Source organism: Amblyomma americanum, chromosome 8, assembly GCF_052857255.1.
Source record: "Amblyomma americanum isolate KBUSLIRL-KWMA chromosome 8, ASM5285725v1, whole genome shotgun sequence".
NCBI lineage: Eukaryota > Metazoa > Arthropoda > Arachnida > Ixodida > Ixodidae > Amblyomma > Amblyomma americanum.
The window spans coordinates 70,134,360-70,206,301 of NC_135504.1; the positions used below are offsets into that span (position 1 = coordinate 70,134,360).

Genomic DNA, 71,942 nt, shown 5'->3' on the forward strand with positions numbered 1-71,942 from the left:
GATTTCCGAGACAGAGAGTTGCCTATCAGCTTGACGCTGCGGAGAGTTTGTTCATTTCCCCTCAGCACATCAGCCACCTCGGGCGCCAGGGCGTCGCTGACGTGAACGTTGGTGAGGTCAAGCTCACGCAGGCACTTCGGAGGGCCAAAAGCTTGGAGAAATCTGCTCTCAAGCACAAGCATATGTCTGGCATGAAGTACGATGCTTTGTAGGTTGTTCGCCGGTCCAACGATGACAGACGAGATGAAGGAGAGCCGGAAAATGTGTGTTCGGTCGTACACACGCACCTCGCGGATGCAGGGGTGCTGTCTTGGAAGCCAGGCGATGAGGAAGGCGCCGTCGTCTTCATTGCCGGAATCGTGGTACCCCGCCCACCGGCCATCTCGGTTGTCGTAAGAGCGCAGGCAAAGCTTGCCCGGTTCACACTCTGTCAACACAAGCCTTGTCGCCCGCAACGCCTTGTTCCATGCGGCTACATCTTCAATAAGCCAGCATTCCTTCAGCTCGCCCGCGGAGCAAGAGCGTTCGCTGCCAAGGCCATGTAGCAAGTGTTCGAGTCTCCAACGCCAAGGGTAGTAGTAACCCGGACCGTTCATTCTAGTATCGCTGTTTCAACTTGCCGGAAAAAAAATTCGTCGGTGCGGTAATACCAAATGAAGCAGGTATTATCCTTCCACAGCGTTCTAGTCTGCGCTGGGAAGAAACGTTGTTACTCACGCTCACTAAGTGTTCGATGTCGTTTTCGGAACACGAATTCTTGCTTTTTGCCACGACCTCCGGATCTCCACATGCTTCCGTGCCGATTATATTGCAAGCACACTAGATGACCAACCCTGAGGGCATGCTCCGAGGCCACAGCATTTGGGAATCAGCCGAGGAAACGAAGCCTAGCATGGCGTCGAACACGAGAGCGCACGAGAGCCACCGGCGCCAACGTGCCACGGTTTCGTCTTCCTCTTTGCAGATGGCGCCATCTATTGTCCCTCCTGATTCCGGATGCCATGCTCGGATGTCACGTAAGATGCACAGCAGCAATAATATTGAAAAAATATGTCTCGAACTATATTATGATCTTTGGCATTGTTGCCTGTGGGGGGGGGAGCGCTTAAGCCGGTTACCTGGCACTAATAGTAACCTTCTGAGTAACAAAGTTTGGCTCCCCGGTGTATTTAGAGGTTCCCATAGCTCACTATTCGTTATAGACATATTGTTGTCTAGATTTGAGATCAGGTGATTCTCGTCGGCGGTGCTACGCAAGGAATTCTGGCGCACCACAACAAGAACTACTGAACTAGAGACCTGCACATTTGACACTGCTGCTGCGCGCACCTTCTTGTTCATGCCTTTTGCCGCTAGGGAATGACATCTACGGGCGGCGTGGCGCTCCATGTAACCTGTTGAGCGAAGTGGCGTCGGTTAGTTTACTTCAAGGATGTAATAGTTTTGTCATTTGTCTACGTTTTGAGTATTTATCATTTATCCATTGCCTTAGCAAAGATGCCGAGGTGTCTCACGCATGCATGCGCGGAAACAGAATATTCACCGCTAGAATTTAAATAAATGTCATATTTGCATCGTTCATTACTAGATTTCAAAATAATAAGACGGGACAAATGCACCGGGAGGCAGTGAGAGGAGAAAAATTATTTGTCGCAAGCAGACGATGATGATGAACATGACCTACGAACAGGTCAACCGAGCGCCATCAACGGCCAAAACGTTAACGAAAGTTGGCGCACGCGGTCTCATAGGACACCGCCAAATGTGCAGGTCTGTAGTTCCGTAGGTCTTGCGCCACAAGCACCGCAGAAAAATCGCGGGTATGAGCATCGCCCGCCAGCCGCCTCTACCATCGGTGCTGCGTTCAGCGCCACCTGTGGAGATTTTTGCGTCCCGAGGGTGTAAGCGCCCCATATAAATACCATATAAAAAAACCTGATCCATGATATAGAGCGATAACTCTGTTAGGTATGGTGAGACACGGTTCACCTTTCATCACGGAGACACGGTTCATCTTAATTCTTCAACACTTCAGCGAGAGCACATCACGTGATGCACTGCGTGCGAGAAGTGCAAGGGCGAGCGTCCAGAGCGGCCGACGTGACTGCCAACCGAAAGAGCGAATCACGTGACACTTCACATGTCACAACCGAGGAGGAGCAGCGGCAGAGCAGCAGCCAGCGCAGCGGGGGACAAGGCTGCCAAACGCGCTGCTACGGCTTGAAGAAGATCGAGGCACGTGCATGCCAGGCGCGATTTTGCACGTGCAGAGCGCCTCCCGTTAGAGGTCAAATCTAAGAGCCATCTGACTTTAAGGCTCAGCATGGAAAGAGTGGGGCTTTTGGCTCTAGAATCATTGTTGTTCCACCAAGCGAAAATTAAAAGGCGGATTGACGCTCCCAACGGATACCCAGGGACGAAATAGAAGGCCGCAACAGCTGCAACCATAAATTCAACACAGACATCTGCCCTGCACATTCTCGTAGCACAGCGAACGATTAAACATATGCGTTACACCCTCGTAACGATCCTACGAGCTTTATTTTCTAACGACTAAGTGAGGGGATAAGACTGCTTTGAGCCAGACGGGCTTGGGAGGAGGTACGTCTTGAGTTAGGAGCCGTGGCGCACCGCACAAAATGGTGCAGCAGACCGTGCATGCGGCACAAACTGACGTGGGTAGCGAGATCAAGGCACAAGTAATCCGGTGGGGGCAGGAGTCCCGAGCGGCGCAAACACAACACAAACTATACCGCTGCTACAAGTTGACTGGGCGTCCGTGCAGTAGGTAAAACAGGGTAATCCATGGGCACTCGCAGCAAGAAGGTGGTGAGTCTCCGAAGGTCCCCCCTGCCTATGACCGCAGTGGACGTCTATACTGTAGTCGTCGGAGGCGTTGAGAAATGCAAGATGCGTGGTAGGAGTCGCCCATTGCAACTAACTCCACCCCCGCGATCACTGCCTCGAACAGCAGCATCCGTAGGGCCATGGAACTGCGCAAAAAACTTGCGATGCACCGCCGCTGCATCAGTACGAAAAAGAATGGGGTGTGCTCGAACGGGGAGGTGCGCGGTAAAGCTGCCATGAGTCTGTAGCTGCGAGGTCCACGATAGCCCAGTGTTGAGAGCAAGAGCTTCCGCGCGAACAAGTGTGGGCTGCGCTAAAGAGGGCGCACGATTGCTTCCGTGCATCGAGGCGAGCGACGGAAGGCCATTACAGCACCTCTGCTGGACAGCGTCACTACAAGGACTGGCGAACTGGCGATAGTCTCCTCATGCCTGCAGTGACCGCCGCGCCATGTTAAGTTGGGCGGCAGCAGGGGAACCGCAAGAAGACGGGCTCGCTGGTGACCGCCGCTTTCGGCGGCGCAATGAATAGGCAGACTCCCGTCGTCTGCCTGCAGCTAGGAACTGTTAGCCCACGTGCGAGAAACGCATGCGCCGAAAGAGATGCGGTGTTAACCACTTCCTTCGGCTGTTCGAACGAAACTATTGTTTGATCTCCCAAAACGACGAGTGTAAAAGCTCTCCCCACAGCTTGCGGCGCAAGGAAACGTTATACACAGTTACCTTTGTGGGACCAATTGACCAAAATGGTATGACTCGTTTTTGTCTGCCTTTTTGCTTGTGTTTCTATGTCCTGCCTCTAAGGTCTAAAACGTTTATTAAATGTACTATGACTAGGACATTCCAGCCTTTTCGGGAGCACATAGAGAGTTACGTTGCTTGCTGGTGTGTGTGTGTACTTGCAGATGATACAGAAAATTCCAGCGACTGCAAGAAAAATAGGGCGGCATCATAAAGCCACCATATCCCATTGGACCAGATTTTTTACGGACGTCCGGCAAATATCTGAATGCTTCCGTCCCAAATGGGACACCAATGGTGCCACCGTCGGACATAATTTTTTGCGTCTCGTTTGCTTGCTCCAGCATAAGTCCTGCGGATGCTCGTTCATAGACTAGTGTAGTGTTCTAAACCCGACATGCTACAGATATCTGGTGTAGGGCAGGATGAGCATGAATTTATACGCAGGAACTAGTTAATTATGCCAACAATTGCAATGGATAATGCAATGGTCAATGCAATGGATAATGCAATTGCAATGGTCAGCCTGCAGGATAAGGAAGTTCCTTTTCTGCGCAGTTTCTTGGGGGCAAGTAGACAGTACGGGCAGTTGGCCTGATGTGATTGAATTTGGTTTTTCTGTTGCTGTGGTGTTCCTTATCACGCAGGAATGAAATGTCATTGATTTCTTTGTACATCGGTTGTGGCGGTTCCTTTTGTTGTTTTTGTGTTTTATCACGCCTATAAAGCTTCCTTTCAGTGAATAAAAGTTCAGTTGATAGTCTGCGCTTGTGTTGTGTCTCCTCGTTCGCTTTTGTCCTCGTTTTTTTGCGCTGTCAAGTATGAATGCAATGCATACTTTAAATGTCGCTGAGGGCAATCACCCATCAAGTGCTACGCCTGTCGGGCTCATGTAAACGCTAACAGGTTTATATGCCAAAGCAAAGGTAGTTTCCTTGATACCAGTGGATATAAATGGAGATTATAACTACACAACCACAGGCCATTCAAAGCTGCAATCCAGTTGAACTGGTGTACAGCAAGCTGTTAAGGTTCACGCAGAAATAGACCTCGAATAGTGGTTTCTATGGCTGCATGCCCACAACCTGCAGTGGCGATATCAATGCTTAGTCTGGATTTGGACAAAGCACGTGCTTCCCTTGGATGTCCTATATCCAAACAGGCTGTCCTGTCCTCAGGGGCGTCTGCACTGAATTTGTCCCGATTCTGAACGTCGTTCGGATGTCAGAATATCCTGTTTAGACGGTCGTGGGACGTCCTCATGGACATCAACTCTTTTGCGCCAGACCACCCAACGGATGCCCTTAGTAGGTCCCAGGAATTTTGCCAGATGTCCTATGGAGATCTGAACAGCCATATGTGCGCCGGACATCTGTGGTTCAATGGGATGACGCACACAGCAGGCAAAGCATCGCCACTTCAGACGATTCAATACCTGTCGTTCGTCTATAAATCCCCGCCACTGGGTATGTGACGCCAGTTTTCCAGACCTTCGCGCACCAAAACTGTGAAGCAACTGTTTGCCGTACAACGTTGCACGTAGTGTCATACGATTTCTCGTTTCATATGTAGATTACACGTGCTAGTCAAGTTGTACGCTATTGTGATGCAACCGTTCGTAGTACAGCGTTCCGGGTGCTGCCATACGTGCGTGCATGTGCGTAGGAAGTCATACATCGTCGCCGGATTTCATGACAGCTGGTTGTGTGTGTGCTTGTGAAATGAACAGTGAACCATCAACGTCAACAGCTTCGACATCGGCACCAAATATGGTTGTCTGCGCAGAACCGCAAAGGCCGCACGACAGCACTTATAATGCTTTTGCATTTCTACCCGTCATCAGTCTTAAGTGAGTCTGCCGAATTTTTTTGTTTACAGCTCACTGCTCCTGCCGAGATGGGGCAACATTACCTAGACTACGGGGTTAGTCTAGGGTGTCTTGGGGGTGTTGGGTGGGGACCAGTTGGTCACGTGGCCCGTGCGCAGTTTTTTTTTCTTGGTGGGTTTCATGGTGGTTTAAGCCACCGCGGTGGGTTAACACATCGAGTACTTGTGTCAATCTTGTTATGGCTGCTGACAAAGTTGAATCGCCGTGTGAAGGCAAGCGCACTAAATCGAAACGCGAAAAAAACTATGCCGCAAGTGTCTGGCATCACTCTACCTGAGGGCGGATTGTCTGAGGGGGCTGTTTCTGTCTTTGTACGCTTTTTGTCTTCTATATTATTACCCAAATGGCGGAGTTTTCGGATTCCAAAAGAGGAGGATTGCGTGGGATTTAAGCGACTGGCGCGGAAACTGCAGAAACGTGCCGAAGCTTCACGAGAGCTCGCTCAACCCTTTACCTCTACCATCCTGTCTATCGCATATGGTCCAGCAGATGGACAGCCATCGCAGGATTTTTGCAGGCTGGCCATGTAACCTGCTATCTATGGCTGCGGCTGTGACAAATGTCGTGTCGATTCAGCGCTGCTGCTCATATCAATTACGATAACCACGGCGGTCCCATTCAGCGGTATTCGTGCACCAGCATGCTTACCCTATACAGAAAATGCCAGAGTACACAACTTTGCCTCACTAGGCAGCGTGAAGTCAATGCGCTCGAAAGCACAGCTTTTTTAGCAGCTTATTCTTCTAATGTTCGACGCACCATATGACGCACGTGCAAGGAACAGTGGCGACGAGGTTAGCCAATCATCGAGTTACATGAAGGGAGAGTTGAGCGAACGCCCTTGCAGACGCTGGAATAAACCTAAAAAATTCTGTCGAGCTGCTCAATTTCACTAAAGGCGAAGATAGTCGCTCTGACGTATTTTGGCGCACTCTATTTCGGTGGCGCAAATGGCATTGGAGCACAGTGGTCACATGGGTAGACGCACCTGCCAGAGCACATGCGCAGCAGCTCGCATTCATTTTTCTAAACTATTCTACAAGCCTGTGCGCCATAGCCTAGCAAAATCACGAGTGCTCACATCACAAAAATTCAGTGAACCTGTGGGCTCAAACTCACACAGCCCCAAACTCATCAACTCAGATTCAATTAGGCACACAGCTCATGCAGGGCCAGTCATTTGTTACGACTCCTATGGGCTCACTCCCTCATTTTGACTCACGACACATTTCGGCACAATCACTCGTTTCGACTCAAGATACACTTGGGCTCATAGAAATTCCCAAGTGGCACGCCCTGAGCCGGCCGAGACAAGCAGCGAAGGACCCCCATGCCCCGTGCTGTGACATGGTGAAATTCTGACAAAGCTTTAGACATCCCCGCACGGCTCATTACCTCACCCGCGTAAACTTTCAATAGAGAAAAGACGGTAAGCAGTCTTCCTCGCTTCTGTGGAATCCTCTTCGGTCCCCATCCGATGTTTCCAAGCTGCCTCCCCTCTGCTTCCGAGGAAAAAAAGAACTAAATGCACGCTGTCATTGCAAACACAGACCACGATGCGACCCTGAGCCTGGACTCACCCCCGAGATCATGATCTCAATGTCAGTGCGAGTGAGCCCTAGTGAGTAGACTCACGAGTAAGTTCACCACCCTATGCTGTGTGCTCCTTTTTAGGAATGCATACGCACAAGTTTTTTTAGACCGACGTCATTGGTTCCGCCTAATTGTTCACGTCAAAGTAGCGATTTCTAGCAACAGTATCTCTGCAGAATGTCAGTTCCAGTTTTAGGCAACAGCCTGTGCAGAATTACAAAGGCTCGACCAACCGACAACTAAGGCCTAGCATACACCTAATCAACATAAAGCAAGAAGTCCTCGTTTCGACCAAAGTCTGTCTAAGGTACCACACAGAGAAATTCCAGTCCCGCCCTAACTGCCACATCTTGAGAAAAATTGACTCTTTCTCGACACCCTTCCTAGAAAGCGGCTCCTTGCTTAGTTCATATCGGCCACTCATCTATTATAATCCTTGTCAAGCATTACGAGCTCATTCCAACATTTGCAAATGCCCATATTAATGCGAATTCCGCAAGCAAGTCTCTCATTCACAAAACAACCCATGCCGTTCCCAACAATCCATAAAGCAGCTATTATGCTCTCTCTGGCTGAGAATTTTTTTTTTCAGTCAAAAGGGTGGCGCACATCCCACTGCTTCAACAGCAGTGATTTAGCAATTCTGAGTAAATGTAGCCCTTTGTCATGCCTTCCACAACAATTCTGCATGACACTGTCTGGAACAAAGGAACATCAAGAATATTTCATGGACTTGTTGGGCTTTAGGGCTGTGGAAAACATTTGGGGCTGTAACTTACCTGCATTAATCATTCCGACAGAACTGCTGTTTACTACAGAAATGAGCACAATCTGTAGGCAGCCCAGCATTCTCAAATTTTTAAATGGCTGCACCAATGAATTACTACTAAAATGTCTAAAATGCAACAAAGAAATCCACTAGCAGCCTTCCCTAAAGGGAAGAGGACAACCTATAAAAAAAATTTCGGTTGGATTTTCTTTTGACCCAAGTTCTGCAACACAAGAGCACATGGAGAGCTTGTGGATATGGATTGTTTCCCATGATGCATCCTCTTTGCACTGAAGGCTGAAGAATTTTGCATTGAAAACCAGGACGAATGTGACGAGCTCATGCAGAAGAATGCCACCCTAACTTGAAAGATAATTTGCCTCGAAGAATCGCAACTAGCCCCAGGCATTCAGAGAATTCACCACATAGACACACAGCCACACTGTCACAACATTTTTTTTCTGTTTTTAATTTCTCGCAGCACACCACCACTGGGGCACTTGTGTTTCATTACCATTCACACGGCGGGGGACAGACAAGGAAGGGACACCCCGAGTGTAAAATTGCAAAAATACCACACTCAAGTGTTTCTTTCACTCTCAGACGTCATTCCACACTGCACGTGTGGAAGAGGACAACAAAGGGAGGGCGCAGACACTTCTTGTGTCTCCATTGTTGTCACTTCGTCTTCTTCCTCCTACCTCCCCATTTGAACCAAGCCTATTTTCCCAGGATGGTGTCTTTGACGGCGTCCACGTACTGTGCGGGAGCCCAGTAGATCCAGTACCGAGACGCTTCTGTTGTTCCAAGCTGAAGAGCCTGCACAGGGGCACAATGTGTTTTGTAGCTTCTGGTACTTTTTACCAGCAGGGAGACAGCATTATCTACAATGTCATTGCACTAACTGCGCTCAGCAACAATTTCCACCAGGGCCCACAATGCCGACAGTTCTCATTGCCCTACTGTTATAACTAGGCCAGCGGCAATCCTGACTACAATCCTGTAACAGCTTCTGCAATGGATCAGTGGCTAGGGTGCTCAGCTGATGTCGGTGCAGGTTAAAGAATCCCCGGTGGTCGAAATTACCCGGAGCCTGCAACTACATCGTCCCCCATAACCTGAGTCACTTAGAGATGTTAATCCCCATGAACATAAACAATCCTGAAATTAACCACCTTGTCGGTATTAGCGTACTTTTTTTTCTTAAATGCCATTTTAATGCAAAAATAGTAAAAAAGTTATGAAAAATCTATGTGCAATACGTGATCTGTTTCTTTTCGTGCCTACTTTGTGAAAACAACTGTATAAACGCGTGCAAGGGCCGCACCCCGTTATCCCAAAGGAAATATTTGAAAAAAAAAAAAGTCCGTGTAAGGGCCGCACCCAAACGTTCCAGGAAACACACAATAGCCTTCGAAATACATGCGCCCAGGACCTTCGAGGTGCCACCCATGGATGGCGCCCGAGGCCGCGGGTCATCATCATCGTCTTTTCTTCTGCCGCGAGTTTCTGCTACTGTACTTCCGCTATCCGTATCGGCATCGGTATCGCCAGGTATAACTTTGTTCTGTTCTGGCTGTCAAAGCATGCGTTTTTTTGTGGTTGTGTTAGCGTGGTCGCTCGGCATAGTTGTTGCTCTCGTTCGCTGTCGTTCTTCACTTTTTCATGAACTGCCTCCGAGCATTGTCACTGTTGCACGATGGGCAAGCACCTCAACAGCTACACGGCGGGCTTTAAACTGAAAGTAGTGGAGTTCGTTCTCGAACACGGCAAGCGTGCCGCGGGCAGAAAATTTGACGTGGACGAGAAGTGTGTCCGACAGTGGTGCGGACAAAGGGATGCGTTGAAGAATACCAGCTCCAAAAAGCGCGCTTTCCGAGGCGAGCCATGCAAATTTCCTGAGCTAGAAGAAGAGCTGCTATGCTATTCAATGGAAGTGCGGAACAACGGCTACGCGTTGACAACGGGCATGCTGCGCGTGAGGGCACAAGCCTTGGCGCGTGCTAAAAGCATACCGCATGAGGACTTCAAGGCTAGTGCCGGCTGGGTACGAAGATGTCTGAAGAAGAAGGGCCTGTCATTTCGGCGAAGGACCACGCTGTGCCAGCGGCTGCCCCCCCCCGGACTACACCGACAAGGTGCTCAGCTTTCAGAAGTATGTCATCGGTCTGCGTCGTGAGCACAACTATATATTTTCGCAGATAGCGAACGCCAACCAGACCCCCGTGTGGTTCGACTGTCCCGAGAGCTGCGCACTTGAACTGAAAGTAAAGAAGAGTGTTTTCGTGCGGACAACCGGCGCGGAGCGTCAACGGTGTACCGTTATGCTGTGCGTCACCGCGGAAGCTGCCCCCCCTATGTCATCCTGAAAAGAAAAACGATTCCTAAAGGCGTTTTCCACAAGGGAATTGTAGTTTGTGGCCAAGAAAAGGGCTGGATGGACGATGAGCTTGTGCTCGACTGGGGAAAAAGCGTTTGGGAGAAGCGCCCAGGCACCATGCTGGCCCGACGATCGCTCCTCGTCTTGGACAGCTTCCGCGGTCACTTGACGGGTAGGGTTAAGGAACGCCTGTGCAGTATCCGCACAGACATGGCCGTGATACCGGGCGGCCTCACCGGCATGCTGCAACCCCTGGATGTAAGCGTCAATCGGCCTTTTAAGGTTGAATTTCGAAGGCAGTATTCGGAATGGATGGCCAATGGCAATCACGACGAGACGCCGACAGGGCGGCTTAAGGGGGCACCGCTCGCGACTGTGCTTGGATGGATTTTGTCCGCGTGGAAATCCGTGTCGACCGACATTGTAACCCGGAGTTTCAAAGTGACGGAATTTCAAACAGTTTAGACGGGACCGAAGACGACTTTCTGTGGGCTGAACATTTACCTGAACACAGCACCAGCTCGGAGTCTGAAGATTCTGTGAGTGATGCCTGAACGGTAAATAAATGCCGCGCATTCCAGATAGGTTTGCTTTCACTTGAAAAAAAAAATTTTTTTTCGAAAATCGCGTGCATGGGCCGCACCCCGAAATTTGCCCCCCGAATCTGGGAAAAAAAGTGCGGCCCTTACACGTGTTTATATGGTATTTCTTTTTTGTACAAGCTAAAAATAGTTACATTAGAAAGCATTAAAAATATTTGAGGCAATCAGCAAGCAATTTTTATTATTCGAATTTGCTCCGCTACTGAAAATTCTGCCAGATACTGGGGAAGGCAGCAATAGCGCCTTTCCGAGTGCAGTAATAGAGTGAAACTTTCGTGCACCCATTAGAAGTTACTAGCCATTACAGCTGAACATTGGATACACTGCACATGTTGAGTGTGCCTACCAATTTTAATAGGAATAAATATAATTGCCTATGTTTGACATGTATCCTGTGCTCCTCAGAATGAAGCATCAAATTCGCACTCAGTGAGTGTGCGAGTGCACCCTCTTCGGTGACAAGTTTCTCACGGCGCCACTGCAGTCACAATGTCTGATGCACCATGCCAGTGGCTTTAACTACATGTCAACGGCTTGGAGTTTCCATTCGTGGACCAATAAAACATTCCAACTTTTTGCACTATTTCCCAGGGTCAAACCCAACCAAGAATCTTGTGGCATCCCTGACCTTGAGGGTACAGAAATAAGTTAAATACTGCCGCTATTGGGTTTCAAATCCACGGCAGCGCAAACAGATTATGATTATGAGAGCCCTACGCTATCGCTGCAGCCAATCACACCGCGTGTTAAACTGCAACACACTCTCGCCCTGTGCACTGGGCATCGCCGTCTTCAACAACTTCCATTCGAGGCACGAACCGATCAGATTAGCTTAACCTTCATCTGAGCTTAACCTAAGTCTAACATCGTTGCCAAACATGCAGACGACCCAGCAAAGGTAAACCATGAGCCAACAAGGCTAAATGCTTTTTTTGCATGTTCACTCGGTTTAGCTACGTAAAAACCCTACTACTTTTCTTTTCTCTTCTATGCTCCCGAATTCAGGCAGTTGACCTATACAACACAAGGACCAACACACAAGTAAATACGGTACAATTACCAGCAACCTATGTGTCAGTAATGGATGCTAAAAATCATGGCACACTTGGTCTATTAATAACGATCTGTGGCTGTTCAGCTACACACATTTTCATGCAAACATTTTCATGAAGCATTCATAAAACATTTGGGCAAATATTTTGATAAGCCAGGCATTAGCCGACAAGGACTACAATATCAGATATAACAATGACAATTTAAAGAGTTCTCTCTTAAAACTCAGATATTACTCATTTTTCCAACACCCACACTGATGAAATAGTACCACAAGGATAAGCGTTTTAATAAAACTACCGTCAACGAATAAACCGATATGATCGGCAATTATTAGGCAATAACTATCTGTGCGCTTTCCCTCGCATATAAGCACACACTATGTAAGGGCAAATCATTAGGACAGATCGCAGTTTCAATTCACAGAACAGCTCCTACAACGTCTGGTGGCCTGCAATGACGGGACCAAAGGTACCACGCCAATCATTGTTGCAGTGCACTGGATAAAAGCTTTGTACATGGCACTGACTTTTTGCAATGAACGCGAAAAAAAGTCAAACTCACCATGATGTGATATTCTTCGTGACCCTCAATGACTTCACTGATCACTTGTTTGATGGAGCTCATGTTGATTTTTTCTGTCCTCCCTGAAAGCCAGAAGGCCTCAGCATTAGACTCAGGGGATGGACAAATACACACACTGACCAACCATCCCCCATCAGCTGGCTACCTAGGGAACATAGTTCAAGCATCCGGCTCCGAGACAGACTGACGGGGACAACACACATGTAAGATGCACTAACAACTTAGTTTATTTCTTGTTGCACAGATTAAGTTGGTGGAGTATTTTTAATCTGAGCAACAAGAAATAAACTGTCAGTTGTTAGTGCGCCTTACATCTATGTTGTCCCTATCAGTCTGTCTCGGCGCCGGACGCTTAACTATGTCAAACCAACTTGCCCATCAGCACATTCCGGAGAACATACCAAGCATACCACGCATCGTGCATAAGCAAAAGTGAAAGCACTTTGTTTCACACGCACAATGCCGTCCAGTATACACACTGGATCACTTCACTAAGAACAACGTGGTGCACATTCTGAATCATGCAAGGAGAAACCACTAGGAAAAGCAGTCATAAGTGCGTTCCCTCCCACAGCGGAGCACACTGTACAGTCGATCATGGATGTGTCGAACCCAGATTATAGAATTACTGATATCAAAGAGTCGAAACATCCCCTGCGCTAGTACTATTGTTGTAAAACCACACGAAGAGGTGAACGTGGGTGCGTGAGGGTAGCCTTCGGTCTCTCTTAAACATTTCCCAAGCGAAATCGCTGCCATACAGAAAAGGCAGCTTTTGACGGACAGCTTGTCTTGCACCGAACCCTAACTGAGGGAAGCCTAGATGCTGCCCTCGCCTGACGTGCTTCCCTCAGTTTGCTCCCCAAAGGCATTGCAGAAATCAACTGTCCTTTAATTTGAATGAAAGATTATTCGAATTACAGCATACTACTAACAGGACTAGACCTCTCATTAAAGGCAGTGGATAGTTCCAAGAACCGTCCGTTGCAGTCTCGATTGCAGCGGGCTACGCCTAGCGATGGTGTTTCAAACAATGTGCTGCGAGCACACCAACGGGCATGTCACTAGCCCGCCCTGGTGTGCCGCCAGCATGGGTGCAGTGCATTTCGCTTATAATTTACAGAAAAAGCTTAACTAGTATTGCCATTTTTTACTCATCAAATTATCGATATATCGAGCTATTTCGCGATCCCGAATGACTCTGATATATTCGATGTTCACTGTATTAGAAAAAATTCAACACATGACACCAGCCAGCTAGAAATAGCAGTGCTAAAATGGCTCTCTACACATGGCTGTCTTGCAGTAAAAAGTGACAGATTCGCTGTGTGTTGCTAAATGCTTCAAGTATTTTATGATTGCAAAACATGTTTCCATGAGGAAGTGCGCACAATGATTCTCCCATCGCTTTTCCAAGGAATTGACCAATCGCCTATTCATAAGCATGATGGGGAACTTTCTATTCTCACCTTTTGTACCGATCCAGACCTGATCGAGCTCCAGCTTGAAAGTGAGGCGGACCTTCCCTCCAGATTTATTTAGCATCCCCGACAATGGGGCAGCTGGCAGTGAATCCTGCAGAAAGAAAAAAGTCATTCACAACTCTGTTCAAGCCTGCAAAGAACCATCCAAATTATCTTGGCAATCCCAACAAGTTCAGGGGACGAGTAATTACTCCCTTATTACAATCAGGATAATGATCCAGTATACTCCCTTATAACAATCGGGGTACTGAGCCAGCGTTAGAGCAATTCTAGAACCTTGGGGGTGGAGAAAGCAATATACAAATCGAGCATCTCAGTTTGTAAGGTGGAAAATTTTCAATTCCGTGATTTTATGAACGAGTGATCTCCAATATATTCTGCGAGAAGCCTCCGACTCAGTAACGCTAACAGCCTTTCGCGCAGTGCCGGCCGTTTTGCCGCCGAATTTTGCCTTACTGCCTCATGTTTCATGCTACACAGTTCTGTGCCCATCCATACTTTTTTTCTCTTCCGTATTCTCCCTTTCCTCGCCACTGCATGCTGCACACTTTTCTTTGATGGCAGGGTCGTCAAGAAGTTGGCTTTTCCTCGCACCTAGCAAGCCAAGTGGCTGAGCTCGCTGTGAATCTCTCAAAGTACAGCGTGAAAAAAAAAGAAAAAAGAAGAAGCTCGCCTTATATTCATAGCATGGTTCAAATACAATGCATGGTGCTTTCTGAAACAGATAATTAAAGAAAAAGCTCTTCTCATATTCATGCAAACACGGTCACATTTCTTAAGACAAACGCCAGTATCTTGACTCTTCCCATACAAGCACGCTGCTGCCACGGCCGTGGCACTCGACACACTAGCTTGCTAAGTGGACGAGGCAGCAAACGCATCAAGGCATCCGCGGGACTTTGTTAGCAGATTATACCTTTCAAGAAAATTCACGTGGTTAAATTAATCAGATCCTCATCTTTCTATTGCTACTGGCATCAACAAACAGAATTATAAAAAGAAACTGCATGTAACCGCTAAAATCCACATTTTTTTTTTCACGGAAACGCAGAAAACCAGAGACCTTATCTGTAATATTGTGTGGTTGAGCCCTGAAAACAAAATTTAGTTTACTATGCACCTCCAAAATTAAATCTTAAATCCTCACAGTGAGAGAGAGGGACAAAAAAAAAGAGGGCACTGCTACTACGAGGGAACAGCTGGAGCGATTCAAATCCTACACAATGTATCAAATAGTCCACGCAGCAGAAAGGACAGGCAGCCAATACGATCAAAAAGCAATAAAAAAAACAAAGTCATGGAAGGGAGAGAGACAGCAAGCTGAGAAACTTGAACACTATTCCAATAATTTATGACAAGCAACTTGAGCCATTTCTCTGCTTTGATATCTGATCTCAGTTCTACATCACACTTGGGTCATTCCAGGCTAAATGACCACGAATTCGTGCTCGACTATTTGCAATTTCTTTTCTTTTAATTATGGAACAGTGTAGCTGCGGTAAACTCTATCCCAGTTGGTTTTTGGCAAAAAAAAAAAAAAACTCCCGCCACAGCCTTCACCTTAGGTTGAAGTAATAGAAAAACGTAATGTAAAAAAATTTCGAAGAAATGATATTTTTCACTCAAATATTAGAAGAACAACTATGGTGTGTTGCCAGAGCAGAGCATGGGTGCTAACTTGCAAACAACTTTCTCTCGCTTGAGTCATGAAGTGTTCAGGTTAAATTATCCGCAATAAATAGCTTTGTTCGATTCAACCGTGGTTCTCTGCACCGCCGGCACCGGTTCACGGTGCGCTGCACCAAAGCCCTCGATTCACAGTGCCCTTGCACCACTGTCCGCGATTGATTTAAGTGCAGCCGTGGTGTTGCTGTGGTGCAAGGAACCTTGGCACCGTCCGCGAAGGAGGTGCAGGAAAGTTGTGCACATGCAGACAGCTTTGAGCAGACGACCCTAAGATGCTCGTAAGTATTGAGGGTGAATTGAGGGAGGTCTTCCCTCTCGTAGATGGGTCCTATGTCATTTTGCGAGAAAATGGCGCTGAAATATACGCAACAGCAGGTAACTTTCTGTTTTTTGTTGTACCTGCTACTTGTAATCAATAGCTAAGCCGTCCGTGCACGTGCGAGTTCACACAAAACATTTTTTTCTTGTGGGCTGTTGGAAAAATACGGGCGGGGCGAATCGCGGGAGCGTTTTGCCGGCGCCTGTACCTCTGCCTGCTGCGCTAACATGCAGGCAGATGCTGCATGGTTCGCTGCTGCCTGGTCACTAATTCTGCTGTGGCTACGCGGATGCCGGGGCTCACGCAAAGCAGCGAGGTAGCTTTTAAACTGCTTATAAAGAGCTAAATGAGCGAGGCGGGCTCTCGACGGTGATTTGTGGGCGCCTTCCCCTGGGTGTCGGAAAATATGCAGGGTCTTGAAGCGCGCCAAAAGTTCTTCGAATGACTCTCTAGATAGTCTGAAGAGCCTCATGAACTCAAAATTGAAGTAGCAATTGCAACCACGCTTTTACAGCACTTCGGAATTCGGCTGCAATCGGTCCAAACAAGTGAGTTCCGGCAAAGTACAGCATCGAGTCGGTTTACTGGTATTCACTGTAGTAAGAGTAGAACTACTCCATAACAAGGAACTATGTGATGTCCCCGTCGTCGACCATGGCCAACTCCATAGACGACGCAAGTCTTGTTGTGCACGAAAGCGACCGCACACAAAAAACACATGCGAGAATTGCACCACTGACCAGCTCCACGGCCAGCAGACGACCAGAGCTGCCTGCACGCGCTCGATTGAAAACTGGTTCTGCACTGCACTGGCACCAGCGACACTTTTTCAGGACTGGTGCCGTGAACCAGCTCTGAATCGAATAAAGCTAATGTCACTAAATGGAACTGTGCAATGTACTACCATTAATTTTTTATTTGGACTACCTCACTATAAACCTAATGGCTTAATATGTTGAAAAAAGCAATTTTTTCCAAGTTTAGTTTTATTTCTGAGATGGTTTACACTCCTTGCACTCTGAAGCATTTTTATTGACCTCTATCAGTTCTGCTGAATGCGAGAAAACCGTTAAAACGACTTGTTAGAAAATAAAAATAAATTTAAAAAATCAAGCACCATCATTTTTTACCTTTTTTAGGGATCAATATTTTGCAGAGAAATGAAAAGTTAATCTGATATCATAATACAGTAAAAACTCATTAATTTGGACCTCAAGTGAATGTAAAGACATCCGAATTATCCAAATGTCACATTATCGAATAGCCCACCAAAACTGCCATAAACCATTAGAGTGAAAGCAAAATTTATTTGGTGGCAACCTGGGCAATTGTTATCTCCTTTTAAGATGAAAACTTCGCGGTAACGGCGATTTCTCGCAGTTCCGTCAAACGTTTTAATTCGCGCACATAATCGGCAGTGGCTGAAGCAGAACTGCTCCACAATGCCACAGTTCTTCGCAGCTTCTTTCAGGGTCCGAAACAGCAGCGCCAAAGCTCTTCACATGTGGCACTGCATGTGACGAGGCTTCGCCGCACAAACGGCCAACAGTGCCTGACGAGCGCAGAGTTTTGGCCAGCTGAAAGAACGGAAATATCATGCGGATGGAAGTGAGGGACGCGCGCAGTGGCACCAGAGTGGCAAGATGCCTTCGAAAAACGAGCAAAAATGGCTGCGGCTCAACTCGGCTGAGACAGGTTATACGGAGCGAAAGGCAACCAAACCAGTGGCCGATGTCAGCGCGGAGACGTTGGCATCATCCGGTGCCCTTTTCCACTTGAGATACTCTTGTTGCCTGTGCCGCTGCTTCTTCAGGCATACCTCCCGTACATCATAGCTTTCAACAGCTTGACGAGCCCGCTTTCGCGACTTATCTCTAGCCAACGGAGCTTCGTGATGCCCTCTGTTACAGGGATCGCTAGAAGCAGCCCAGCGCCTCCAATGCTCAGTCGAAGAACTCATCCTGGTGACCGGTTCTGTCTCCATGTCTCTGCTGTGTCGATGCGGCAAGCGCTGGCCTTTATTCACCAAGGGCGAATCACATGGTTAGTCACATGACACAACTGGCGAAAGCGATCAGTCAGAGCAGCAGTTGGCACAGCGGTGGAACGAGCGGCAATAGCTGCAACAAGTCACGTGGTATGACGTCACAGCCACACCTGCGGCGAGCCTCCAGTTTAGAGGTCAAATCCAGACGTCATTTGACCAACAGCTTTGCATGCGAGAAGTGGAACTTTTCGCTCCAAAAAAAACATCAGCAACAAGGCAATCATCGTACCAAACAGTGTACGCCTTGGCTGGCTCGCTGATATACGCAGCAGATGGCTGCTGTCACCGCGGACTAGTGGCGAAGCTCCGAAAATGAAACTAGGTGGCCACTCTCTCTCTCCCAGCCTATAAACAGGAACCTTCTGACTGTCAACATGCCTGCCTTAGCGTGCATAATTCTAGGGGCGCGAAAGACCTGTGAATGAACATCTGTGAACGAACATCTGGACGATCGCCTGTCGACTGCGCCCTTTCAGAGGCCCATCCAAATTAACCAATGTGACACCCGAAGCACCCGAATAAACGGGCTTCCGACGTCATAGACTTGCATAAGCATTTGGTGGGATTCTGGCAGCAGTCCAAATTATACGAATCTCCAAATTAACATGGGCCACATTAATGAGGTCTTACTGCATATAGAAGCACATACCGTATTTACACGATTGTAAGTCGACTCGAATGTAAGTCGACCCCCCCCCCCCCCCCAAATCGCATGTCCGAAAAAAAACACCGGTGGAGCGCTTCAAAAACGAAAATTGCATAGATGGGCTATTCATCCTCACTTGAGTCATCTTCAGTGGTACTGCTGTCGTCGTCGTCGCCGCTGCGATCCCACAGCACATCATCCTCCATGGAAAGCCTGCACTTCCTAAATGACCACACCGCGACATCGCTTGGAACGGCTGCCAAAGCGAAAATCACCCACTCGCACACAGCCTCCAGGGAGGCTATCTTCACGCGAACCGTTGGCGTAAGTTCCCGCCCTTCTGCCGCCAGCCTTTCGTTGTATTCACGCCGGAGCAAGTCCTTGAATGGCTTGTTAATGCCAACGTCTAGCGGCTGCAGCTTCCCCGTTAGACCGTCGGGAATCACGAGCATATCTGTATCTTCTTTTCGGAGCTAATAATAATAATAATAATTGGTTTTGGGGGGAAAGGAAATGGCGCAGTATCTGTCTCATATATCGTTGGACACCTGAACCGCGCCGTAAGGGAAGGGTAAAGGAGGGAGTGACAGAAGAAAGGAAGAGAGAGGTGCCGTAGTGGAGGGCTCCGGAATAATTTGGACGACCTGGGGATCTTTAACGTGCACTGACATCGCACAGCACACGGGCGCCTTAGCGTTTTTCCTCCATAAAAACGCAGCCGCCCCCGGGAACTCCGGATCAGTAGTCGAGCGCCCTAACACCTGAGCCACCGCGGCGCGTGGCGGACAGCTGAACCGCTCCGTAAGGGAAGGGATAAAAGAGAGTGAAAGAAGAAAGGAAGAAAGAGGTGCCGTAGTGGAGGGCTCCGGAATAATTTCGGCCACCTGGGAATCTTTAACGTGCACTGACATAGCACAGCGCACGGGCGCCTTAAGGCCCAACTCCAAGGGCCCTTCCTGGGCGTCGGCGCTCTTGACGTACGCCGGAACCGGTCTGCGCATGCGCACTGCAGCAGACGCCAACGAACCTAGGCGAGGCGCCGAGATCTGTCACTGCTAGATATCTGAACCAGCGTCCGCGCTAGCGCCGGAAGCTGCTCATCGTCTTGTCTCTCATTGGCGAAGTCTAGGGTTCGACGGAATCCTGTCTGGCGGGGAAAATTCATACTGATGAAGAAAACATACACTCAACAAGGTTCAAAGAAAATAAGAATGAATTGACGTTTCGGCGCCCGTACGGGTGCCTTGATCACAAAGAAGCGAAGGACGGGCAGGTGAGCTATATATGGGCAGTTTTTTGAAGGGTGCGCAGGTATATCTCTGGGAGATTGCCACGGGTCCGGTTAATCGTGTTTGGCGTGGATTGAATGCACAATGATTCTATGAGAAGGCGTTTTGGTAATAATTTTTCCTTTGCAATTACACGTGCTGCATCCCAGTCGATGGTATGGCCGGTTTCTTGATGATGTTGCGCCAAAGCGTTTGAGATAGATTTTCCTTTGGCGACGTCATTTTGGTGCTGTTTGAGCCTTGTCTTGAATTTGCCTGTTTCTCCGATATAGGAAGCGTCGCAATCATGACAGGGGATCTTGTAGATCACGCCTGGAAAGATATCGATGTCAAGAGGGTCCTTGACTCGCAAGAGTCGTTGCCGAAGTTTGCACGACGGGACGTGGGCCACATGAATGTTATAATCTGAAAAGATGCGAGCAAGGTTCTCACTCACACCGTGGGCATACGGAATCGGCACCCGCTTCTTTGCGCATGCGTCAGTTCGGATAGTCGGAGCAGAGGCGCGTCGTTCCTGGGATCGTAGTATTTGGGCTGGGTAACCGTTCCGTATCAGGTCTTGCCTGACATGTTTCACTTCTGCTGCTCTGCGCTTAGGACTTGAGCACATCCTAAATGCGCGGTTGAACAGAGACGCCGCGACTGAGCGCTTGTGCCCGATGGGATGAGATGAGTGAAAGTTTAGGTACCTTCCGGTGTGAGTGGGTTTACGATAGACGGTGGTTTGCAGAGAATGCGGTGAGCGTTCCACGAGGACGTCGAGGAAAGCGATGTGGCCATCCACTTCCTCCTCTAGGGTGAACTGAATGCTTTGCTGGAACGTGTTGAGGTGCGCTAGAAACCTGTGTACGTCTGGCCGGTTGATGACAGAGAAGCAGACATCGACATAGCGTACAAAAAACTGCGGTGGGGGGTCGAATGAGGCAAGTGCTGCGGATTCTATTGATTCTAAGGCAAGGTTAGCACATACTACAGAAACTGAGGCACCGAGGCTTCACTGCCACGAACAGCGCTTGCGCAGGGCAAACGGCATAAAAGAAAGGCCGACCGGGTCGATGAGGTAATAGCAACTCACATGGGCAAGCTTACCGACGCCCTTAATACAAGTGAAAAGCTTAGCTATTGCAAACATTTTGGATTAGCCTTAGGCAAAATGATGGAAACAGTACCGGTGGATGCTCGACCTGGGCTGCAGATAAAGCTGCTCCAAGCATTCCAAGAATACACCGCTAAATAAAGCTGTGTACATAGCACTTTTTTTTTATCATTTCCGTGGCTATGTGCCTGACACACACAATATGACACTCAAAACTATAGGTAACTTCTTCACCCCTGGGAAAGGTCAGTTATCTTTACTGCACGTAGCACAAAAAAACAGTGATCATCCTGAGTCGAGAACATTATGAATGAAGAGGCGTGAACCTGTTCGACGATCCCCACACTATCTTACAGGAACTCCATGTTGGCACAGAGCAGCTGCCCGTGTGAGCAATGTGATAGGTGATGCACACAGACATTCAAGGCAGTAGAGATCACTGCTGTCCGTAATTGGTCACCTAACCCATGCCTTCTTGCATATACTAATTTCCTCCTTTTCCTTAACAGACTCTGCATATGCACAAAGATTAGTTTCCACAAGACGAACCATGTTAGTTAGTAGTCACCTTCCCCATCTGTTTTGTATGGAGTATTTGTTTCTCCTCTTTAACCACGCATACAATCAAACTTGAGCAGTTTTGAGCTTCTCTGCCCTCCTCACAAAATTGGTGCAATGTTGATGTCATCGTCTTGCTTCATTTCAGGCCACTTCAGTACAGTAGAGCCCACAAAATATTACAGTGCCAACCTAATGTCGCTGCTATAACCAATAATTGTTATAAATGGGTTTTAAAAAAAGAGAAAAATGAAGATTCAAACATTTCAATCTCGCAGGAAGTTCCCTACTTGCAGGAAAAGCCACATGCTGGCAGCTTTGCTTGCTGTATATAAAGCAGACAGACATCTTTTCCAAAAGTATCTTGTTCCTCTGTGTTCAAGTGGAAAGGGTGAGGAATATGAGGGCTCATTTTCACTTTGTATCATTAGGTGCGGCAACTCAATTCGAAGGGTGGAGGCGCCCCACACGAAGTGAAACGTGCCAACGTGCGGTCTGCCGTGGATACTCGTGGTTGTCAGAATCTAGCACTTCTTTTTATCCTGGCTCACAGTAGTAAATTGTTATAACCATTAGCAAGGCATGCAACCTTTGTAGTAAATGGGTATTTTTGTATAGAACACAGTTCCAGGGCTGTTCACTCTTATAGCCGATATACTGTTTAGTAGGCTCGAGCGTACTAGCATAAAGTAGTTCCGGAATATCAAAGTCAGTTGCACAGGTTGAAGCAGCTCGGCTGGTACTAACGCAGTAAAAAGTCTGTGCACATTTTTTCATTTATGCAAAAGCACCCTACCTTTAGTAGCATGGATGGTGCTACTGGCATGCCTCTCGTCACAGGGCTGCCTCCCTAGAAATTCCTGGTTGTTGCCACTGCCAGGGGACTTTGCCAGCTGCGCTGCTGAAGTAAGTAGAAAACAAGTCTCTGGCTGCAGCAGCATCAGCATGGTGGTTTCTGCAATGGGTGGGAGCAAGTGGGAAATACCGAGGTTCTGAACTGTCCCCCAACGCCCTTTGGATACCTTGCCGCCAATGTCCTGCCACAAATTTCCCAAACACGTCCTCTCTGTCAGCGTAAGTCTGCGCAAGAGGATTCCTGACTGTCAGGAAATTGTGCAAGACACAGGCGGCCTTGACAACATAGTCAACATTCTCAGGGCGTAGCTCGCAACAGTACTCGCCACCTAGCTGCAGTAATGCCGAAGGCATTTTCAGCACACCACCTGAAAAAGGAATGCAAAAAACATTTCAGACAATAAGGATCTCAAAACAGACTTATAACATGTTCAACAAATACATGCTGAAATACATGCTGGTGGGGACATGCAGACATAGCAACAGAAATGTTATGATTTGATAGCAACATGTTTATTATTTATGTCTTTGTTTCCTATTTTGTTTTGTACCAATGCTTTGGTCCAGTGAATATGAATGCTACTAAAGAAAGCTTAAATTCAAACTCTAGGTAAAGCTATCAAAGTTACAAAATAGGGATTTTTCTACCACCTTCTTTAAGTAACACATAATATAAAATCAATTTATACCTTGCTCTGCCCAGTCTGTACTTGAAGACCCTCTTCTTGTCATCGAGATGCTTCGATGGGTACGGACGCATGAAGTCGGTCCTCAGCTGGAAGGCTTCATCGCCCACAAAAGCATATGGCGCTATAGCTGCTGACCTAGGAAGCCTCCCAAGTTTGGGAATCTCGAGGCTTCCGCTGCTGAGGTCACGGCCAAAGTCACAATTTTTTAATGTTCCACCATCACTGAACCGACCTTCACTGCCTACATTTATTAAAACATATTTGCAGTGGCTGTCCACAACAGCCATCAGCACTACTGAGTATGTGCCCTGAAATGAAAAATATAGCACACACTGAATTAACAGTGTGGCACATAACACTACATAAATTTCAAAAAGCTCTGCTGCAACGGCTAATGTGCGACTCCATGCTATACAACATGGCAGCTTCATTTACACACTTAAACCTTAGAGCAATAGAAGAAGATTCTGTTCCCAGAAATCAAGTGGGAGACAGTGGTCGGTACACTGCAGCAAGGCCCTGTGCCTTTTAAAGCTGCAAGTGAGATGTTCTTTGAATCTAGAAACTGCTCATACAGAGACAATGCCAACAAGCGCCAAGTGTTATGATCAACAAATGAAATACGAACATGACATGTGAAACTGTAACAGCAAAACCAGGAAGTGTTACTACTTGCTCAATTATTAGTTCCATAAGGTGACAGCTGTCACATCACGTGTTATTGCAACTTGGCAAGAATCTTCCCCAGCAGTTAATGTCTTTGCGTTGTGTTCACTTCACAGTTACCCAACCCTGTTCCAATTTTATTTGCTGCTGGTACGTTACATACACTGTAGCAATGCTAAATGTGCACCATAATACGCTTCTCTTGGTTAAACCGCTCCCTTATTCGCGCTGGAATTTGATGAAGAGATGGCACACGACAGTCTTACTTTTTCAATACCATGTTTGGATCACAAACTTTCCGTATTTGATCAGAATTACAAATGAGCCTCGTCTGCAGCATTGGCGTCCCATATCAAGCAGCTTTCATACAGTGCGCATTTATCATTGCGACAGTCTATACGGTCATTTAAATTTACATTGTGTACGGGCTGGCAGGCTAGGAAATCTTGAACAGTACTTGCTTCCAAAGCTGCATATGATAAGTTATATACTCAATGTAGGCAAGAAAGCACGCGCAGTGACATATTTTACCTGTGTATACTGAACGTCTGCAAGGAAGCATGCACAATGACTTGTATTTTGCCTCTATAGGGCAATCATGCGAAATGCACTGTCAAAGCAACTTAAGCTTTGAAGTGCAACGCAGCTCGCAGCGGAGTGCAAGCTACCTTGATAAACACAAGGAGCAATATTTTGTTTGTGGAGTGATGACAGAAATAGGCTTACTGTGCTCCTGTGCGAACAATTTGCGAACAATTATCATGGCATTAATCTATTCCAAGAGTGGATTACCTTGTAATTGTAGTATCTGCTCCCAGAATTCGGAGGGCAGACAATCGCCACATGTTTGCCATCAACTGCTCCCAAGAAGTTCGGGAACTGCCATCGGTCGGTAAAATCATCAGCAATTTGGCGCCACTCCGCCTCTGTCTGTGTCTGGAAGAAGGCAAAAAGCTCTGCTTTAAGGTGGACAGTAACAAACTTGCAAGACAAGTGTCATAACAGATAGCCAATACCCAATGATATGTGGAATGCAATTTCTTTTCATTCCCTTGTTGGGGCACATTACATCTGCCTGTTCCTTGTTCATAAACTGCCAAAATGTTGTAATGGCAAGAGTTAAAACTGTTGTATACTTAATCTGCATACAAGCAATAAAGCCAACAATAAAATGTTAGCAATGTAATGCTAAACCAGGGCAAAGATACAATTTTGTACTTGCTGGCTGTAAGCTAGTAAAAAATAGACAGAACTATTAACGAGCATATGAGTATAAGCCGCTGTTGCAAAGCCTATGCGATGAAGCTTGCAACAGAGCCGCTACACAGAGGTACACATCTCTGACAGACAACCAATGCTAATTTTCATAGCAGAGCGATGCACATAAATAACATCATGAGCCATTTGCCTTGTCATAAAGCACTTTAAATGAAATGCAATGGGTGACAAATTTTGCAGCCAAGCTTCCGCTCACCTGCATGAAGTGATCTTTTAGTTGTTCCCAAATGGCCCGACATGCTGCATGTATGCACCGCCTCGCAGTTTCTATGCCTACGCGGTAGACAAGGGTCACATTGGATATGTCCTGCCCTGAAGCCAGATAGCTACAAGACAGAAAAACAGATTCAATTCATGAAGAAACTTCAACTTGCAACCGAGATTTTTGTGTCTGAGTATTGTGTTAGTGCCGTAGTTTCATGAGCAGGTTTTGCGCAGATGTAGCAAGCAAAGAATTTTCACAATATGAAACTGCAAGGTTATCGTACTGCAAAGTTACAGGTGCAACACACTGATGCACTAAAGCATTTCGACCACCATCTGATCATGTTAACCTATTTAATAAATCTGCCCAAAATTAACATCCAATGTGACTGGTACGCTACATAGGTCTCTTAAATTGCTATAAAAGAACAATACTTTAAAAAAAACAAACACAGCACCAGCAGTCAAAAGATGATCTGCCTTCTTGAACCTGTTTTGTGTAGCTATAACTTTCACCACAAAGAAGTATGTGCACACACTGCCTACTAGCGACTGCACTTGCACTCCAGCGATGCCCTTGTGCTTCTCAATAACAAACCACGGGGCAATGCAACGAGAGTATATATGCAAATTGATTGCACTACTTTTATACACTCGGTGGCACATATTCAAAGATGCCACTTGATATATGCTCATATAATCACTACAAAGTTCAGTCATACTGTACAAAAGAAACTGCTTTATATGTAATTGACCCTGTTTAGTTCCTCTCCTTTTAACTTGGCTCTGATCCCAGCAAATCTCTGCCGGTCTCAGCTTCCTATTTCCAATTTTTAAAAATGTTTTGAGATGATTATTAAAAAGAATAGAAAAAGGTTATTCATACTCTCCACGTTGTTGCCAGTACACTACTAAATGTAACAACTGAACTTTCTGCATAGTAGAACATTGTTGCTTATTGACGTGTTCACAGACAGAAATCAAGTTCTACAAACCTCAAGCCAGTCTCTCCCCTGGCTCCAAGGGCTCCCTCACGACATGCTGACGTGAGAGGTCTGCGGCCACGAAGCTCAACAGTTCATCAAAAAGCTTCGGGGTCATCCGGTAAAACTTGAAAAAGAGGTCATGATCTCCTTCAAGCATTCGGCGCATCTGTTGAGGAAAAGATAATGCAGTCAGGTCAAGAAAAAAATGCACATCATGACTGCAATTCTCTGTAATGTGTTATTGCAGGCCAAATGTTGTAGGTGATTTCTGTGCTTGATTTATTTATTTTTACATACTTTTTGTGATAACTGAAGTACTAAGTGCTTATCATAGCTGGATCTTGTTGAGGTGAGCGCTGCGCTTCTGCTGGGGAATCTTAAATATTTCATCGCTGGATCTAGGTAGCACAGATATGGCCCTGAATGCAGTGCCCGTTCGTTCTATTTACTTTCCCTACTCTGCTGAACACCCAACTTTTTGAGAAGTTCGCTTCTTCTAGCAGCTGGCAAGTGTGATGGTGAAGCTCGCTTAAACTTAAAGGGGAAAAAAAGAACAGTTGCGTGATATTCGCACACTCCTTCCGAATAAAACGCTAAGTGCGTCCCGAAATAGATGAAGGAAAAAAACTGCGTTATAGTCGTGTATATATGATCACTAGGCACTTTCCCGAGGAAAATGCCGATCACTACGAGGTCCGTCAGGGCGGCTCAACTAATCTAATCCCACAGTCATGAAAACACTAATGTACAATTGTTCACCTCAATTTCTAATTTATTTACACGAAGGAGTAACGCTGAAAGGAACGGAGGTGCTTACAGCTGTGTGGTAGAGGCCTTCTTGCTTTCGCGCCATAAACACGGGCCGAACCCACCACTGTGGTTTCTTCCGCTGACGCCTCTCCTGTCTCCTCGGTATGACAACTGCTCTTGTCATGAGCCGCAAAACTCTCGTTCTTCTGCATACAGCTGGCATGATTGCACAGATGCACGTAGATGAGCTAACTAGCAATGGCAAATTAACTCATCCACGAACGGCATGCAGGAAAGAAAGAAACTGCATGGTATTGATGTTGTGTCGATGGTGCTGCAGATTGTAGTGTAAAGCTGAGAAAACTGCGGCGGTTGCAGGTATACTTTAAAAAAAACTTTAACTAGTAAACGTCAATTCAGCTTACTGCCTAAAGTACATGTTGTAACGCTTTCAAAAACTGAAAGCTTTGAGTGGCAGTCACAAAATGTTTTGGCCAGCATCTGCCTGTACGGTCTGGCAACAACATAGCAGCGTGGGCACAGTAATGGTGTCTTCGACTGGTCGCTCCCGCGATCCGGTTTGGATCTGGCAGAGTGGGAGCCGCTCTCGCTCCGAGCGCATAGCGAGACTGGTCAAGCCGAATGGTCTGCGAATTCTTAGAGCGGAAGCGCAGGAGGCAGAAGGGGGCCGTCACTTCCGGAACCCCGCCGCGGCACCTGGCGGCACCGCTGGTGTCAACACTCAACAGTAGCCGCACGTGGTCGCACTCAGTCTGCGTCGCAGTCGCCGCTTCTGCTTCACACAGTGGCACGCTGAAGATTTCTTTAAACATCGCCTTGTAGACAGCACTGTCGTCCTCGTCTGAGCTGCTGCTGGAATCGCTGTTGTCATGTGCTAGATGTGACAGCAACACAGACGGCATTCCAAGCGTAGTTAACCGGCGCCTCTTGGACATTTTTTTTGTTTCACACAGCGCGGCCCACGCAAAACACAACTCAGCAAGGACGCTACAAATGCGTGACTACACCAAAAGCCGACACTTGCTTCTGCCTACGAGTAGGGAATGCCGCGGTTAACTCGCACCGCTTCCGCGACGTAGCGGAAGTGGCTCTGTCACGTGAACACATCTCGGAGCCGCTCCGACTTTTTTCTCGGAGCGCGTCAGAGCGCTCTGAGCTGGAGGCGAGCGCTCAGAAACAACCAGCCGAATGTAGTCAGAGCGCCCGGTTTCGACCAGCCGAATGTGCGGCCGCCTCTCAGAGCGCTCTAGAGCGATCTAAAGCGACCAGTCGAAGACACCATAATAAAGCCGGTCGTGGTGGGCACAAACGCCAGCAACGTGCGCCAGCGCCTAGTGCCATGGATACAATGAACTCTGTGTGTGTGTGTGTGTGTGTGTGTGTGTGTGTGTGTGTGTGTGTGTGTGTGTGTGTGTGTGTGTGTGTGTGTGTGTGTGTGTGTGTGTGTGTGTGTGTGTGTGTGTGTGTGTGTGTGTGTGTGTGTGTGTGTGTGTGTGTGTGTGTGTGTGTGTGTGTGTGTGTGTGTGTGTGTGTGTGTGTGTGTGTGTGTGTGTGTGTGTGTGTGTGTGTGTGTGTGTGTGTGTGTGTGTGTGTGTGTGTGTGTGTGTGTGTGTGTGTGTGTGTGTGTGTGTGTGTGTGTGTGTGTGTGTGTGTGTGTGTGTGTGTGTGTGTGTGTGTGTGTGTGTGTGTGTGTGTGTGTGTGTGTGTGTGTGTGTGTGTGTGTGTGTGTGTGTGTGTGTGTGTGTGTGTGTGTGTGTGTGTGTGTGTGTGTGTGTGTGTGTGTGTGTGTGTGTGTGTGTGTGTGTGTGTGTGTGTGTGTGTGTGTGTGTGTGTGTGTGTGTGTGTGTGTGTGTGTGTGTGTGTGTGTGTGTGTGTGTGTGTGTGTGTGTGTGTGTGTGTGTGTGTGTGTGTGTGTGTGTGTGTGTGTGTGTGTGTGTGTGTGTGTGTGTGTGTGTGTGTGTGTGTGTGTGTGTGTGTGTGTGTGTGTGTGTGTGTGTGTGTGTGTGTGTGTGTGTGTGTGTGTGTGTGTGTGTGTGTGTGTGTGTGTGTGTGTGTGTGTGTGTGTGTGTGTGTGTGTGTGTGTGTGTGTGTGTGTGTGTGTGTGTGTGTGTGTGTGTGTGTGTGTGTGTGTGTGTGTGTGTGTGTGTGTGTGTGTGTGTGTGTGTGTGTGTGTGTGTGTGTGTGTGTGTGTGTGTGTGTGTGTGTGTGTGTGTGTGTGTGTGTGTGTGTGTGTGTGTGTGTGTGTGTGTGTGTGTGTGTGTGTGTGTGTGTGTGTGTGTGTGTGTGTGTGTGTGTGTGTGTGTGTGTGTGTGTGTGTGTGTGTGTGTGTGTGTGTGTGTGTTGAAACCAGTGTGCGATTTTATTCACGAATTACATCAGGTAGGTTCCTCTGCTAGAAAGAAAATTCACTGCGTTTTCATTTCCTACTGATCCGGAGTTCCCGTGTTCGAACCCGACCAAGGCGGCTGATTTTTATGGAGGAAAAACGCTAAGGCGCCCGTGGGCTGTGCGATGTCAGTGAACGTTAAAGATCCCCAGGTGGTCGAAATTATGACGGAGCCCTCCACTACGGCACCTCTTTCTTCTTTCACTCCCTCCATTCCCCTTCCCTTGTGACGCGGTTCAGGTGTCCAATGATATATGAGGCAGATACTGCGCCATTTTCTTTCCCCAAAAAAACCAATTATTATTATTATTATTTCCATTTCCGCTTCTAAAGCGAAAGCTTTACTACGCCAGCCAGAGAGCCATTTCGGCTGGTCGTGCACTTCAGCCGTATGCCGTGGCCAACGAACGACCTTGAGCCGCCGTTGCCTATAACAACACCGCAGCCGCGCTCCAACAGATGGTACCGCCGTCGACGCCGCTGCGTCGCCGCTGGTGGTGGTGTGAACTTTATTACATACAGGGGAGTTTAGGACGCTCGCTCCACCAGATGTGCTAAGCTGGGGCAGACGGAGAGGATTTGTCGCCTCGCGGGGGGTAATATATATGCGCTTCGCCTCTTTGTATTGTAGTCGTTACGGAGAGCGCGAAAAAGACGAAAAAACGACAGAACGAAGCGAGGAAGAGAGAACGCGCTCAAGAGACGCCAGAAGAACGCGCCGCGCGCCGGACTCGAGCAGCGTCGTAAAGATGATGCTGCTAAAAGAAGCCGTGCCACGTCCCGGAGTGAATCTAAATGCGGAAGAGACCTGTTTGAGTTCTCGGAAGCATCGGAATGAGACGCTGCGTACAAGACGTGCCGAGGAAACGAAGCTTTCGCAATTCAGCTAGGGTTAACCAGAGCTAAACCACAGCCATTTTTTTCGAGTCTAGGTGGCAAAATTATGCAATTACGCCACTATTTGCACATAAGTGCGTTTGTATCAGCAATGCACCCTGGCCAATCTCCCGCCGTGGGTAAGTGCCATTAAGCCTGAGGACATCATCATGAGTTGGGCAATTTCGCACGGATCCACGAACAATCGATTGCCTTCGAAGCGAAAGCAGAATAATCTTCCCAAGCAGTTGGCGAACGCAGAAAAGCGACAAACATCTTATATAGTGCTATCACTGGCATGTAGTCTCGTCCAGCCATTACGGGGATCTTGGGCCCTAAGACGCGAAGGAAGCTTAGCCGAAGAATGAGGATTCGTTTTAACTTGACTACTGGTCACAGTTCTGGGCGACGGCACGAAAAAGGACAACGAAACAAGTGCATAAATTTGTTTAATGTCAAGATTGTACAGACACACAAAATCCACACAACAAACAAGACCTCAGTGACCCCCCAATGTCCTTGCAATCGGTTATGAAAACACATCACTCAGTTTCAGGTACTGCACAATGGATCGCCAGCAGTCAACATTAAGTTCATCAAACTGTGTGCTGCCGTCGCCAGCCTCGCAGAGAACCGTCGCGCGCACAACACCAGCATAGATCATGTAGTTGTCTTCCACATGGCGCCTTGCCGCCTTCACGTCCCTGGACACCTGGAGCTCGGATTTTCCGGAGAGCGACACCAGGTGTTCCCGTAGCGATGCGGTGCCACACAATTCGTCGAAGGCCGATGCGCACCGATCTTTAGCAGAAGCGGCTGCCTCTCGGTCAAGCTTCATCACGAATTTCGCTGCATTGTTTAGAGCGCCCCGGTTCTGCTCTTTAGCGTTGTCCACCGCTGCACAAGCTCTCACCACGTCCTTCCGGGCAGAGAAGCTTACACTAACCCTCGATAGAAAGACATTCTTTGAGATCATCCTTTGAAGCACGCCAAGGACAGCGTCGGACATGTTCCCAGTGCTCTCGATACGCAGCACAACCAAGCTTTTCTTGAACTCGCCAACCTGTTCCGACAGCAACTGAGCAGTCTTCATGGTCAGTCGAAAGGTGACCAACGTAAATTTCCTTAGGCGTCGGTTGCACATCAGGGCACCAAAGATCTGGGCCAACAGTGGGGCCGTCTCCTCGTTCTCAGCGTAAGCTCTGTGCACATCTAAGTGAAAGCTCTGTATGCAGCCACATGCCTTGAGCGCCGCACAGAGTGCACTGGTGGGTGTTGTGCCATCGCTGCTAGCGGAACCCCTCTCGAAGTAGACGTGTAGTGAGCGCAGTGAGTGATTCAACGCCAGCGAGCCATACACGGGGCGCATGAAGTCGCCCAAATTCTCCCGGTGGCAAATCTTCACCTTTGCAGCGCATCCGAGGGCCTGTTCCAGGGCTTTCAAGTCAGCTGGGGGCTGGTGTACACAAAGGCAAATTTGGACGCGGCCAGGACACTCCCGTCTGAGCAACTCAAAAGCGGAATTTCTCTCCTGTAGGATTGGCGATGTGCTGCTTATCTCCAGCCGATCGAGGCTCCTCAGGTTGGTGTTGGAAGGAAGTGCCGCGCACAACTTGCCGACAGCTTGTGCTTTAAGGTAACAGCTGTGCAAATTGAGCTGCTTCAAACTGCAGTTGGCATATAGCGCCTCGGTAATACATGACGCCCCTATGCTATTAATCTTGCAGTTCAGCAGCGACAGTGTTTGAACTGAGTGATTGGCTCCAACCAAGAAATTTGCCAATGCCTCTCCCACTGTGTCACTAATGAATGTGTTTTCCAGAGCCAGGACCTCAAGTGATAGAATGCCTTCTAACGCACCGAACAGACTTGTCAAACAGTACAGACAGCCTTGCCCTCCGCTTAAGTGCTCGCAGCACATACCTGTTTCGCACAGACCCACCAACGAGAGCTTCTGCAGAAACCTGCTGCTCCTGACGGCCTCTGCCATGGCGTCGGCGGCGGAAAACGGTATGCTGTCCTCGAAGGCCAACTCCTCGAGCCGTTCACATGCGACTAGGCCTAGAAGCAGGGTGCTTGCAGACTTCCGAGACAGACGGTTTCCGATCAGCTTGACGCTGTGGAGAGTTTGTTCATTTCCCCTCAGCACATCGGCCACCTCGGGCGCCAGGCCGTCGCTGACGTGAACGTTGGTGAGGTCAAGCTCACGCAGGCACTTCGGAGGGCCAAAAGCTTGGAGAAATCTGCTCTCAACCGGCAGCGTATGTCTGGCATGAAGCACGATACTTTGTAGGTTGTTCGCCGGTCCAACGATGACAGACGAGATGAAGGAGAGCCGGACAATGTGTGTTCGGTCGTACACACGCACCTCGCGGATGCAGGGGTGCTGTCTTGGAAGCCAGGCGATGAGGAAGGCGCCGTCGCTTTCATTGCCGGAATCGTGGTACCCCGCCCACCGGCCATATCGGTTGTCGTAAGAGCGCAGGCAAAGCTTGCCCGGTTCATACTCTGTCAACACAAGCCTTGTCGCCCGCAACGCCTTGTTCCATGAGGCTACATCTTCAATAAGCCAGCATTCCTTCAGCTCGCCCGCGGAGCAAGAGCGTTCGCTGCCAAGGCCATGTAGCAAGTGTTCGAGTCTCCAACGCCAAGGGTAGTAGTAACCCGGACCGTTCATGCTAGTATCGCTGCTTCAACTTGCCGGAAAAAATTTCGTCGGTGCCGTAATACCTAATGAAGCAGGTATATTCCTTCCACGGCGTTCTAAGCTGCGCTTGGAAGAAGCGTTACTCACGCTCACAAAGCGTTCGGTGTCGTTTTCGGAACACGAGTTCTTGCTTTTTGCCAGGATCTCCGGATCTTCAAATGCTTCCGTGCCGATTCTTTTGGAAGCACACTAGATGACCAACCCTGGGGGCGTGCTCCGAGGCCACAGCATTTGGGAATCAGCCGAGGGAACAAAGCCTAGCACGGATTCGAACACGAGAGCGCTCGAGAGCCACCGGCGCCAATGTGCCACGGTTTCCTCTTCCTCTTTGCAAAAGGCGCCATCTATTGTGCATCCTGATCCCGGATGCCATGCTCGGATGTCACGTAAGATGCACAGCAGCAACAATATTTTAAAAATATGTCTCGAACTATATTATGATTTTTGGCATTGTTGCCTGTGGGGGGGGGGGGGGGGGGGAGCGCTTAAGCCGGTCACCTGACACTAATGGTAACCTCCTGAGTAACAAAGTTTGGCTCCCCGGTGTATTTAGAGGTTGCTATAGCTCACTATTCGCCATAGCCATATTGTTGTCTAGATTTTCGAGGTGATTCTCGTAGGCCTTGCAACTCAAGGAATTCTGGCGCTCCACAAGCACCACATAGAAATCGCGGGAATGTGTAGCGCACGCAAGGCACCCTGCGCCCGCCAGGCGCCTCTGCCATCGGTGCGGCGTTCAGCGCCACCTGTGGAGAGTTTTGCGTCTCGAGCGGGTCAGCGCCCCATTGAAATACTTGTAAAAGAAAAGCTGAGCCATGATGTTGAGAGCCAAAGCTCTGTTAGGCATGGTGAGACAAGGTTCAGCTTTCATCACGGAGTCACGGTTCATCTTTTCTTTTTTTCAACACTTCAGCGAGCGAAAATCACGTGATGCATTACGTGCCACAAGTGCTAGAGTCAGCGTTCAGAGTGGCTACAGTGTTCTAGAAGGTGTTGTAGCGGCAAGAGCGAAGCGGGTTTCAATGGGAGGCGCTGAAGCAAAAAAAGCGGTTGGCCGCGCGCGGCGCTGCCGTCCAATACTGGAGGGGAAAAGCCGGCCGTCTGCGTGTCTGCGTCTTTGCATTCAGCGTGTTTGAGCGTTGCCGTTGGGAAAGAGTGGCGCTTTACGTTAGTTGGGATAATAAAAGCGGGTAAGTGCGTCGCTCGGAAACATAAAAATATGCTAAATGTCTACAAAACCCGGCTACTACTCCACACCCAGCCGACCGCGAACATTTCGCCTGAGTGGGGCACTCTGAGGATATACTGCATGCCAATTCCACAAGCACATAGAGCAAAAACCATCTGGGGCAGGGAAGGTGCACTGCACAGCAAGTAGGCGGCCAGCTATATGCGGGCAAAGTTAACGAAGAATTACAAGCGATGAGCAATGAAGCTCGAAGAGGAGGTGGAGGAAGATTGGCCAAATGAAATGGAGGTGAAACCACTCGGAAATAGCACGAAAGGACAATAAAGAATGAAAGGGAGTGGACGAAGAGTAAAAGGAACTAACGGAGGTGTTGGAGAAGATAAAGCGAAACGCTTGGATCGGTTTTACGGGGTTCAACCTGGGGTTTAACATCGTAACCTGAGTCGCTATTGGCACAAGTGACTCGACTTGCGATGGACGCCGTATCCCCTCTGGACAATTTCGAACCCCTGGGGTACGTTCTTTAATCTGCACTCGCATCGCACAGTACACGCGTGCCTTTATACCGCAGTGTTCACGGTATCGCGTTACAAGTAACGGTGTTAACGGTAACGCGTAACTTTTTTTCGGTAACATTGTAACGTAGTCGTTACCAATTCGTAACTGTAACGGGTAACGTACTTACGTTAACAATTTTCGGTAACGTGAGGTGTCACGTTACTAGATAATTTTTGTTGCAGTTGTGACCAACCCGGCTTCCTTTTTTAGAAAAATAAAAGCGCAGAGCACCTAAAATGATGTTGTAAATAATGAAAACGTACAGGTGCTCTCGACGACGAAAACAGTTGCCCTTGACGACGCACCCAGCTAAAAAAAAAGAAAGAATACCCATAAAGCCCGATACGCGTGCAAGAACACACATTCACACAGTTGTCTTCACCTACCTCCCCTTCTCAAACCAATCACACACACACAACTCTCAAAAGAGTGGAAGCATGCAGAGCATTTTGGAACATCACATTTTTTGAGAATTACCTTAAATTTGTTGACAGTTCAGCGATGTTTTCTTTGTGAAGTTAGGATTGATGATTAAATATCATTTTGTGCTTAATGTCACGTTCAGAAAATGGCTTCACCATGTGCCATAGCGTTAAAGATCCCTAGGTGGTGGAAATTATTCCGGAGCCCTCCACTACGGCACCTATTCTTCCTTTCTTCTTTCACTCCCTCCTTTATCCCTTCCCTTACGGCGCGGTTCAGGTGTCCAAAGATATATGAGACAGATACTGCGCCATTTCCTTTCCCCAAAAAACCAATTAAAATTATTATGTGCCATAGTGCCGTGGAAACACAGGAGCACCTGCTCATTCACAGTGCCGCGTTCGCCGATGCTCGTCGCGATATGCTCGCGGCCTACAGGGCGCAGGGCATACTACCAGACTCCATCAAGACGCTATTGTGGCCGCAGGGCAGTACGCGCGCTCGTGAGCGAACTTTGGTGAGCCTCTGTGCATTCCTCGAACACACCGGCTTGACGTCCTGTCTGTTCTCCGCCAGGTAGTTACACGCAGTGACCGAACGTTCCGCGAGTTCCACCTTGAACGATTAATAACCGGACGCCCCACTCCAGTTGTAACCAACACAGTGCTGTGCGCGTGTATGATTTAATACCTCTAAAATGAACTAATCACGCGCACAACCTGGACACATTTCTTATTGTGTAAATAGTTTGTACATATTACTTCTCCACCTATCCTCTCTTCCTGTCCCATCACCTCTTTCATTTCATTTCTCCATTCTGCCTGCTATCCTCTTCTTCCGCTGCCCCATCTCAGGTGCTTCAGTATCGATGGCAGATGCCGGGGCTAGAAAATATCTTTTCCTTCCTTTTTATTATTATTTAATTAAAAACCACTTACTTACCATGCGCCTTAGAGATAGAAGCCACAACATGTAACTATACAGGGACCTCTACTCAACTATAACATCTGTTCTGTGTTTTTGGGCGTCGTTTGTAGACGGTGCTTTAACATTCCTAAGCTCCTGCACATTTGTTCAAAGTATTCTCGTTATTAGTCAGGATTTCGCGTAAAACCGTTGCTTGGGCTAGAAGTTTTATGTGAAATGTGAGGTTATAAAATTGTTATCGTAAGTTCTCAATTCGAGGACTAATGAAAATCAATGGTCATGAAGTAACGTCAAAGTAACGTGCGGTACTTTATTTCGGTAGCGGTAACGACGACGCGTTACCTTTCTTTGTAGGTAATGTAGGGCGGTAACGCGTTCCTTTTCTTTAGCGTAACGAGTAACGTATTTAGTTACTTTTTTTCGGTAACGCCTGCAACATTGCTTTACAGCACTTCGCCTCCATCTAAATGCGACCGCTGTGGCCGGGGTCCAACCCGAATCTTTCGGGCCAGCAGCCTAGCGCGCAATACTGTCGTTGATCAGTCATCACGGCGGCGAAAGAAAAGGGAAGCGCGGAAAAAAAATACCATAAAGCAAGTGCTCATTAAGCAGGAAAAATAAGGCAATAAATAAAGCTAGCTATGCGAACAGACAAACAGATTAGAGACCTACGTCGGCCGACGTGGACACAAACGACATGTCCCTTTCTGTGAGAATGAGAGAGGGCTCGCTGATGCGGCAGAAGTAATTTGAAGGGTTTCAGAATTGTTTCTTTGGTAAGGCGGACACTATTTGTGATCACAATAAAGCCTGGCAGGCAGCCGCAGTCCCAGCAGTGACACCATTGAGGCGTCCGCCACGGTACCTTTGAATCACACTTTCCATTGCTTTAGCACCCGTACGCACAAAGTGGAAGCAGGGCAGTTTTCTGCATATATTTATTTTCTGCATATATATTATTTACACAACAGCTGTTATTTTATTAGTGAATATGCCCCATCTGAGAATGTACTTCCAAGCCCGACATGAATGCTCTATTGAAAGCGGAAGTTCGTTGCGTTGTTAACAGCATCAACATTAGCATTTTATAACTCTAAAAATGCATTTATTTGGCTTGTGGTTACGTTAGTATTGAACTTAAATTTGAAAAACAGTCGTTTCTAAGATAAGGCACGAGTGAAATGAAACTCAATTATAAGGTCTGCATTAATTAATTAGTAGTGAAAAACAAAGCCTTGAGAAGCGAGTTTTAAAAGAACCAGTAACAGTATGGGTTGGCCATTATAATTAAGGGCGCAACCTATTTAAGTGAACTTAAAAACAGATAAGCACTGAAACCATGGGTAGAAAATCGCGCACTATCAGGCGATTTGCATGAATTAATGCATGAGGCCTTCATTAAATAGCGGGCGTCGTACTCTCATGCAGCTGATATGCTACATCCGCCCGTTCCATCAGCCATGAAATGTCCAAAAATGGGATTTCTTGCGCTCGACTACTGATCCGGAGTTCCCGGGTTCGAACCCGACCGCGGCGGCTGCGTTTTTATGGAGGAAAAACGCTAAGGCGCCCGTGTGCTGTGCGATGTCAGTGCACGTTAAAGATCCCCAGGTGGTCGAAATTATTCCGGAGCCCTCCACTACGGCACCTCTTCCTTCCTTTCTTCTTTCACTCCCTCCTTACCCTTCCCTTACGGCGCGGTTCAGGTGTCCAACGATATATGAGACAGATACTGCGCCATTTCCTTTCCCCAAAAACCAATTAAACCAATTTAAATTAAACCAATTAAAAACAGTTGCGCACGATGGCTTCCGTGCAGCGAGGCGAGTGACGGGAGGCCATTACAGCACCTCTGCTGGACAGCGTCGCAACAAGGACTGCCGATAGTCGGCTCATGCCTGCGGTGACCGCCGCACCATGTTGAAGTTGGGCGTCAGCAGGGAACGCGCTAGATGTCGGAAACGCCGGTGACCGCCGTCGTCTGCCTGCCTCTGGTAACTGACGGCCCACGTGCAGGACACGCATGCTCCGAGAGAGATGCGGGGTCAACCGCTTCCTTCGGCTGTTCGAACAAAACTGTTTGATCTCCCAAAACGACGAGTGCAAGAGGAAAGCATTCTCTCCCCGCAGCTTGATTGTGGCGCGAGGGAGGGAGAAGACAGAGCGAGCAGTCGATTTTTATTTCTTCTCGAAAATCATTCGTCCCGAAACGTTATGCCCATTTCCATTTATGGGCCCAATTGGCTAAAATTGTAAGATTCGTTTTTGTTGTTGCTTAACACACCCGTAAAAAACGTTTCTAGACATTTAGTGGGAGCACTGCCTTTTGAAGCGAAAAGCTTTTCACTACGCTAGATAAAGCAGTCGCCGCGTAGGCCGGAGAATGACCTTGAATGACCTTCGGGCCGACCGTATTAGACGTGTGTGACCATATGTGGTACAGTTATGGTGTCGAGCCCTTGACACGTGACTTTGACAAATGACTTTTGGTTGGCCTCTGACCTTTCGCACTGGGTGACTTTTGACCTTGAGAACATTCGGTGTGATGGGAAGCCAGGTGGTGACATATGATGGATGTGTCGCAAGACCATGTGATTCCACGTCATAGCCACGTGGTCGTGTGGGTGTATATAGAACGGCTGTCGCGAGCGTGTCGCAGAGCAGTCACGGACGAGCCTCAGACGCTAGCAAGCGTCATTGCTTTTCGCTGAGTTACAGGGTTAGCCAAGTGAAGCCGCTGCCAATTTTTGAAGTGAAAGGTTCACTACGCTACCTCGTAACGAATTCGCAGTGCTTGCTGTTTTGACCTTCTTGTGACCCAGAGGTCAAACCGAGAATAAGCCATGGTATAACTATGGTGTCCTACCACATGCTACCCTAGGCACCTTAACGCCAAGTAAAGGTCAAAAGCCAATGTCAAAGGTCAAGGGTGAAAGGTCAGATACAAAATTAACAGACATTAATGAGATAATGACGTGGACACCTCAATCGCGCTTTAAGCTACGTGGCAGTAGTGACAAGATGTGCGCTACATGCCATGTCATTCACAACGTTGTAGTATAAACGCGGCACTGAAGCTATAGACCGCGGGCGTTCTTTGTGTTCATTGGCATTAGCGTAGACAGTGTTCTAGACTGCGATGATTTTGAGGAAAGGAAGATGCATAACTGGCTCCCTGGGGCAGCGGACGCCTCAATCCCGCTTTGAGGTACGTGGCAGTGAGGAGAGAGAGATGTGGGCTGCATGTATTAGCGCTGACAACGTTGTGGCAGACACGCGCCATTGCAACAATAGCAATAGGCCGCAGCGTTCATTGGGTGACCAAACTCTCGCGATTAACCATTTATTTAACCGATACCTGGCAGGGTGGGCGCGTTGTCTATCCAGAGTGCGGAACGCATTCAACGTTACAGAGGCCAAGCCGCGTCTTCTTGCCCGATACACCACAGCTTTCGTTCTTTAACATGGTTCATCAGTAGCTGAACCGCAGCTAATTTTGTTGCTTGTGTTTCTATGTCCTGCCTCTACGGTCCCAGACGGTACATAAATGTACGAGGACTGGGACATACCACATTTTTTGGGAGCACATAGGGGGGTATGTTGCTTGCAGGAGCTCGAGCGTGCGCGCGTGCGTGTGTGTGTGTGTGTGTGTGTGTGTGTGTGTGTGTGTGTGTGTGTGTGTGTGTGTGTGTGTGTGTGTGTGTGTGTGTGTGTGTGTGTGTGTGTGTGTGTGTGTGTGTGTGTGTGTGTGTGTGTGTGTGTGTGTGTGTGTGTGTGTGTGTGTGTGTGTGTGTGTGTGTGTGTGTGTGTGTGTGTGTGTGTGTGTGTGTGTGTGTGTGTGTGTGTGTGTGTGTGTGTGTGTGTGTGTGTGTGTGTGTGTGTGTGTGTGTGTGTGTGTGTGTGTGTGTGTGTGTGTGTGTGTGTGTGTGTGTGTGTGTGTGTGTGTGTGTGTGTGTGTGTGTGTGTGTGTGTGTGTGTGTGTGTGTGTGTGTGTGTGTGATTGCGATGGAGGTGAAACGCAAAAACGCCCGCACGCTAAAGATCCAGGTGGTCGAAATTATTCCGACGCCCACCACTACGGCATCTCTTCCTTCCTTCACTCAGACCCTCCTTTATCTCTTCCCTCACGGCGCGATTCGGGGGTTCATTGAGATGTGAGAGACAGTTAACTGCGTCATTTCCTTTCCTCAAGAACCATTTATCATTATTATCATCAAATTTCGAAGGTGGGCCGTGCAAAACTCTGGCAATGACCCGGATTCGGAGGTCGTCATCGCGTCAGGCACGCTCGATTATGATTAGAACATTGGACATCGATTTTGGTCCAAATCGTACAACGTCGAATTTCGGGGGTAGCCCAGGCCAAATTTCTGGATATGACTCAGCCCAAATTTGGAGTATTCCATCGTGTCAGACACGCTCAGTTATGGTTGGACATCGATTTTGGTAGAAATAGTACCAGGTCGAATTTTGGGGGTGGTCCGGGCACGGCTAGACTGCCCACTTCATCGTGATGTGAAACAATTGCCGCACCATTTCTTTTCCTCGAAACAAATTTTACATTTTTTTCCGGACCAAATTATTTCCGCTTGGAGTCATAGTTGCTATGACAACGAACGATGCACGAGCACAATTCAGCAAGATAAAAAAAAATGGTTTTTGGGGAAAGGAAATGGCGTATTATAGGTTACATATCGGTCACCTGAACCGCACCGTAAAGGAAGGGATACAGGAGGGAGTAAAAGAAGGAAGGAAGAAAGAGGTGCCGTAGTGGAGGGCTCCGGAATAATTTCGACCACCTGGGGATCTTTAGCCTGCACTGACATCGCACAGCACACGGGCGGCTTTGCGTTTCGCTTCCATCGAAACGCTGCCGCCACGGTTGGGTTCAGCGAGATGCAAAAGGAAGACATTCGCTCGGCTCCGACGACCGTGTTACTGCTTTCGCACTAATAGGCGCCCGTGTGCTCTGCGATGCCAGTGCACGCTAGATTCCCAGGTGGTCGAAATTATTCTGGAGCCCTCCACTACGGCGCTTTCTCTCGTTCTGCCTTCACTCCCACCTTCCTCCCTTCCTTTAGTGAATAATAAATAATAAAATTAATGTATATTAGCTCAGCTAATAAAGGATATACAAAGCGAAAGGTGTCGGCGTTCACTGCGTTCATCAGAGTTGGCGTTGACAATGTTCTAGACGGCGATGGCTGTGATGAAAGGAAATGCGCATAACTGGCTCCCTGGATATGTGGAAGCCTCATTCGTGTTTTGGTATATGTGGCGGTGGTGAGAGAGCGAGATGTGGCCAGAATGCATTAGCGCTGCCTGCCACCCCCCAGGGTGGTAGGGAGGGCGCTCTGCCTATGCAGTGTGCGGAACGCAATCAAAGCAGGCTTTTGCAGTTGAACACCAAGCCACGTATATGGAAGCGAGATTGAGGTCTCCACTGAGCCACGGAACCCGTTTGCGCCTTTCCTTCCGTGAAAATGGACGCAATGTTGTCAACGCCAAAGAACTCTATGAACGATGCCGGCTCACTTGTTTTGTTTGGTTTTTGAGGAAAGGAAATGGAACAGTAACCGTCTCACATATCTCGGTGCACACCCGAACCGCGCCGTAAAGGAAGGAATAAAGGAAAGAGGGAAAGAAGAGCGAGAGCGGGGGAACACCTGTGGCTAAGTGCTACTAGTGGCGCATGCGCAGTAGTCGCTAGGAAGCGAGAAAGAGAAAGAGTCGGCGGCGGCCACCTGCGCCATGCGTGACGTCACTCGTGCTCCGACATACGCCGGCTCGCGCGAAGCACGACGTTGACTAGCGTAGTGAAGCTTTTCGCTTCAATAATTGTTTTTTTAGGAAAGGAAATGGCGCTGTATCTGTCTCATATATCGGCGCACACCTGAACCGCGCCGGAAGGAGAGATAAAGGAGAGAGTGAAAGAAGAAAAGAAGAAAGAGGTGCCATAGTGGAGGGCTCCGGTATAATTTCGACCACCTGGGGATCTGTAACGTGCACTGACATCGCACAGCACACAGGCGTCTTAGCGTTTTGCCTCCTTTAGTTAGACATTGCGCCATTTCATTTCCTCAAAAACCACTGCTTTATAATGCAGATGCGTAACTAGTTGCGCTACGAGAAAAAGCCCACGGCGTGTGTGTGTGTGTGTGTTGTGTGTGTGCGTGCGTGCGCGCGTCTTGAAACCGGTGCGCGATTCTATTCACGAATTGCATCAGGTAGGTTTCTCTGCTAGAAAGAGAATTCACTGCGTTTTCATTTCCATTTCTAAAGCGAAAGCTTTACTATGCCAGCCAGTGAGCCATTTCGGCTAGTCGCGCACTTCAGCCGTATGCTGAGGCCGACGAACGACCTTGAGCCGCCGTTGCCTAGCAACGCCGCAGCCGCGCTCCAACAGATGGCGCCGCCGTCGACGCCGCTGCTGCTCGCTCCACTAGATATGCTCCGCTGGGGTGGAGGGAGAGGAGGTGTCGCCTCACGGGTGGGGGGGGTATAATATATATATATATATAAATATATATATATATATATATATATATATATATATATATATATATATATATATATATATATATATATATATATATATATATATGCGCTTCTCAGTGTATTGTAGTCGTTATGGAGAGCGCGAAAGACGAAACAACGACAGAACGAAGCGAGGAAGAGAGAACGCGCTCAAGAGACGCCAGAAGAACGCGCCGCGCGCACGACTCGCGAAGCGTCGTAACGAAGATGCGGCTAAAAGAAGTCGTGCCACGTCCCGGAGTGACTTTTACTGCGGAAGAGACCTGTTTGAGTTCTCGAGAGCATCGGAATAAGACGCTGCGTACAAGGCCTGCCAAGGAAACGAAGCTTTCGCAATTCAACTAGGGTTAACCAGGGCTAAACCACCGAAAATTTTTTTTCGAGTCCAGGCGGCAAAATTATCCAATTACGCCACTACTTTAACATGAGTCGTTTGTATCAATGCACCCTGGCCCATCTCCCACCGTGGGTAAGTGACATTAAGCCTGAGGACATCATCATCAGTGGAGCAATTTCGCACAGATCCACGAACAACCGATTGCCTTCGATGCGAAAGCAGGATAATATTCCCAAGAAGTTCGTGAACACAGAGAAGCTTAGCCGAAGAATGAGGATTCGTTTTAAGTTGACATTGACTACTGGTCACCGTGCTGGGCGACGGCACAAAAAAGCCAATGAAACAAGTGCATAAATGTGTTTAATGTCAAAAATGAAAAAAAAACACAAAAAAGCACAACAAACAAGACCACAGTGGCCCACAATGTCCTTGCAATCGGTTATGAAACCACATCACTCAGTTTCAGGTACTGCACAATGGAGCGCCAGCAGGCAACATTAAGTTCATCAAACTGTGTGCTGCCGTCGCCAGCCTCGCAGAGAACCGTCGCGCGCACAACACCAGCATAGATCATGTAGTTGTCTTCCACATGACGCCTTGCCGCCTTCAAGTCCCTGGACACCTGGAGCTCAGATTTTCCAGACAGTGACACCAGGTGTTCCCGTAGCGATGCGGTGCCACACAATTCGTCGAAGGCCGATGCGCGCTCATTTTTAGCAGAAGCGGCTGCCTCTCGGTCAAGGTTCATCACGAATTTCGCTGCCTTGTTTAGCGCACTCCGGTTCTGCTCTTTAGCGTCGTCCACCGCTGCACAAGCCCCCACCACGTCCTTCCAGGCAGAGCAGCTTACACTAACCCTGGATAGAAAGACATTCTTGGAGATCATCCTTTGAAGCACGCCAAGGACAGCGTCGGACATGTTCCCAGTGCTCTCGATACGCAGCACAACCAAGCTTGTCTTGAACTGACCAACCAGGGCCGACAGCAACTGAGCAATCTTAAAGGTCAGTCGAAAGGTGACCAGCGTAAATTTCCGTAGGCGTCGATTGCAAGTCAAAGCATCAAAGATCTTGGCCAACAGAGGGGCCGTCTCCTCGTTCTCATCGTAAGCCCTGTGCACATCTAAGTGAAAGCTCTGTAGGCAGCCACATGCCTTGAGCGCCGCACAGAGTGCACTGCTGGGTGTTGAGCCATCGTTGACAGTGGAACCGCTCTTGAAGTCAACGTGTAGTGAGCGCAGCGAGTGATTCAAGGCCAGCGAGCCATACACGGAACGCATGAAGTCGCCCAAATTCTCCCGGTGGCAGATCTTCACCTTTGCAGCGACCCCGAGAGCCTGTTCCAGGGCTTTGGACTCGGCTGGGGGCCGGTGTACAGACAGGCAAATTTGTACGCGGCCAGGACACTCCCGTCTGAGCAACTCAAAAGTGGAATTTCTCTCCTGTAGGATTCGTGATGTGCTGCTTATCTCCAGCCGATCGAGGCTCCTCAGGTTAGTGTTGGAAGGAAGTGCCGCGCACAACTTGCTCACAGCCTCTGCTTTAAGGGAACAGTTGTGCAAATTGAAGTGCTTCAAAGTGCAGTTCGCAGCTAACGCTTCGGTAATACATGCCGCCCCTATGCTATTAAACCTGCAGTTCAGCAGCGACAGTGTTTGAACTGAGTGATTGGCTCCAACCAAGAAATTTGCCAATGCCTCTCCCACTGTGTCACTAATCAATGTGTTTTCTAGAGTCAGGTGCTCAAGTGATAGAATGCCTTCTAACGCACCGAACAGACTTGTCAAACAGTAAGAACAGCCTTGCCCTCCGCTTAAGTGCTCGCAGCTCATACCTGCTTCGCATAGACCCACCAAGGAGAGCTTCTGCAGAAAGCTACTGCTCCTGACGGTCTCTGCCATAGCGTCGCCGGCAGAAGACTGTATGCTATCCTCGAAGGCCAACTCCTCGAGCCGTTCACATGCGACTAAGGCTAGAAGCAGGGTGCTTCCAGACTTCGGAGACAGATAGTTGCCGATCAGCTTGACGCTGCGGAGAGTTTGTTCATTTCCCCTCAGCACATCAGCCACCTCGGGCGCCAGGGCGTCGCTGACGTGAACGTTGGTGAGGTCAAGCTCACGCAGGCACTTCGGAGGGCCAAAAGCTTGGAGAAATCTGCTCTCAAGCACAAGCATATGTCTGGCATGAAGTACGATGCTTTTTAGGTTGTTCGCCGGTCCAACAATGACAGACGAGATGAAGGAGAGCCGGACAATGTGTGTGCGGTCGTACACGCGAACCTCGCGGATGCAGGAGTGCTGTCTTGGAAGCCAGGCGATAAGGAAGGCGCCGTCGTTTTCATTGCCGGAATCGTGATACCTCGCCCACCGGCCATCTCGGTTGTCGTAAGAGCGCAGGCAAAGCTTGCCCGGTTCACACTCTGTCAACACAAGCCTTGTCGCCCGCAACGCCCTGTTCCATGAGGCTACATCTCCAATAAGCCAGCATTCCTTCAGCTCGCCCGCGGAGCAAGAGCGTTCGCTGCCAAGACCATGTAGCAGGTGTTCGAGTCTCCAACGCCAAGGGTAGTAGTAACCCGGACCGTTCATGCTAGTATCGCTGTTTCAACTTGCCGGAAAAAAAATTCGTCGGTGCCGTAATACCAAATGAAGCAGGTATATTCCTTCCACTGCGTTCTAGGCTGCGCTTGGAAGAAGCGTTGTTACTCACGCTGACAAAGTGTTCGATGTCGTTTTCGGAACAAGAATTCTTGCTTTTTGCCACGATCTCCGGATCTTCAGATGCTTCCGTGCCGATTCTATTGCATGCACACTAGATGACCAACCCTGGGGGCATGCTCCGAGGCCACAGCATTTGGGAATCAACCGAGGGAACGAAGCCTAGCATGGCGTCGAACACGAGAGCGCACGAGAGCCACCGGCGCCAACGTGCCACGGTTTCGTCTTCCTCTTTGCAGATGGCGCCATCTATTGTCCCTCCTGATTCCGGATGCCATGCTCGGATGTCACGTAAGATGCACAGCAGCAATAATATTGAAAAAATATGTCTCGAACTATATTATTATCTTTGCCATTGTTGCCGGGGTGGGGGGGGGGAGCGCTTAAGCCGGTTACCTGACACTAATAGTAACCTCCTGAGTAACAAAGTTTGGCTCCCCGGTGTATTGAGGTTCCCATAGCTCACTATTCGTTATAGACATATCGTTGTCTAGATTTTTGATCAGGTGATTCTCGTCGGCGGTGCAACGCAAAGAATTCTGGCGTTCCACAACAAGACCTACTGAACTAGAGACCTGCACATTTGACACTGCTGCAACGCGCACCGTTTTGTTCATGCCTTTTGCCGCTAGGGAATGACATCTACGGGCGGCGTAGCGCTCCATGTAACCTGTTGAGCGAAGTGGCGTCGATTATTTTACTTCAAGGATGTAATAGTTTTGTCATTTGTCTACGTTTTGAGTATTTATCATTTATCCATTGCCTTAGCAAAGATGCCGAGGTGTCTCACGCATGCATGCGCGGAAACAGAATATTCACCGCTGGAATTTAAAGAAATGTCATATTTGCATCGTTCATTACTATGTTTCAAAATAATAAGACGGGACAAATGCACCGGGAGGCAGTGAGAGGAGAAAAATTATTTGTCGCAAGCAGACGATGATGATAAACATGACGTACGAACAGGTCAACCGAGCGCCATCAACGGCCAAAACGTTAACGAAAGTTGGCGCACGCGGTCCCATAGGACCCCGCCAAATGTGCAGGTCTGTAGTTCCGTAGGTCTTGCTCCACAAGCGCCGCAGAAAAATCGCGGGTGTGAGCATCGCCCGCCAGCCGCTTCTACCATCGGTGCTGCGTTCAGCGCCACCTGTGGAGAGTTTTGCGTCCCGAGGGTGTAAGCGCCCCATATAAATACCATATAAAAACACCAGATCCATGATATAGAGCGATAACTCTGTTAGGTATGGTGAGACACGGTTCACCTTTCATCACGGAGACACGGTTCATCTTAATTCTTCAACACTTCAGCGAGAGCAGATCACGTGATGCACTGCGTGCGAGAAGTGCAAGGGCGAGCGTCCAGAGCGGCCGACGTGACTGCCAAGCGAAAGAGCGAATCACGTGACACTTCACATGTCACAACCGAGGAGGAGCAGCGGCAGAGCAGCAGCCAGCGCAGCGGGGGACATGGCTGCCAAACGCGCAGCTACGGCTTGAAGAAGATCGAGGCACGTGCATGCCACGCGCGATTTTGCACATGCAGAGCGCCTCCCGTTAGAGGTCAAATCTAAGAGCCATCTGACTTTAAGGCTCAGCATGGAAGGAGTGGGGCTTTTGGCTCTAAAATCATTGTTGTTCCAAGCGAAAATTAAAAGGCGGATTGACGCTCCCAACGGATACCCAGAGACGAAATAGAAGGCCGCAACAGCTGCAACCATAAATTCAACACAGACATCTGCCCTGCACATTCTCGTAGCACAGCGAACGATCAAGCATATGCGTTACACCCTCGTAACGATCCTACGAGCTTTATTTTCTTACGAGTAAGTGAATAAGACTGCTTTGAGCCAGACGGGCTTGGGAGGAGGGACGTCTTGAGTTAGGAGCCGTGCCGCACCGCACAAAATGGTGCAGCAGACCGTGCATGCGGCACAGTCTGACGTGGGTAGCGAGATCAAGGCACAAGTAATCCGGTGGGGGCAGGAGTCCCTAGCGACGCAAACACAACACAAACTATACCGCTGCTACAAGTTGACTGGGCGTCGGTGAAGTAGGTAAAGCAGGGTAATCAATGGGCACTCGCAGCAAGAAGGTGGTGAGTCTCCGAAGGTACCTCCTGCCTATGACCGCAGTGGACGTCTATACTGTAGTCGTCGGAGGCGTTGAGAAATGCAAGATGCGTGGTAGGAGTCGCCTTTTGCAACTAACTCCACCCCCGCGATCACTGCCTCGAACAGCAGCATCCGTAGGGCCATGGAACTGCGCAAAAAACTTGCAATGCACCGCCGCTGCATCAGTTCGAAAAAGAATGGTGTGTGCTCGAACGGGGAGGTGCGCGGTAAAGCTGCCATGAGTCTGTAGCTGCGAGGTCCACGATAGCCCAGTGTTGAGAGCAAGAGCTTCCGCGCGAACAAGTGTGTGCTGCGCAAAAGAGGGCGCACGGTGGCTTCCGTGCGTCGAGGCGAGCGACGGAAGGCCATTACAGCACCTCTGCTGGACAGCGTCACTACAAGGACTGGCGAACTGGCGATAGTCTCCTCATGCCTGCAGTGACCGCCGTGCCATGTTAAGTTGGGCGGCAGCAGGGGAACCGCTAGAAGACGGGCTCGCTGGTGACCGCCGTTTTCGGCGGCGCAATGAATAGGCAGACTCCCGTCGTCTGCCTGCAGCTAGGAACTGACGGCCCACGTGCGAGAAACGCATGCGCCGAAAGAGATGCGGAGTTAACCACTTCCTTCGGCTGTTCGAACGAAACTATTGTTTGATCTCCCAAAACGACGAGTGTAAAAGCTCTCGCCAAAGCTTGCGACGCAAGGAAACGTTATACAAAGTTACCTTTGTGGGACCAATTGACCAAAATGGTACGATTCGTTTTTGTCTGCCTTTTTGCTTGTGTTTCTATGTCCTGCCTCTAAGGTCTAAAACGTTTAATAAAAGTACTATGACTAGGACATTCCATCCTTTTCGGGAGCACATAGAGAGTTACGTTGCTTGCTGCGGTGTGTGTGTACTTGCAGATGATACAGAAAATTCCAGCGACTGCAAGAAAAATAGGGCGGCATCATAAAGCCACCATATCCCATTGGACCAGATTTCTTACGGACGTCCGGCAAATATCCGAATGCTTCCGTCCCGAATGGGACACCAATGGTGCCACCGTCGGACATAATTTTTTGGCGTCTCGTTTGCTTGCTCCAGCATAAGTCCTGCGGATGCTCGTTCATGGACTAGTGTAGTGTTCTAAACATGACATGCTACAGATATCTGGTGTAGGGCGGGATGAGCATGAATATATACGCAGGAACAAGTTAATTTTGCCAACAATTGCAATGGATACTTTAAATGTCGCTGCGGGCAATCACCCATCAACTGCTACGCCTGTCGGGCTCATGTAAACGCTAACAGGTTTATATGCCAAAGCAAAGGTAGTTTGCTTGATACCAGTGGATATAAATGAAGATTATAACTACACAACCACACGCCATTCAAAGCTGCAATCCAGTTGAACTGGTGTACAGCAAGCTGTTAAGGTTCACGTAGAAATAGACCTCGACTAGTGGTTTCTATGGCTGCATGCCCACAACCTGCAGTGGCGATATCCATGCTTAGTCCGGATTTGGACAAAGCACGTGCTTCCCTTGGATGTCCTATATCCAATCAGGCTGTCCTGTCCTCAGGGGCGTCTGCACTGAATTTTTCCCGATTCTAAACGTCGTTCGGATGTCAGAATATCCTGTTTAGACGGTCGTGGGACGTCTTCATGGACATCAACTCTTTTGCGCCGGACCACCCAACAGATGCCCTTAGTAGGTCCCAGGAATTTTGCCAGATGTCCTATGGAGATCTGAGCAGCCATATGTCCGTCGGACATCTGTGGTCCAATGGGATGACGCACACAGCAGGCAAAGCATCGCCACTTCAGACGATTCAATACCTGTCGTTCGTCTATAAATACCCGCCACTGGGTATGTGACGCCAGTTTTCCAGACCTTCGCGCACCACAACTGTGAAGCAACTGTTTGCCATACAACGTTGCACGTAGTGTCATACGATTTCTCGTTTCATATGTAGATTACACGTGCTAGTCAAGAACGGTATTGTGATGCAACCGTTCGTAGTACAGCGTTCCGGGTGGTGCCATACGTGCGTGCATGTGCGTAGGAAGTCATACATCGTCGCCGGATTTCATAACAGCTGGTTGTGTGTGTGCTAGTGAAATGAACAGTGAACCATCAACGTCTAGAGCTTCGACCTCGGCACCAAACGTGGTTGTCTGCGCAAAACCGCAAAGGCCGCACGACAGCACTTATAATGCTTTTGCATTTCTACCCGTAATCAGTCTTAAGTGAGTCTGCCGAATTTTTTTGTTTACAGCTCACTGCTCCTGCCGAGATGGGGCAACACTACCTAGACTACAGGGTTAGTCTAAGGTGTCTTGGGGGTGTTGGGTGGGGACCAGGTGGTCACGTGGCCCGTGCGCAGTTTTTTTTTCTTGGTGGGTTTCTTGGTGGGTTAAGCCACCGCGGTGGGTTAACACATCGAGTACTTGTGTGAATCTTGTTATGGCTGCTGACAAAGTTGAATCGCCGTGTTAAGGCGAGCGCACTAAATCGAAACGCGAAAAAAACTATGCCGCAAGAGTCTGGCATCACTCTAGCTGAGGGCGGATTGTCTGAGGGGGCTGTTTCTGTCGTAGTACGCTTTTTTTCTTCTATATTATTACCCAAATGGCGGAGTTTTCGGATTCCAAAAGAGGATGATTGCCTGGGATTTAAGCAACCGGCGCGGAAACAGTGCAGAAACGTGCCGCAGCTTCACGAGAGCTCGCTCAACCCTTTACCTCTGCCATCCTGTCTATCACATATGGTCCAGCAGATGGACGGCCATCGCAGGATTTGCGCAAGCTGGCCATGTAACCTGCTAACTATGGCTGCGGCTGTGACAAATGCCGTGTCGATTCAGCGCTGCTGCTCATATCAATTACGATACCCACGGCGGTCCCATTCAGCGGTATTCGTGCACCAGCATGCTTACCCTATACAGAAAATGCCAGAGTACACAGCTTTGCCTAACTAGGCAGTGTGAAGTCAATGCGCTCGAAAGCACAGCTTTTTTAGCAGCTTATTCTTCTAATTTTCGACGCACCATATGACGCACGCGTAAGGCACAGTGGCGAGGAGGTTAGCCAATCATCGAGTTACATGAAGGGAGAGTTGAGCGAACGCCCTCAGCAGACGCTGGAATAAACCCAAAAAATTCTGGCGAGCTGCTCAATTTCACTAAAGGCGAAGATATTCGCTCTGACGCACTTTGGCGCACTCTATTTTGGTGGCGCAAATGGCATTGGAGCACAGTGGTCACATGGGTAGACGCACCTGCCAGAGCACATGCGCAGCAGCTCACATTCATTTTTCTAAACTATTCTACAAGCCTGTGCGCCATAGCCTAGCAAAATCACGAGTGCTCACATCACAAAATTTCAGTGAACCTGTGGGCTCAAACTCACACAGCCCCAAACTCATCAACTCAGACTCAATTAAGCACACAGCTCATGCAGGGCCAGTCACTTGTTACGACTCCTATGGGTTCACTCACTCATTTTGACTCACGACTCATTTCGGCTCAATCACTCGTTTCGACTCAAGATACACATGGGCTCGTAGAAATTCCCAAGTGGCACGCCCTGAGCCGGCCGAGACAAGCAGCGAAGCACCCCCATGCCCCGTGCTGTGACATGGTGAAATTCTGACAAAGCTTTAGACATACCCGCACGGCTCATTACCGCACCCGCGTAAACTTTCAATAAAGAAATGAGAGAAAGCAGTCTTCCTCGCTTCTGTGGAATCCTCTTCGGTCCCCTTCCGATGTTTCCAAGCGGCCTCCCCTCTGCTTCCGAGGAAGAAAAGAACTAAACGCACGCTGTCATTGCAAACACAGACCACGATGAGACCCTGAGCCTGGACTCACCCCCGAGATCATGATCTCAATGTCAGTGCGAGTGAGCCCTAGTGAGTAGACTCACAAGTAAGTTCAACACCCTATGCTGTGTGCTCCTTTTTAGGAATGCATACGCACAAGTTTTTTTAGACCGACGTCATTGGTTCCGCCTAATTGTTCACATCAAAGTAGCGATGCCTAGCAACAGTATCTCTGCAGAATGTCAGTTCCAGTTTTAGGCAACAGCCTGTGCAGAATTACAAAGGCTCGACCAACCGACAACTAAGGGCTAGCATATACCTAATCAACATAAGCAAGAAGTCCTCATTTCGACCAAAGTCTTTCTAAGGTACCACACAGAGAAATTCCAGCTCTGGCCTAACTGCCACATCTTGAGAAAAATTGACTCTTTCTCGACACCCTTCCTAGAAAGCGTCTCCTTGCTTAGTTCCTATCGGCCACTCGTCTATTATAATCCTTGTCAAGCATTACGAGCTCATCCCAACATACACAAATGCCCATATTAATGCGAACTCCGCAAGCAAGTCTCTCGTTCACAAAACAACCCATGCCGTTCCCAACACTCCATAAAGCAGTTATTATGCTCTCAGTGGCTGAGAATTTTTTTTCAGTCAAAAGGGTGGCGCACATCCCACTGCTTCAACAGCAGTGATTTAGCAATTCTGATTAAATGTAGCCCTTTGTCATGCCTTCCAAAACAATTCTGCATGACACTGTCTGGAACAAAGGAACAACAAGAATCTCCATGGACTTGTTGGGCTTTAGGGCTGTGGAAGACATTTGTGGCTGTAACTTACCTGCATTAATCATTCCAACAGAACTGCTGTTTACTACAGAAATGAGCACAATCTGTAGGCAGCCCAGCATTCTCAAATTTTTAAATGGCCACACCAATGAATTAATACTGAAATGTCTAAAATGCAACAGAGAAATCCACTAGCAGCCTTCCCTAAAGGGAAGAGGCCAACCTATAAAAAAAATTTCGGTTGGATTTTCTTTTGACCCAAGTTCTGCAACACAAGAACACATGGAGAGCTTGTGGATATGGATTGTTTCCCATGCTGCATCCTCTTTGCACTGAAGGCTGAAGAATTTTGTATTGAAAACCAGGACGAATGTGACGAGCTCATGCAGAAGAATGCCACCCTAACTTGAAAGATAATCTGCCTCGAAGAATCGCAACTAGCCCCAAGCATTCACAGAATTCACCACATAGACACACACAGCCACACTGTCACAACATTTTTTTTTCTGTTTTTAATTTCTCGCAGCACACCACCACTGGGGGCACTTGTGTTTCATTACCATTCACACGGCGGGGGACAGACAAGGAAGGGACACCCCAAGTGTAAAATTGCAAAAATACCACACTCGTCAAGTGTTTCTTTCACTCTCAGACGTCATTCCACACTGCACGTGTTGAAGAGGACAACAAACGGAGGGCGCAGACACTTCTTGTGTCTCCATTTGGTTCACTTCGTCTTCTTCCTCCTACCTCCCCATTTGAACCATGCCTATTTTCCCAGGATGGTGTCTTTGATGGCGTCCACGTACTGTGCGGGAACCCAGTAGATCCAGTACCGAGACGCTTCTGTTGTTCCAAGCTGAAGAGCCTGCACAGGGGCACAATGTGTTTTGTAGCTTCTGGTACTTTTTACCAGCAGGAAGACAGCATTATCTACAATGTCATCGCACTAACTGTGCCCAGCAACAATTTTCACCAGGGCCCACAATGCCGACAGTTCTCACTGCCCTACTGTTATAACTAGGCCAGCGGCAATCCTGACTACAATCCTGTAACAGCTGCTGCAATGGATCAGTGGCTAGGGTGCTCAGCTGATGTCAGTGCAGGTTAAAGAATCCCCGGTGGTCGAAATTACCCGGAGCCTGCTACTACATCGTCCCTCATAGCCTGAGTCACTTAGGGACTTTAATCCCTATAAACATAAAGAATCCTTGAAATTAACCACCTTGTCGGTATTAGCGTACTTTTTTTCTTAAATGCCATGTTAATGCAAAAATAGTAAAAAAGTTATGAAAAATCTATGTGCAATACGTGATCTGTTTCTTTTCGTGCCTACTTTGTGAAAACTACCGTATAAACACGTGTAAGGGCCGCACCCGGTATTCCCAAAGGAAATTTTTGAAAGAAAAAAAAATCCGTGTAAGGGCTGCACCCAAACTTTCCAGGAAACACGCAAGAATAGCCTTCGAAATACATGCGCACAGGAGCTTCGAGGTGCCGCCCATGGTTGGCGCCCAAGGCCGCGGGCCATCATCATCATCTTTTCTTCTGCCGCAAGCTTCTGCTACTGTACTTCCGCTATCCGTATCGGCATCGGTATCGCCAGGTCTAACTTGGTGTGTTCTGGCTGTCAAAGCATGGGATTTTTTGTGGTTGTGTTAGCGTGGTCGCTCGGCATAGTTGTTGCTCTCGTTCGCTGTCGTTCTTCACTTTTTCATGAACTGCCTCCGAGCATTGTCACTGTTGCACGATGGGCAAGCACCTCAACAGCTACACGGCGGGCTTTAAACTGAAAGTAGTGGAGTTCGCTCTCGAACACGGCAAGCGTGCCGCAGGCAGAAAAGTTGACGTGGACGAGATGTGTGTCCGACGGTGGTGCGGACAAAGGGATGCGTTGAAGAATACCAGCTCCAAAAAGCGCGCTTTCCGAGGCAAGCCATGCAAATTTCCTGAGCTAGAAGAAGAGCTGCTATGCTATTCAATGGAAGTGCGGAACAACGGCTACGCGTTGACAACGGACATGCTGCGCGTGAGGGCACAAGCCTTGGCGCGTGCTAAAAGCATACCGCATGAGGACTTCAAGGCTAGTGCCGGCTGGGTACGAAGATTTCTGAAGAGGAAGGGCCTGTCATTTCGGCGAAGGACCACGCTGTGCCAGCGGCTGCCCCCCCGACTACACCGACAAGGTGCTCAGCTTTCAGAAGTATGTCATCGGTCTGCGTCGTGAGCACAACTATATATTTTCGCAGATAGCGAACGCCGACCAGACCCCCGTGTGGTTCGACTGTCCTGAGAGCTGCACAGTTGAACTGAAAGTAAAGAAGAGTGTTTTCGTGCGGACAACCGGCGCGGAGCGCCAACGGTGTACCGTTATGCTGTGCGTCAACGCGGAAGCTGCCCTCCCTATGTCATCCTGAAAAGAAAAACGATTCCTAAAGGCGTTTTCCCCAAGGGAATTGTAGTTTGCGGCCAAGAAAAGGGCTGGATGGACGATGAGCTTGTGCTCGACTGGGTAAAAAGCGTTTGGGAGAAGCGCCCAGGTACCATGCTGGCCCGACGATCGCTCCTCGTCTTGGACAGCTTCCGCGGTCACTTGACGGGTAGGGTTAAGGAACGCCTGTGCGGTATCCGCACAGACATGGCCGTGATACCGGGCGGCCTCACCGGCATGCTGCAACCCCTGGATGTAAGCGTCAATCGGCCTTTTATGGTTGAATTTCGAAGACAGTATTCGGAATGGATGGCCAATGGCAATCACGAAGAAGAGACGCCGACAGGGCGGCTTAAGAGGGCACCGCTCGCGACTGTGCTTGGATGGATTTTGTCCGCGTGGAATTCCGTGTCGACCGACATTGTAACCCGGAGTTTCAAAGTGACGGAATTTCAAACAGTTTAGATGGGACCGAAGACGACTCTCTGTGGGCTGAACATTTACCTGAACACAGCACCAGCTCGGAGTCTGAAGACTCCGTGAGTGATGCCTGAACGGTAAATAAATGCCGCGCATTCCAGATAGATTTGGTTTCACTTGAAAAAAAATTTTTTTTTTCGAAAATCGCGTGTATGGGCCGCACCCCGAAATTTCCCCCGAATCTGGAAAAAAAAGTGTGGCCCTTACACGCTTTTATATGGTATTTCTTTTTTGTACAAGCTAAGTATAGTTACATTAGAAAGCATTAAAAATATTTGAGGCAATCAGCAAGCAATTTTTATTATTCGCATTTTCTCCGCAACTGAAAATTCTGCCAGATACTGGGAAAGGCAGCAATAGCGCCTTTCCGAGTGCAGTAATAGAGTGAAACTTTCGTGCACCCATTAGAGATTACTAGCCATTACAGCTGAACATTGGATACACTGCACATGTTGAGTGTGCCTACCAATTTTAATAGGATTAAATATAATTGCCTATGTTTGACATGTATCCTGTGCTCCTCAGAATGAAGCATAAAATTCGCACTCAGTGAGTGTGCGAGTGCACCCTCTTCGGTGACAAGTTTCTCACGGCGCCACTGCAGTCACAATGTCTGATGCACCATGCCAGTGGCTTTAACTACATGTCAACGGCTTGGAGTTTCCATTCGTGGACCAATAAAACATTCCAACTTTTTGCACTATTTCCCAGGGTCAAACCCAACCAAGAATCTTGTGGCATCCCTGACCTTGAGGGTACAGAAATAAGTTAAACACTGCCGCAACTGGGTTTCAAATCCACGGCAGCGCAAACAGATTATGATTATGAGAGCCCTACGCTATCGCTGCAGCCAATCACACTGCGTGGTAAACTGCAACACACTCTCGCCCTGTGCACTGGGCATCGCCGTCTTCAACAACTTCCATTCGAGGCGCGAACAGATCAGATTCGCTTAACCTTCATCAGAGCTTAACCTAAGTCTAACATCGTTGCCAAACATGCAGACGACCCAGCAAAGGAGAGCCATGAGCCAACAAGGCTAAACGCTTTTTTTGCATGTTTACTCGGTTTAGCTACGTAAAAGCCCTACTACTTTTCTTTTCTCTTCCATGCTCCCGAATTCAGGCAGTTGACCTATACAACACAAGGACCAATACACAAGTAAATACGGTACAATTACCAGCAGCCTATATGTCAGTAATGGATGCTGAAAATATGGCACACTTGGTCTATTAATAACGATCTGTGGCTGTTCAGCTACACACATTTTCATGCAAACATTTTCATGAAGCATTCATAAAACCCTTGGGCAAATATTTTGATAAGCCAGGTATTAGCGGACAAGAGCTACAATATCAGATATAATAATGACAATTTAAGGAGTTCTCTCTCAAAACTCAGATATTACTCATTTTTCCAACACCCACACTGATGAAATAGTACCACAAGGATAACCGTTTTAATAAAACTACCATCAACGAATAAACCGATATGATCGGCAATTATTAGTCAATAACTATCTGTGCGCTTTCCCACGCATCTAAGCACACTCTGTGTAAGGGCAAATCATTAGGACAGATCGCAGTTTCAATTCACAGAACAGCTCCTACAACGTCTGGTGGCCTCCAATGACGGGACAAAAGGTACCATGCCAATTATTGTTGCAGTGCACTGGATAAAAGCTTTGTACATGACACTGACTTTTTGCAATGAACGCGAAAAAAATAGTCAAACTCACCATGATGTGATATTCTTCGTGACCCTCAATGGCTTCACTGATCACTTGTTTGATGGAGCTCATGTTGATTTTTTCTGTCCTCTCTGAAAGCCAGAAGGCCTCAGCATTAGACTCAGGGGATGGACAAAGACACACACTGACCAACCATCCCCCATCATCTGGCTACCTGGGGAACATAGTTCAAGCGTCCGGCTCCGAGACAGACTGACGGGGACAACGCACACGTAAGATGCACTAAAAACTTAGTTTATTTCTTGTTGCACAGATTAAGTTGCTGGAGTATTTAATCTGAGCAACAAGAAATAAACTGTTAGTTGTTAGTGCGCCTTACATCTATGTTGTCCCTATCAGTCTGTCTCGGCGCCGGACGCTTAACTATGTCAAACCAACTTGCCCATCAGCACATTCTGGAGAACATACCAAGCATACCACGCATCGTGCATAAGCAAAAGTGAAAGCACTTTGTTTCACGCGCACAATGCCGTCCAGTATACACACTGGATCACTTCACTGAGAACAATGTGGTGCACATTCTGAATCATGCAAGGAGAAACCACTAGGAAAAGCAGTCATAAGTGCGTTCCCTCCCACAGCGGAGCACACTGTACAGTCGATCATGGATGTCTCGAACCCAGATTATAGAATTACTGATATCAAAGAGTCGAAACATCCCCTGCGCTAGTACTATTGTTGTAAAACCCCATGAAGAGGTGAACGTGGATGCGTGAGGGTAGCCTTCGGTCTCTCTTAAACATTTCCCAAGCGAAATCGCTGCCATACAGAAAAGGCAGCTTTTGGTGCACAGCTTCTCTTGCACTGAACCCGAACTGAGGGAAGCCTAGATGCTGCCCTCGCCTGACGTGCTTCCCTCACTTTGCTCCCAAAGGCATTGCAGAAATCAACTGTCCTTTAATTTTAATGAAAGATTATTCGAATTATAGCGTACTACTAACAGGATTAGACCTCTCATTAAAGGCAGTGGACAGTTCCAAGAACCATCCGTTGCAGTTTTGATGCCAGCGAGCTACGCCTAGCAATGGTGTTTCAAGCAATGTGCTGCCAGCATACCATCGGGCATGTCACTAGCCCGCCCTAGTGTGTCGCCAGCGTGGGTGCAGTGCATTTCGCTTGTAGTTTACAGAAAAAGCTTAACTAGTACTGCCATTTTTTAAGCATCAAATTATCGATATATCGAGCTATTTCGCGATCCCGATTGAGTCTGATATATTCTATGCCCACTGTACTAGAAACAATTCAACACATCACCAGCCAACTAGAAATAGCAGTGCTAAAAGGGCTCTCTACATATGGCTGTCTTGCAATAAAAAGTGACAGATTCACTGTGCTTGCTACCTGCTTCCAGTGTTTTATGATTCCAAAGCACGTTTCCAGGAGGAAGCGCGCATAATGATTCTCCCATTGTTTTTTTCTAAGGAACTGACCAATCGCCTATTCATAAGCATGATGGGGAACTTTCTCGTCTCACCTTTTGTAGCAATCCAGACCTGATCGAGCTCCAGCTTGAATGTGAGGCGGACCTTCCCTCCAGATTTATTTAGCATCCCTGACAATGGGGCAGCCGGCAGTGAATCCTGCAGAAAGAAACAAGTCAGTGACGACTCTGTTCAAACATGCAAAGAACCATCCAAATTATCTTGGCAATCCCAACAAGTTCAGGGGACGAGTAATTACTCCCTTATTATAATCAGGATAATGATCCAGTGTACTCCCTTATAACAATCGGGGTACTGAGCCAGCCTTAGAGCAATTCTAGAACCTTGGGGGTGGAAAAAGCAATATACAAATCGAGCATCTCAGTTTGTAAGGTGGAAAATTTTTAAATTCCGTGATTTTATGAACGAGTGATCTGCAATATATTCTGCGAGAAGCCTCCCACTCAGTAACGCTAACAGCCTTTCGCGCAGTGCCGGCCGTTTTGCCGCCGAATTTTGCCTTGCTGCCTCATGTTTCATGCTACACAGTTCTGTGCCTATCCATACTTTTGTTCCCTTCCGTATTCTCCCTTTTCTCGCCACTGCATGCTGCACACTTTTCTTTGATGGCCAGGGTCGTCAAGAAGTTGGCTTTTCCTAGCATTTAGCAAGCCAAGTGGCTGAGCTCGCTGTGAATCTCTCAAAGTACAACGTGAAAAAAAAAAAAAAGAAGAAGAAGCTCGCCTTACATTCATAGCATGGTTCAAATACAATGCATGGTGCTTTCTGAAACAGATGATTAAAGAAAAGCTCTTGTCATATTCATGCAAAGACGGTCATATTTCTTAAGACAAACGCCAGTATCTTGACTGTTCCCATACAAGCACGCTGCTGCTACGGCCGTGGCACTCGACACACTAGCTTGCTATGTGGACAAGGCAGTAAACACATCAAGGCATCCGCGGGACTTTGTTAGCAGATTAAACCTTTCAAGAAAATTCAGATGGTTAAATTAATCAGATCCTCATCTTTCTATTGTTACTGGCATCAACAAACAGAATTATAAAAAGAAGCTGCATGTAACCGCTAAAATCCACATTTTTTTTTCAAGGAAACGCAGAAAACCAGAGACAGTATCTGTAATATTGTGTGGTTGAACCCTGAAAACAAAATTTAGGTTACTATGCACCTCCAAAATTAAATCTTAAATCCTCACAGAGAAAGAGAGGCAAAAAAAAGGGCATTGCTACTACAAGGCAATAACTGGAGCGATTCAAATCCTACACAATGTATCAAATATTCCAGGCTGCAGAAAGGACTGGCAGCCAAAACGATCAGAAAGCGAAAAAAAAAACAAAGTCAAGGAAGGGAGACAGCAAACTGAGAAACTTGAACACTATTCCAATAAAATATGACAAGCAACTTTAGCCATTTCTCTGCTTTGATATCTGATCTCAGTTCTACATCACACTTGGGTCATTCCAGGCTAAATGATCACTACTTTGTGCTCGACTATTTGCAAACCCTTTTCTTTAAATTATGGAACAGTGTAGCTGTGGTAAACTCTATCCCAGTTGGTTTTTGGCAAAAAAAAAAACTCCCGCCACAGCCTTCACCTTAGGTTCAAGTAATAGAAAAACGTAATGCAAAAAAAAACTTCGAAGAAATGATATTTCTCACACAAATATTAGAAGAACAACTATGGTGTGTTGCCAGAGCAGTGCATGGGTGCTAACTTGCAAACAACTTTCTCTCGCTTGAGTCATGAAGTGTTCAGGTTAAATTATCCGCAATAAATAGCTTTGTTCGATTCAGCCGTGGTTCTCTGCACCGCCGGCACCGGTTCACGGTGCGCTGCACCAAAGCCCTCGATTCACAGTACCCCCTGCACCACAGCCCGCGGTTGATCTGGTTGCAGCCGTGGTGTCGCTGTGGTGCAAGGAACCTTGGCACCGTCCGCGAAGGAGGTGCAGGAAAGTTGTGCACATGCAGACAGCTTTGAGCAGACGACGCTAAGATGCTCGTAAGTATTGAGGGTGAATTGAGGGAGGTCTTCCCTCTCGTAGACGGGTCCTATGTCATTTTGCGAGAAAATGGCGCTGAAATATACGCAACAGCAGGTAACTTTCTGTGTTTTTTTGGTTTTTTGTTGTACCTGCTACTTGTAATCAATAGCTAAGCCGTCCGTGCACGTGCGAGTTCACACAAAACATTTTTTTTTTCAGACGGCGCAACAACGGTGTGTGGGCTGTTGGAAAAATACGGGCGGGGCGAATCGCGGGAGCGTTTTGCCGGCGCCTGTACCTCTGCCTGCTGCGCTAACATGCAGGCAGATGCTGCATGGTTCGCTGCTGCCTGGTCACTAATTCTGCTGTGGCTACGCGGATGCCGGAGCTCACGCAAAGCAGCGAGGTAGCTTTTAAACTGCTTATAAAGAGCTAAATGAGCGAGGCGGGCTCTCGACGGTGATTTGTAGGCGCCTTCCCCTGGGTGTCGGAAAATATGCAGGGTCTTGAAGCGCGCCAAAAGTTCTTCGAATGACTCTCTAGATAGTCTGAAGAGCCTCATGAACTCAAAATTGAAGTAGCAATTGCAACCACGCTTTTACAGCACTTCGGAATTCGGCTGCAATCGGTCCAAACAAGTGAGTTCCGGCAAAGTACAGCATCGAGTCGGTTTACTGGTATTCACTGTAGTAAGAGTAGAACTACTCCATAACAAGGAACTATGTGATGTCCCCGTCGTCGACCATGGCCAACTTAATAGACGACGCAAGTCTTGTTATGCACGAAAGCGACCGCACACAAAAAACACATGCGAGAATTGCACCACTGACCAGCTCCACGGCCAGCAGACGACCACAGCTGCCTGCACGCGCTCGATTGAAAACTGGTTCTGCACTGCACTGGCACCAGCGACACTTTTTCAGGACTGGTGCCGTGAATCAGCTCTGAATCGAATAAAGCTAATGTCACTAAATGGTACTGTGCAATGTACTACCATTAATTTTTTATTTGGACTACCTCACTATAAAACTAATGGCTTAATATGTTGAAAAAAGCAATTTTTTCCAAGTTTAGTTTTATTTCTGAAATGGTTTACACTCCTTGCACTCTGAAGCATTTTTATTGACCTCTATCAGTTCTGCTGAATGCGAGAAAACCATTAAAACGACTTGTTAGAAAATAAAAATAAATTTAAAAATCAAGCACCATCATTTTTTACCTTTTTTTAGGGTTCAATATTTTGCAGAAAAATGAAAAGTTAATCTGATATCATAATACAGTAAAAACTCATTAATTTGGACCTCAAGTGAATGTAAAGACATCCGAATTATCCAAATGTCACATTATCGAATAGACCACCAAAACTGCCATAAACCATTAGAGTGAAAGCAAAATTTATTTGGTGGCAACCTGGGCAATTGTTATCTCCTCTTAAGATGAAAACATCGCGGTAACGGCGATTTCTCGCAGTTCCGTCAAACGTCTTAATTCGCGCACATAATCGGCAGTGGCGGAAGCAGAACTGCTCCACAATGCCACAGTTCTTCGCAGCTTCTTTCAGGGTCCGAAACAGCAGCGCCAAAGCTCTTCACATGTGGCACTGCATGTGACGAGGCTTCGCCGCACAAACGGCCAACAGTGCCTGACGAGCGCAGAGTTTTGGCCAGCTGAAAGAACGGAAATATCATGCGGATGGAAGTGAGGGACGCGCGCAGTGGCGCCAGAGTGGCAAGATGCCTTCGAAAAACGAACAAAAATGGCTGCGGCTCAACTCGGCTGAGACAGGTTATACGGAGCGAAAGGCAACCAAACCAGTGGCCGATGTCAGCGCGGAGATGTTGGCTTCATCCGGTGCCCTTTTCCACTTGAGATACTCTTGTTGCCTGTGCCGCTGCTTCTTCAGGCATACCTCCCGTACATCATAGCTTTCAACAGCTTGACGAGCCCGCTTTCGCGACTTATCTCTAGCCAACGGAGCTTCGTGATGCCCTCTGTTACAGGGATCGCTAGAAGCAGCCCAGCGCCTCCAATGCTCAGTCGAAGAACTCATCCTGGTGACCGGTTCCGTCTCCATGTCTCTGCTGTGTCGATGCGGCGAGCGCTGGCCTTTATTCACCAAGGGCGAATCACATGGTTAGTCACATGACACAACTGGCGAAAGCGAGCAGTCAGAGCAGCAGTTGGCACAGCGGTGGAACGAGCGGCAATAGCTGCAACAAGTCACGTGGTATGACGTCACAGCCACACTTGCGGCGAGCCTCCAGTTTAGAGGTCAAATCCAGACGTCATTTGACCAACAGCTTTGCATGTGAGAAGTGGACCTTTTCGCTCCAAAAAAAAACATCAGCAACAAGGCAATCATCGTACCAAACAATGTACGGCTTGGCTGGCTCGCTGATATACGCAGCAGATGGCTGCTGTCACCGCGGATTAGTGGCGAAGCTCCGAAAATGAAACTAGGTGGCCACTCTCTCTCTCCGAGCCTATAAACAACAACCTTCTGACTGTCAACACGCCTGCCTTAGCGTGCATAATTCTAGGGGCGCGAAAGACCTGTGAATGAACATCTGTGAACGAACATCTGGACGATCGCCTGTCGACTGCGCCCTTTCAGAGGCCCATCCAAATTAACCAATGTGAGGCCCGAAGCGCTCGAATAAACGGGCTTCCGACGTCATAGACTTGCATAAGCATTTGGTGGGATTCTGGCAGCAGTCCAAATTATACGAATTTCCAAATTAACATGGGCCACGTTAATGAGGTCTTACTGCATATAGCACATACCGTATTTACACGATTGTAAGTCGACTCGAATGTAAGTCGACCCCCCCAAATCGCATGTCCGAAAAAAAAAAGTTGACACGAATGTAAGTCGACCCCCCCCCCCCCCAATTGCATGTCCGAAAAAAAAACACCGGTGGAGCGCTTCAAAAACGAAAATTGCATAGATGGGCTATTCATCCTGACTTGAGTCATCTTCAGTGGTACTGCTGTCGTCGTCGCCGCTGCGATCCCACAGCACATCATCCTCCATGGAAAGCCTGCACTTCCTAAATGACCGCACCGCGACATCGCGTGGAACGGCTGCCCAAGCGAAAATCACCGACCCGCACACAGCCTCCAGGGAGGCTCTCTTCACGCGCCCCGTTGGCGTAAGTTCCCGCCCTTCTGCCGCCAGCCACTCGTTGTACTCACGCCGGAGCAAGTCCTCGAAAGGCTTGTTAATTGTTAATACCAACGTCTAGCGGCTGCAGCTGCCCCGTCAGACCGCCGGGAATCACCAGCATATCTGTATCTTCTTTTCGGAGCTAATAATAATAATAATAATAATAATTGGTTTTGGGGGGAAAGGAAATGGCGCAGTATCTGTCTCATATATCGTTGGACACTTGAACCGCGCCGTAAGGGAAGGGTAAAGGAGGGAGTGACAGAAGAAAGGAAGAGAGAGGTGCCGTAGTGGAGGGCTCCGGAATAATTTCGACCACCTGGGGGTCTTTAACGTGCACTGACATCGCACAGCACACGGGCGCCTTAGCGTTTTTCCTCCATAAAAACGCAGCCGCCGCGGTCGGGTTCGAACCCGCGAACTCCTGATCAGTAGGAAATGAAAACGCAGTGAATTCTCCTTCTAGCAGAGGAACCTACCTGATGCAATTCGTGAATAAAATCGCACACTGGTTTCAAGACACACACACACACACATGCGCGTGCCTTCGGTTTTTCTCCTAGTGGAACTAGTTACGCATCTGTATTATAAAGCAGGGGTTTTTAAGGAAATGAAATGGCACACTGTGTCACTAAAGGAGGCAAAACGCTAAGGCGTCCGTGCGCTGTGCGATGTCAGTGCACGTTAAAGATCCCCAGGTGGCCGAAATTATTCCAGAGCACTCCACTACAACGCTTTCTCTTTTTTTTCCTTCACTCCCACCTTTCTGCCTTCCTTTAGTGAATAATAAACAATAATAATTGGTTTTGGGGAAAGGAAATGGCACAGTATCTGTCTCATATATCTGTCTCTGAACCGCGTCGTAATGGAAGGGATAAAGGGAATAAAAGAAGAAACGGAGAAAGGGGTGCCGTAGTGGAGGGCTCCGGAATAATTTCGACCACCTGGGGATCTTTAACGTGCACTGACAATCGCACAGCACACGGGCGCCTTAGCGTTTTTCCTCCATAAAAACGCAGCCGCCACGGTCGGGTTCGAACCCGGGAACTCCGGATCAGTAGTCGAGCGCCCTAACCACTGAGCCACCGCGGCGCGTGGCGGACAGCTGAACCGCTCCGTAAGGGAAGGGATAAAAGAGAGTGAAAGAAGAAAGGAAGAAAGAGGTGCCGTAGTGGAGGGCTCCGGAATAATTTCGGCCACCTGGGGATCTTTAACGTGCACTGACATAGCACAGCGCACGGGCGCCTTAAGGCCCAACTCCAAGGGCACTTCCTGGGCGTCGGCGCTCAGCGTCGGCGCTCTTGGCGTACGCCGGAACCGGTCTGCGCATGCGCACTGCAGCAGACGCCAACGAACCTAGGCGAGGCGCCGAGATCTGTCACTGCTAGATGCTCCAGCGTCCGCGCTAGCGCCGGAAGCTGCTCATCGTCACGTCTCTCATTGGCGTACTTCAGGCAGACATACACCAATGAGAGGACGCGGTTCTCGGGACATCCGGTGCTGCTTTTCGCGCGCTTTTCACTTACTGTTTACATTTTGGTGTGGTGCCGAGGCTGTTCGCGCCATGTCGCAAAACAAAATAATGAACGAATATTTGATCGCCGCAGTGGAAAGGCGGCCGTCGCTCTGGCAGGCGAGCCATAAAAGTCATAAAAATAAGGTTTTAAAGGCAGCTTTGTGGCTGGAAGTGGCAGCGGAGGTTCTGCCAAGCCTACCAAGCAGAGGTAAGCCGATCTTGCTTATGACGAGAACTGATTAAAGCGAAATGTGCTCGAAAACGCTTATTTCAATCGTGCAGAGGGTTCCGACCTCGCTCAAAAGCCGTGGAAATCGCTGCGGGACAAATTTCGCCGCATATGCCAAGCGGCGACGGACTCGAAGAAAAGTGGCGCCGGGGCAGAAGAAGTGGCTGACAACGAAGTGGCGTGGAAATATTTTGAATCGCTACACTTCCTGAAGGACACCGTGCCAGCGCCTCCTCTATACTTTCAGTGCCCGGCGAAAGAGCGCAGGACAATAGCCCGCCGCCGTCGGCGATAGTACAACGCATTGCCGCCAGGTGCCTCCACCTAAACAGGATTCCCCTACGCTGGTTTACCAGGGCAGCGGAGGGGCAGAGGTGGTGCGCGTGGTGGCAAGCGGCAACGCAGCGGATAAAAACACAGCAAGACGTGTTCTCCCGCTTTGTTTTCCGCAGGTCTGGATATGTGACGATTTCAACATACCTTGCCCCACGAGGAGCACTGTGCAAAGATATCAAAGAAAAACAACCGAAAGACATCCGAAGCAGATATTACAGAATGTGAATGGATGTGAAATTCACTTGTCTTTTTCTGGCGCCAGTTGAATCCATTGAGAATTTAGCTTTACTGCATTTCTAGCAACTTAGGATAGCGCAACGCGCACAGCAGCAGAACAAACTAAGAATACTCAATTCAATAAGCGATGTTGGGTTGGAAGAATGCACACACCATGCTTTAAATCACCTCAACAGACTCTTTTCAGTGAAGTGTCAAGTTTACAGAATCCGAACGCCATGCAAGGACCTTCTAGAATCAAGTCAATGTGAAAACGTCCACCATGCAACATATAGTGTGTTAAGAAAGAGGTTTTCCGACTTCGTCAGTGGCATACCTGAAAAACAATGAAAAGTGCGACACTTATTCAAATCTGCAGAATAAATCCAATCAGAAGTGCTTCAAGTTTAATGAAATACATACAAGGGATGTTTATATTCAAATTGCTTTCGCTTTTTAACTTTATGTGCACAATTGTGCAAAGAGCACCTGAAGGTGTTACACTGCTTATCGCAGTTTTAGACTCTTTCTTGAAAGTGGCTTTTGAGCAAAGTACTTGTAAGCATCGTGCTTGTCTGTGATGTTAAATGCATAGTTTGCAAGGAGAGGCCTCACAAAACGCACTGCAATAAGTTCCATCAGCTTCTGTCGGTGCATCATGTCATTCTCTTTACATTGCAGCAACTTTGAGGCACACAGAGCTGGAACAGCGTGTTTCACCAAGCTAGTCATGGGTCTCGGAAGAGCTGGATTTTCCTTCAGGGCTTGCTCAGAGAAAACACGCAAGATTTACTCTTCACATAAGAGTGGTCCGCGAGTTCACTGACAGGTGTTGTGTCCATTAGAGCCCCTTCCTCTGTAGGTGGTTCGGCCGAAGTTACGGACGGTAGCAAGGCAGAGGTTGATGCGGTGGCGGCCGAAGCGTTCGTCGACAGTGAAAACGTAAACTGGGCTCGTTTCTCTATGCTTGCTGTGCTCCTGTCTCGAGTTGCCTTCGATTGCAAATGATGACGGAAGTCATCAAAAACGGAAGGTACACTACCTTTCTTCAGTCGACGTCTTTTGCCTTCAATGAAATCTTCCTTCTTGAAGTGCCGGCTGCAAACCTTTGTGTAGCACGACCTGTCGTTCGGTTTCCAACCATCGCGTCGAACTGCAGCAATCCACTTCTCCCTCAATGCCAAGTCTGATGGAAATTCATGAAACGATGGTCCCGGAGTCTTCTTTTTTTCATCCGACTTGCACAAAGGCACGCAACAGTACGCCATGTCAGACGAAGCGAGATGTGTCGCAAAAGCACATGTTTCAACGCAGCAAAGCACGTCGCCAAATCCCAAATGGCCAAATCACGCGAGCCATCGGGTGATAAACAAACCCTGTTTACGTGGCGCCTCCTCACGGCTGCCAAGCGCGCTACGTGAACGGAGACGCGACGGCGCTGAGAGCGTGAATTGCCGGGCACTGAAAATAGAGGAGGCGTTGACCGTGCACGGCAGACCGTAAGTTCACTGATAATTTTGGTTCCCCTAACGAGCTGTTCTAGAAAGCGATGCATATATTGTGTAGTGTAGTGTTGTGCCATTACGACGATATTGAAACTTAATTGCATGAAGTGAGCACTGTCCAACGAGAGGCACTTGCATGCAATTTGTGCAAAAACGTCTGCAGGCATCTTGGAACGCTCGAGCTGTTGTCAGCGGCGTAAAATATTGAAGCGAAGTTAGGAAAGGTCGACCTCTCAGTAGGTGGCGCGGAAAGCAAGCGGTACGGAGTCATTACGAGAGAACGCAGTGCGAATTAAGCAGAGTAGAGAAAGGAAAGAGGACGACCGGGTACAGCGGCGATGACCACGGCCGCTGAGGCTGGCTCGCCGGTCGAAGGCTATCTTGCGGCTGATATCACGCGCATTTACCAAGTTTTGCCGCTCAAATGATATCCACCTTTAGCCACTGCTTCGGTATTTTTTCACGCCGCATCGCCATTCTACCGAGCCCTCGACGCCTCGGCTTATATATCTGACTTGAATAAACTTTGAACGCGTTATAACCGCGAATTTTATAAATTCTCGCGAGTTCTAAAAATACACTCCCCGTGATATTCTTGGCGACATTGTACTCGTATAAATACTGTACTTCTATCACAACACTCCTTTTTTTTCTTTTGTGCTTGGAAAACATTTTTGCGCCCTGAGCAACTTCAATGTATATTCTATGGAAGTGCTGATAATGGCTACAAACAAAAATGTGGTCAACACTGATATGAAAAGTACAAAGCTTTGCTTCTCACGAAATCAGGAGTTTGGTGTGAAGGATTTTCTTGAAGTGTATACACTGTGCACATCAATTCCCGTGTCTAGTCAGTGCCAGTAGTGGATTTTGGGTAAAACTGCTATCCTGCAGAGAGCCGAGCGAATTTGAGGACAATGCAGTGAGCTTTGTAAATAAAAATGATAGAGGAGTGCATGCTATTTTCGCACAGATGAAAATCAAGGGTATTCAGTGACTCTCAAGGCCTCTTCGATATTTTTGCAAGGACTCGTGAACTCAGTGGCCCAACAAAGCAGCATTTCCTATACATCAAAAATGTACCTTTTATTGCAGAAGAAACTACTACCTCTGAAAAAGGTCTAAGCAGGGTTGTTTTTGGTCTAGGCTTCCTTTCTAGCTCATCTCTGATGCTGACGAAAGTCTTGGGCCTTTTCTTAGCAATCATGCTCACACTTCTGGACATTATTGCCCCATGTCAGGCCATGACTAACTACTGTTTTAGTGCCTGCTGAAGGATTACACTCAGTAAAGCTGCTCTAAGCTTTTGTTTTCCTCCCATTATCTTCAGTACCTTCACTGAGAAATGCTTGTAACACATCTGCTGCACTGCACTTCCACAGCAACTTTCCAATTCACACTGAATCCCTGCTTCACGCTTTCTGTCCATGGCTGAAAGCTGTGACATTAAGAGACTGGAAGAGAGCACAGTGGGCCAGGGAACAAACGTGAGTTCTTTATTTACAATACCTGCAGTGCCCGAAGGCATTACGGCAGGGTGGAAACAATACATATTGTTTGTTTAGGCGTACATAACAACAGGAAGTCAAGAGTAAATGCAACGGCATAACAATGAAAACAAAAAAGCAAACTAATGAGCAGCAACAACAGAAATGGCACTGCACAAGCTGCTACACATCCGACAACAGAGCCCGAAGCAGCAATTCACCCTAGGATTCAGTAATTTTCTGTGATAACAATATTAACCCTCTGACACGCTATGTACACAATTGTGCACAAAGCAAATACCCAGCTTTTCTTGAGAGTGATTGCACCTAGCAGTGATTTCTTTCTTTCAGATGAATTTTGCATCTTTCATGTGGTAAATAGGTTGGTTTTTTATGCTGTAACAGGAAATGCAGTAAATAAAATTGCACGGAACAGTGAGCATGGTAGCACATCATCTGCCATTTTTGTGAAGACATTTTGCCACCAATGGCATCATTTTTTTTCACAATTTCAAGTATAATGGGCACATTCCAAATAGAAATTATTGGCACGATCCTTCGGGTGTTTACTTGATAGGTCACAGCATTTCGATGTCACTATTTTCATCAATTGTGACACTTTATATGAAATTTTGCACATCCTACTAGTATTTACTACTAGTATTTAGAGCTGGAACAGACACAAATGGTTTTATTTAATGCCTCAATATACTATTTAAGCAGGAAAATGTTTGTTTTCAACGAAACAAACAATGGCGTTTCAAAGGGTTAAAAGTTATTGATGATGAAAGCAATATTGGATAGTCCATGACAAAGTTGAGCAGTCCAGTCACGGTCGGACCATGGCTATCTTCACTAAAGAAGATAGGGCTGACCAGGCATGGGCGAGATGATCCTTATTCCCGTTGCCCTGGAATCCACAACGCATCCGGGACCACGAAAGGGGGACCTGTAGCAGCAGTGGAAGCTGTGAAAACCTGTGCAAAAAGCAGAATTCCTTTTAGCATGGTTGCAGCGTTACTGTCACTTTGCCCACCCTTGCAGCACAGAACTTTATGTGCTATGTACTGTATTTGCACTCGGAACGTTGACTTCTTTTTTAAAATGAGCGGAAAAAAATTTGAGGGGTGTGCTCATTATGGTACATGGTTTCTGTTCTAATACATGCAGAACTTCAGGCAACTATAAGTCCCCAAAAACCAGCCAGCCAGCCTCAAGTTGAGTGCTGGTGTCCAGCGGTGCATCTCGTCTGGTCACAGTGCTCCAGGACAGTGCAATGTCTGAGACCAGCGGCGCGTCTCGGACCAACACAGTGTTGGAGCCAAGCGGGGTGTTCCAGGCCAACGGAGTGTCTGAACACTGTGAAGTGCTTGAGCTCAGCACTCAAACTACTGACAACAACGAACTCTCACAGTTCGAAGAATGGGTGCTCGACGAGCCATGCTCACAGGAATCAGTGGCTTATACATCTGCTGCACATGAAGACTTGCCGGCAGCCGAGGCTTCACTGCCACGAACAGCGCTTGCGCAGGGCAAACGGCATAAAAGAAAGGCCGACCGGGTCGATGAGGTAATAGCAACTCACATGGGCAAGCTTACCGACGCCCTTAATACAAGTGAAAAGCTTAGCTATTGCGAACATTTTGGATTAGCTTTAGGCAAAATGATGGAAACAGTACAGGTGGATGTTCGACCTGGGCTGCAGATAAAGCTGCTCCAAGCATTCCAAGAATACACCGCTAAATAAAGCTGTGTACATAGCACTTTTTTTTCCCCAACATGAGTAATTTTTTTTATCATTTCCATGGCTATGTGCCTGACACACACAATATGACACTCAAAACTATAGGTAACTTCTTCACCCCTGGGAAAGGTCAGTTATCTTTACTGCACGTAGCACAAAAAAACAGTGATCATCCTGAGTCGAGAACATTATGAATGAAGAGGCGTGAACCTGTTCGACGATCCCCACACTATCTTACAGGAACTCCATGTTGGCACAGAGCGGCTGCCCGTGTGAGCAATGTGATAAAGATGCACACAGACATTCAAGGCAGTAAAGATCACTGCTGTCCGTAATTGGTCACCTAACCCATGCCTTTTTGCATATACTAATTTCCTCCTTTTCCTTAACAGACTCTGCATATGCACAAAGGTTTCCACAAGAGGAACCATGTTGGTTAGTAGTCACCTTCCCCATCTGTTTTGTATGGAGCATTTGTTTCTCCTCTTTAACCACGCATACAATCAAACTTGAGCAGTTTTGAGCTTTTCTGCCCTCCTCACAAAATTTGGCGCAATGTTGATGTCTTCGTCTTGCTTCATTTCAGGCCACTTTAGTACAGTAGAGCCCACAAAATATTACAGTTCCAACCTAATGTCACTGCTATAACCAATAATTGTTATAAATGGGTTTTAAAAAAAGAGAAAAATGAAGATTCAAACATTTCAATCTCGCAGGAAGTTCCCTACTTGCAGGAAAAGCCACATGCTGGCAGCATTGCTTGCTGTATATAAAGCAGACAGACATCTTTTTCAAAAGTATCTTGTTCCTCTGTGTTCAAGTGGAAAGGGTGAGGAATATGAGGGCTCGTTTTCACTTTGTATCATTAGGTGCGGCAACTTAATTCGAAGGGTGGAGGGGCCCCACACGAAGTGAAACGTGCCAACGTGCGGTCTGCCGTGGATACTCGTGGTTGTCAGAATCTAGCACTTCTTTTTATCCTGGCTCACAGTAGTAAATTGTTATAACCATTAGCAAGGCATGCAACCTTTGTAGTAAATGGGTATTTTTGTATAGAACACAGTTCCAGGGCTGTTCACTCTTATAGCCGATATACTGTTTAGTAGGCTCGAGCGTACTAGCATAAAGTAGTTCCGGAATATCAAAGTCAGCTGCACAGGTTGAAGCAGCTCGGCTGGTACAAACGCAGTAAAAAGTCTGTGCACATTTTTTCATTTATGCAAAAGCACCCTACCTTTAGTAGCATGGATGGTGCTACTTGC

The 71,942-nt window shown here is 48.0% G+C and overlaps 2 protein-coding genes and 1 long non-coding RNA gene across 3 annotated transcripts; all 3 read right to left on the reverse strand.

The window, feature by feature from the left end:
* Positions 1 to 8,434: 8,434 nt before the first annotated feature.
* On the reverse strand, positions 8,435 to 22,584 carry LOC144100430 (ubiquitin domain-containing protein UBFD1-like). The gene is made up of 4 exons (XM_077633392.1): positions 22,379 to 22,584; positions 13,927 to 14,032; positions 12,437 to 12,519; positions 8,435 to 8,656 (listed from the first exon to the last, which is right to left on the reverse strand). Exons 1-4 carry the CDS (start codon positions 22,406 to 22,408, stop codon positions 8,558 to 8,560), a joined length of 318 nt encoding a protein of 105 aa, XP_077489518.1. The 5' UTR covers positions 22,409 to 22,584; the 3' UTR covers positions 8,435 to 8,557.
* A 2,682-nt stretch (positions 22,585 to 25,266) lies between these two features.
* LOC144100431 (uncharacterized) lies at positions 25,267 to 27,162 on the reverse strand. The gene is made up of 3 exons (XR_013307650.1): positions 27,078 to 27,162; positions 26,270 to 26,426; positions 25,267 to 25,396 (listed from the first exon to the last, which is right to left on the reverse strand). It is a non-coding gene; the product is annotated as an uncharacterized LOC144100431 (long non-coding RNA).
* Positions 27,163 to 30,775: 3,613 nt separating this feature from the next.
* On the reverse strand, positions 30,776 to 32,970 carry LOC144102485 (uncharacterized). The gene has a single exon (XM_077635747.1). It carries the CDS (start codon positions 32,968 to 32,970, stop codon positions 30,823 to 30,825), a length of 2,148 nt encoding a protein of 715 aa, XP_077491873.1. The 3' UTR covers positions 30,776 to 30,822.
* Positions 32,971 to 71,942: the final 38,972 nt, after the last annotated feature.

Excerpts from the sequence above, each read along its gene's own strand:
- LOC144100430 (XM_077633392.1), bottom strand. The coding sequence starts at position 22,408 with ATGCCAGTAGCACCATCCATGCTACTAAAG. Across the intron at positions 14,033-22,378 it reads CACCATCCATGCTACTAAAG|GATTCACTGCCAGCTGCCCC; the intron begins GTAGGGTGCTTT and ends TTCTTTCTGCAG. Across the intron at positions 8,657-12,436 it reads ACGAAGAATATCACATCATG|GCTCTTCAGCTTGGAACAAC; the intron begins GTGAGTTTGACT and ends GCCCCTGTGCAG.
- LOC144102485 (XM_077635747.1), bottom strand. The coding sequence starts at position 32,970 with ATGAACGGTCCGGGTTACTACTACCCTTGGCGTTGGAGACTCGAACAC.